The sequence below is a fragment of the Peromyscus californicus genome, unplaced genomic scaffold (genome assembly GCF_007827085.1).
Source record: "Peromyscus californicus insignis strain IS unplaced genomic scaffold, ASM782708v3 Scaffold_8__1_contigs__length_139910024, whole genome shotgun sequence".
Classification (NCBI taxonomy): domain Eukaryota; kingdom Metazoa; phylum Chordata; class Mammalia; order Rodentia; family Cricetidae; genus Peromyscus; species Peromyscus californicus.
Window position 1 is genome coordinate 11,092,718 of NW_026294606.1, and position 71,529 is coordinate 11,164,246.

At 46.2% G+C, this 71,529-nt stretch overlaps 1 protein-coding gene and 2 long non-coding RNA genes across 4 annotated transcripts; 1 reads left to right on the plus strand and 2 right to left on the minus strand.

The window, feature by feature from the left end:
- Window positions 1-2,846: 2,846 nt before the first annotated feature.
- LOC128102908 (uncharacterized) lies at window positions 2,847-9,608 on the minus strand. 2 transcript variants are annotated; one of them, XR_008215592.1, is made up of 5 exons: window positions 9,305-9,608; window positions 6,347-6,414; window positions 5,781-5,964; window positions 3,956-4,644; window positions 2,847-3,779 (listed from the first exon to the last, which is right to left on the minus strand). It is a non-coding gene; the product is annotated as an uncharacterized LOC128102908 (long non-coding RNA). The 2 variants fall into 2 exon arrangements; XR_008215593.1 differs by lacking the exon at window positions 5,781-5,964.
- An 18,104-nt stretch (window positions 9,609-27,712) lies between these two features.
- On the minus strand, window positions 27,713-36,627 carry LOC128102906 (uncharacterized). The gene is made up of 3 exons (XR_008215590.1): window positions 36,395-36,627; window positions 30,946-35,156; window positions 27,713-30,046 (listed from the first exon to the last, which is right to left on the minus strand). It is a non-coding gene; the product is annotated as an uncharacterized LOC128102906 (long non-coding RNA).
- A 2,764-nt stretch (window positions 36,628-39,391) lies between these two features.
- Window positions 39,392-45,338, plus strand: Msx2 (msh homeobox 2). Its single transcript, XM_052726825.1, has 2 exons — window positions 39,392-39,862; window positions 43,703-45,338. Exons 1-2 carry the CDS (start codon window positions 39,484-39,486, stop codon window positions 44,125-44,127), a joined length of 804 nt encoding a protein of 267 aa, XP_052582785.1. The 5' UTR covers window positions 39,392-39,483; the 3' UTR covers window positions 44,128-45,338.
- Window positions 45,339-71,529: the final 26,191 nt, after the last annotated feature.

The window sequence follows — 71,529 nt, forward strand, 5'->3', positions numbered from 1 at the left end:
GGCCCTCCTGAGCTACAGAGTGAGTTCCAGGAGAGGCGCAAAGCTACACAGAGAAACCCTGTCTCGAAAAACCAAAAGAAAAAAAAATTACCCATGTTCCGATAAAAAACCCATAACCCTTCCATTTATGCTCATGCAAGCAATCCTAATTAAACTCAGTGGGTCACAAAAACTGAAAAAGAAAGAAGGAAAGAAAAAAAAAAAGCAAGAAACATTTCAGGCAAAATGAGAAGCAGCCCACCCAAAGTAAAGTAATTATTTTTGGCAAGTGAGGATCTGAAAGATTTTCTTGTCTACTTTCCTGGGTTTTCAGTTTATCTTATTTTACTTTCATTTTTTTTTCCAAGACAAGGTCTCTTGTAGCCAAAGCTGAACTTGAACTCCTGATCTACCGGCCTTGCCTTCCCAAGTGGTGAAATTACAAGTATATGCCCTCTGATTGGCTTTTTGCTCTTTATGATGCTGTTGAAGGCAACATTTTATTTTCACAGGTAACAAAGAAAGCAAACAAAAATAGGTAAGCTAAGCGTATTTTTGAAAGGACAGAGAGAAATGTCAAGGTCACACACAAGCATTGCTGTTCAAAGTCAAACTGCAGCTGGGCGTGGTGGCTCACTCCTAAAATGCCAGCACTGGAAGTCAGAGGCAGGAGGATCACCAGGAGTTCTAGGTCAGCCCTATTTACCTAGTGAATTCCAGGCCATCCAGGACTACAGAGCGAGGCCCTGTCTCAAAAACAAAGCAAAATAAAACTCAAAACAAAATGCAGCTCCCAAGAGGAAGGTGAACCTGGCCTGATAAAGTGACTCATTTTCTTCCCCGGGCTCCTGTCAGAGGCCGCTCTCCACCCCACCCTCATTGTTCACCAGTTTATCAAAACCAACATCAAATCGTCTCTCCGTGAGTAATTTGGGAGAGAGGCCCGCTTTTAAAGCTCAGTCATCTTCAATGGGCTCTCTCTGGTGACACAGAGGGCACTTACAGCTCCCCACCCACCTGTGAAATGGCACTTGAAAAAGAAATCAACCGAACAGGGGTAGAAATTAAACTCAATGAAATGTACTCATTTTAAGTATATAGTTTGTTGGGTTTTCAAAATCCATGTAACAATCAAACCATCACTATCAAGATCTGGAGAGATGGCTTAGTGGTTAAGAGCACTTGCTCTTGAAGAGGATCTGGGTTCTGTTCCCAGCACCCATGTGACCACCTGTAATTCCAGTCCCAGGGGATCCAACCCTCTTCTAACTTTGTGGGCACAATACATACATATACACACACACACACACCACACACACACACACACACACACACACAATCATCCATATATAGAACATTTCTACTCCTCCAGAGTAACCTGCCCCCTCCCAGCCAACTTCCACCACTGCCTATGCCAAAACCACTCAGGTTCTGATTCTAATTTGCATCATAAGTAGTTTTAACTTTTGAACTCTGTATGAAGTCTTGCGTTGTGTATACTTCCATATGAGTCTCTTGCTGAGTATTATATCACTGTGTGCAGAAGGACCTGCTCATCCCACTGCGGTGGTGTTCTGATGAATGAAAATAACAGCTCTTTGGGCATCCTGCTGTAACTCCCATCTGGGCAATTCCAAGTTTAGAACTGTTACAAAGGCTACTGTTAAAACGTTCTTCTCGGCCAGGTAGTGGTGGCTCACACCTTAAATCCCAGCACTTGGGAGGCAGAAGCAGGCAGATCTTTGTAAGTTCAAGGCCAGCCTGGTCTACACAGTGAGTTCCTGGACAGCTAGAGTTATACAGAGAAAAAAAAAAGCAGGAAATTTTAATGTGCCATGCACAATAATGGACCTAGAGGTCATTACGCTAAGTGAGATAAGCCAGATACGCAAGCTAAATATGTGGCTTCACTTATAAGATGAATATAAAACTGTCCAACAGCACAATCATCGAGCAAAGGGAAACGGAGACTTGAAAGTCAGTGGGTATAAACATGTCAATTGTATGAGTAAGTTCTAGCAATCTGTATAGCATGATACCCATGCATAACAATTAAAAAAAGGAAGAAAATGCTTTAAAAGGAAGTGGAAATGACCCAGATGGTCATCTATTGATAAGAGAGTAAGAGAAATGTCTATGTTAATGGAATATTATTCAGCAATAAGAAGAAATGATGCATTACAGCATGCTATAATACAGATGAGTTTTATAAACAGTGTGTTCAGTACTAAACCAGCCACAAAGAACATGCATTGTGTTGGTCCATCAACATGAAATGTCCAGAAAGGGCAAAAGACATGAAGTAGACTGAGTTCCTAAAGGCCATGTACCAACTGCTAATGTGTAAACCATTTCTTCTGGAGTGACAGCATGGTTGTGGTAATGACTTACACACTTCGTGAACATGCTAAAAGCCATTCTTCACAGAATTTAAATGGGCAGATTATATTGTATGCAAATTATACCTCAGGAAGCTGTCTTCAATTCCTTTTCAAGAAATCAGGGCATGGTGATTAGTAGGGGAAACAGATGCAGAAAGGGTCATTGTAGGTTCAAGGTCAGCCAAGCGTATATATTGAGTTCTAGGCTAGCTAGGACTACATTGAGGACCGTGTTTCAAGAGAACAGAAACAAGGTAACGTAAATAAGCCTGTGGGTGGGATTTTAGCCTGTTGTCTTGGCTTCATATCCAGGAACGAAGACACTGACGGAGTGAGCCTTTCCAGTCTCTCACACTGCTCTCCTGCTCAACTCACCCTCCTCCAGCACTGCCCGAGAGCTCCAGAGCTTCTCAGCACCGGTGTCTGCTACTGTCTGTCTTGCTATTATAGCCATTCTGTAAGGAAAAAGTATGTGCTTCTTTCTGATCAGGACAGAACTGACTCTGCCCATGGGTCTGTTCAGTACAGGTGAGTGACTGAGCAGTCAGTTTGAGTAGGTATATACTTTCCTGTTTTCAAACAGGAGAACAATATGTCAGATTGTGGTTTTAATATTGCTTTATGGGCTTATATAATTCATGTACACAAGAATGAACAAATCTTAAGAGTATAGCTCACCAGACTTCTTATTTAATTTATGCATAGCCATGAGGCCACCATTCTGACACACAAGGATCACTGCCTCAGGAAGTTCCCTTCAGCTGTTGGCCAACCACTCCCCAAGAGACAACTCTGTTCTCACTTTTTCATCATTTTTTCCTTTCCTCTGAGGTTTTCTACAACCTCAGATAAAGATATCATACAGTACACTTTCTTTTGAAAAAGCATTTTTTTTTTTTTTGGTCATCACAGTATTTTTGAGATCCATTCATGTCGAATGTATCTCTACTTTACTAATCCTGTTTATTTTTGAGTAATAGAATGATTTTGTGTGTAAACTACAGTTTGCTTCCCGTTTTTCGCTACCGTCTTATGCTCCTTGAGTAAACAAACACTTTGTGATAAGTCCCAGCAGGCAAGTGTTATACATGTGACATTTCCTGCTGGCAGGTGCAAATTACAATTGCCAAGACGAATGTCATCAAACTTTCCCGTTTGGGCCATTCCCATGATTGTGCGGTAGGTAATTCCTAGGTGACTAAGCATGTTGGGATCCTCTTTTAGGGCTTGTCTGCTTGCTAACCATTCACAAAACTGCTTTTTGTTGAAGTGTCCAGATCTGATGCCCATGTCTCAGCAAAGCGGCCTATCTTTTTATTGTTGAGTAGAAAGCATTCTTTATACATTTCACTTCTACCCCCTACGCCAAGCACATGTATTATGGATATTTTCTCCAGTCTTAGGTTAATTGTTCATCTTCTGAACAATGTCTTTTTTTTTTTTTTTTTGGTTTTTCGAGGCAGGGTTTCTCTCTGTAGCTTTGTGCCTTTCCTGGAACTCACTTTGTAGACCAGGCTGGCCTCGAACTCACAGAGATGCGCCTGGCTCTGCCTCCCGAGTGCTGGGATTAAAGGCGTGCGCCACCACCGCCCGACCTGAACAATGTCTTTTGACAATAATCTTTATTTGGTTTGCTTTTAGCTGTTAGGGAAAAAAGTGTTTCACAATATTGTTGGGCTTTGCTGTTGTTTTGTTTTTTATTTTTGTTTTGAGACAGGGTTTCACCACATAGCTCAGACTGGCCTGGAACTCTCTACGGAGGCCATGCTGATCCTCCAGCTTCAGCCTCCCATGTGGTGAGATTATAGGACACCATACTGAGCATACACAGTACATATATGTGTGTATATATGTATGTATGTATGTATGTATGTATGTATGCATATGTGTATATGCAGACCAGGCTATCCTGGAACTCACTCTGTAGACCAGGCTGGCCTCAAACTCACAGAAATCTGTCTGCCTCTGCCTCCCAAGTGCTGGGATTAAAGGTGTGTGCAACTACACCCAACTCACATGTTTTCTAAAGAAATGAGTATTTTAACTCCCACTTTACAGAAAAACGGAGCCCAGAATGAGGAAATTCTGTCCCCAAACCCATAAACTTGGGCTTACCTAGAAGAGCAGTGCGGTGCAGCTCTGACTCTGGGGCCAGCCTCTGCTCACATTTAACTTTCAAAACCGAAGGCAGCTGCACAGGCAGTTTGTTGTGAATGTACTATTTGGTGTAAACAAAGACCAGTGAGACTTTGGGGTTCAGAAGTAACATGCTGAGGCTTCTGGCCTACGGGAATAAATAGAGATATTGAAGGGAGGAAATGCCCTCCCCTCCAGGAAAAAAAAAAAGCAGAACTGCGACCTGCCCCTGCACTGCCTTCTCTGATGAGAACACCTGATCAATTAGCACTGCTGTTGTCAAAACTTGCTTCCCCGTCCAAGCTGGGAAGCCTCAGGCCGCTAGGCTTGGCGCACATCACCTCCCCCCTCACAGGCTGGGTTTCAAGGATTCGTCTGTGCAAGAAACGTCATGTTCTGTCTCCCAGACGATGTTTCTCCCACCCCAGATGTAAGACCAGAGGCCTCTTATCTGGTACTATTTATCTCTGTGCTAATAAAGTGCCTGGCTGTGAGGGAAGCTTTGAAAGCACTCTGCTGTTGTCTCTTGCATCAACTGTTGGGGTCACTGGCTCTCCTCTGACTCCTCCCTGGGATCACTGGCTCTCCTCTGCCTCCTCCCTGGGATCACTGGCTCTCCTCTGCCTCCTCCCTGGGATCACTGGCTCTCCTCTGCCTCCTCCCTGGGATCACTGGCTCTCCTCTGCCTCCTCCCTGGGATCACTGGCTCTCCTCTCCCTCCTCCCTGGGATCACTGGCTCTCCTCTGCCTCCTCCCTGGGATCACTGGCTCTCCTCTGCCTCCTCCCTGGGATCACTGGCTCTCTTCTGGCTCCTCCCTGGGATCACTGGCTCTCCTCTCCCTCCTCCCTAGGATCACTGGCTCTCCTTTGCTTCCTCCCTGAGATCACTGGCTCTCCTCTCCCTCCTCCCTAGGATCACTGGCTCTCTTCTCCCTCCTCCCTCTTCTGTCTCTGGGCCTCATAGTTCAGGCTCCTTGTAAGAACGAGCCCCAGAAATGCACGCAGCCGTGCCTTCTATTTCCTCTTTCAAGAGCACAAGGAATCAGTAGTTACATAGCACGCATACTGGGCCTTTGCCATCCTCATGGGACACAGCCAGTGCAGATCAGGCGATACTTTTAATTGGTGAGGACACTGAGGTCCCAAGCTAACAATGACTAGTATTTGTGAGTCTTTCTGGCTTGGTGATGCTGGACGTGGAAATCATGCTACTGTCTACATCTTATACAGGGACTAGCTGAGGCTCAGGGGTGATAGAATCAGACTAAAAGCTCATAGCTCACCACTGACAGGACTCAGAGCAGAACCTGGGTCACTCTCAAGCCACAAGCTGGGGTGCTGGCTGGAAAAGGCAAAGGAAGGTCCCTTGGGCTTTGAAATTCTTGTTGTCCCCCCCACTCTGAACTGAGTTCTCAAAAAGTTTGAGTAGGGTCCAAAGAGACATGTCATGTTCTGTTACTCCTTGTACTGTGACATAAGAAAAAATTAATATATATCAACAGCTAATAGCATAAATTCTCCACCACAGAAGACTAAGGATTGATGGATGCTGAGGCATTCATTGCATGTGACCTGTCAACAGGTTGAGAATGAGGCCCATATTGTCCCTGAGATTCCTGTAGGGCAGTGCATAACCCAAGCTAGCAAAGGAAAATCAAAGAAGATCAACACTACTATAAAGCTAATTATAAACAGTAAAAATAATGCAAGGGTAAGCTGTGGATGTAGCTCAGTGGTAAAACACTTGTCCAGCATGCACAATAGTCAACAACAAATAAAAATAATAAACAAGGATAAAAACAGCTTCAACTAAAATAGAGGCTAATCACTAAAGCAGTTATTTACATACCAGATGCTCTCTGTGAACTCTTTAGTCACCGTTCATTTGAACCTTCAAGCAGCTCCACGAGCCTGAAACTGAAACATCAAGAGATCGTGGGCTGGACTGGAGAGCTGGTTCCTGAAGGACAGCAAAGTATAGGTCCCCAGAATCCACATAAAAGCCAGACATGGTGGTACACATCTGCAACCCCAACACTGAAGGACACAGATAGGCAGGCATAGTAGAAAACACTTGTAATCCCACTTCTGGGGAGGTGGAGACAAGTGGATCCCTGGGGCTTGCTGGCCAGTCAATCTAACCCACACAGTGATCTTTAAGCCAGTGGGAAATTCTGTCTCAAAATATATACATATATGTGTGTGTGTGTGTATGTATGTATATATATATATTTTCGACAGTACCTGAGGTTGCCATCTAGACTCACATGAATGTACACATACACGGGCATTCACACTCATGTGAGCACATAACCACCCACACATGTGCACACACATGCTAAAGAGAGAGGAGAAAGGAATGAATGACTGAATGACTCATGGGCCTATATCTCAACAGGTTAAACCCAAGAAATCCCTCATTCCTGAAATTAGGAGAAGCTTGGGAAGGGAAGGGAGGAAGAATGGGTCTGGGATGAACAAGGAGAAGGTACAAGGTGGCCTATGTGTCAAGCTCTCGTGCGCTTGTGAGCAGAAAGTCCGGTTATAGCCCAAAGGGAAATGTCCGGCATCTGACTGGTCGACCAGACCCTGTTGAGGCCAGAGAAACTGGAGGCAGCTGGGGCACACTCCTCATCTGGAGCTCTGGCAAGACACAAGGTGGACATGGGAGGCCTTGCAAGAGACAGGAAAAGAAACAGACCCGGTCAAGGAGCCGCAGGAGAGCAGGGCCTGACCCTTGTTTCCTCCTCAGCTGTTCCTGTTTCCAACACATGAGTCTGTCTTTACAACTGCGTACACACCCCTCCCCCCTTTTCCCTACAAATTGCCCTCCCTCCTCTGCTCCCCACCTCCTACTTGACCACCTTACCGCGTACTCTGCTCTAACAAAAGCTGTGGATCTTTCTTCATTTCTCACTGTGTGAACATCCCAGGACACCTACCTGCCTGGTGCTAGGCCCTGGCCTGATGGTGACCAGTATAGGAAAATGACACTGGCCTCCTTCCCTCTCCAGGAAGTCTCCAGTTCAGGGAAGGCTGTGGCTCTGAGGTTCTGCCTAGCATTCACCAAACATCTACGTGTTGGTGACCAGAAAAATCCCATCCTCGTAGGGCTGAGGTACCATTTGTTGTGGTGGTGGTGGTGGTGGTGGTGGTGGTGTGTTTTCCTGTTGCTGTTGTTGTTTGGTTGATTTTGTTTTGCTTTTGTGTGGTTCTAGCCGGTTGAATATCATTCTTCATGGCTTTATGAAGTCATGTATGTGACTTCCCTCTGTGGCATGTGCTGGCCTGTATGCCCCCTGTTCCCATACACAGAAGTGAGGTGAGAATTTATTTATTATGTCACCCAGTTACAGATGGCAAGAGGAGGAAAAGGAGAATTAATGTGGAGGTTACATGAGAGGAACGAACATTTAACTTTCTTTCATTTCTAACAAAAGAACATGGGATGGTCCTGAGCATCTTGCCCCAAGAAGAAAAATCTGGTGTTGTAAACATATAAAATAATGCCTAACTTGGTCTCTAAGTACCAGCCAAGTACTCTCAGTGATGTCCAAAGCAATAGGAATATGTTTCAGGCTGCTTGCAATTGTTTCTCTTGTGTGTGTGTATGGCTTTATCCCACAGTATTAAACACACAGAGCCACATATACAAGGTTTTGTGAATGGTTTAGATTTTTTCCAGAGTAATTTTGACTGCTGGTGATTTCTGCCTTCTATAGTATATGCAAAATGTCATAACACACATATCAAGATCTGTCCTAACACCTAAAGAGATGGCTCAGGTGTTAAGAGTACTTTCTGCTTTTGCAGAGGACAGAGTATCTACAAGATGGCTCACAACCATCTCTAACTCAGTTCTAGGCAACCCAATGTCCTCTTCCGACCTCCTGGGGCACCAAGCATGTGGGTGGTGTGGTGTATATCTGTGTATCTGTGTGTTGTGTGAGTGCAGGTGTGTATATGTGCACAAAATATTCTAAAATAAATATAATAAATCTAATATATATATAAAATAAATCTAAAAAATAAAAAGATCTGTTCTTACAATATGACATTTTTTGTGATATGTGATACAGCCCTTAACTTCTTTTTAAAATGTACAACAAATAAAAAGTAATAAAAAACCAAAAAAAAAAAAGTAATATTTAATTTTTCTGTTGTTGTTTCGTGGGTTTTTTTGTTTGTTGGTTTGGTTTGGTTTCTTGTTTTGTCTTTTTTGTTGTTGTTGTTTTATGTTTTAGAGTCAAGTTTTTTCTGTATAGCTCTGGCTGCTCTTAGAACTCACACTGTAGGCCAAACTGGCCTTGAACTCACAGAGATTTGCTTGCCTCTGCCAACCGAATGCTGGGATTAAAGGAGTGCGCCACCACAGCCCAGCCTATTTTAAATAGTTTTAAAAGCTGAACATGAAGTCACACACCTGCCAGCCCAGAACTTAGGAGCTGGATGCAAGAGAACAGGCAGTCCATGGCCAGTCTGGATACAGAGACAGCTTAAGGCCAGCCTGGGTTATGTAAGGCCCTGTCTCAAAAAAGTGCAGATAAAAAATAGAAGAAAAAAAGAAAAACAATGTGACAACTACCCCCAAATCCCAAAATATTCTCTAATCAATGCACAGTTAGTGGGTTGTAAGTTAATGCGATCAGAACCTCATGCTGGCCTCTGTTATATACTGTTCGGACTAAATAGATAGTACAAAACAGACAGGAAAGGAAATAATTACACCGTCCTCCTCAATGGAGAAAGAGTTAGTGACCTCTTTTAAAGTGCTCCTCAGCCCCCAGTGACGTCATTCAGGTCTTACCCTGGCCAGAGTCTACCTCCAAGACAGGAATGTGGAGATTGAGTCACAGGAGACAGCATTGCGGTCAAACACCATCTCTTTGCCATCCTTCTACTTTACAGAGACTGTGGTCTTTTGGCCAAGCTGGGGAGAGGCTGAAAGGAAAGGGGAATAGGCCTTGGAGGAACTCAGTACTGTGCAGAAGGCTTTTAGGACAAGGAAGAAGTCACACCTGTGTCCATGGGTCCCAAATGACTTCTCAAAGGAGAAGCAGTGTCTCAAACAGAGTGAACCTGCTCCTGGCCTTCCTGTTCCCAAGGCTGGAAATGCCTCATCTCTTTTGGCCTCTGGACAAAAAAAAAAAAAAAGAAGCAACAACGAGAGAGAGAGAGAGAGAGAGAGAGAGAGAGAGAGAGAGAGAGAGAGAGAGAGAGAGAGAGACAGAGAGACAGAGAGACAGAGAGACAGAGAGAGAGAGACAGAGAGAGAGAGAGGGGAAAATTGGGAACTAGAAACAGAAAAGCCCCCTTGCCCTTCCCCTTTATCAATGGTTTTGAAAGGATTGCTGTAAGACACTGACTAATGACACGTGACCTCTGGATTCTCTGCTAGACGGCAGGCTTGGCCTGTGCCCAGCAGGAACTCCTCTGCCAGTCAGGGGTCACTCTCTCCATTCAATGGTGTATTCGCTCCCTCCAGTCTCAGGGCAAAAGCCCTGCTGCTCTGGGCCATTTACAGCTGCGAATGAGGAAAGCTATTGAGCTTGGAGAGAGGCTCTGTTTGTTTTCTAGAGGAAGCTTTGGTGAGCTTGGCCCCTCCTGCTGTCTCTCCGGAGCTGCTGAAGAGATAAAAGCCATACCTCCTTTAGACCTTCATTGGACAGTAGGAGCCCCAGCTCAGCATGGGATAATAAAGGCATATGCCGCATAAATTATCTAGTGATTGGCATGCTTTCTTCCTGCTCCGACTTAAAAGGGGAAGTTGGTGGGGGTGGTGCTGGGCACAGAACCATGAAGCCCAGTTGGTTTAGTTAAGCACTTACTATGTTCCAACCCTCAGAAGCACTCCGTGTTTCTCACAGCAGTTCTAGGAAACAAATATCATTTGTCCCTGGGCTGTACATGAGGCGACAGACTTAGAAACGCTGAACGGTTCTCCCAGGGATCCACAGGAAGGCAGTGAAATGTACCATAGTTGGCTGCAAGGATGCTCTCTCAAACGGGCTGGGATGTGGCTCAGTACGGCAACTTGCTTAGTGTGCACGAGGCTTTTGGTTTTATCCTCAGTATGGAAACATTCCATAAACTCTTGAAAACAGTTACTAAGGGCTTTTAAAATGCTCAGCGGGTGAAGACGCCAAGGCCAACCACTCGAGTTCAATTCCCAGAAAGGAAAGAACCAACTTTAGCAAGACGTCTGTTGACGTCCACCCATGTACCTGGTATGTCCCATAGCACCAAAAATAAATACTTTTTAAAAATTAATAAATAACTAATTAATTACTTCACAGCCCAATTACAGTTTCCCCTCCCTCCTCTCCCCCCAATCCCTCTCCCCAGACCCTCCCCGCCACTCCTTCTCCTTTCTCTTCAGGAAAGTGCAGACCTCCTATGTGTATCAGCCAGCCATGGCATATCAAGTTGCAGTATGACTAGGCACCTCCTCTCCTATTAAGGCTGGATGAGGCAACCCAGTAGGAGGAAATGGTCCCAAAAGCAGGTAACAGAGTCAGAGACAAGCCCTGCTCGCTCTGTTAGGAGTTCCACAAGACCAAGCTACACAACTGTAAAATGTTTAAAAGTTTTAAGTGTTAAATTATTTGCCAAACTAGCCTCCTCAATCAGTCTCTGACTCCAGGGATGAGGGATGGAGAGAGGGGAGAGAGGGGAGGCCAGCACAAGACAAGAAAGACACAGGGTCACCCATCTGCTGTTTTTCTAACAGTATTTAAGGACAACCTGCTATGACCAGTCATGTTTCAGCATGAAGGGCTTTTCCTTGAGAATTTTGCATCCCATCAGGGAGACCACGGAAAACCAGGGCGTCCAAAAACCACATGGCTTTTGAATGAGGGGAGAACTTTGAGTAGAGGAAGGCAAGGTGCCAAGAGAGAGAATGTCTGGTAGAGAGAGGCCATAACAGTAAACCCCCAACCAGAAGGGGGGACGTTTGTCCTGAGTGACAAGGAAGAGGGAGGGGCGCTGGAGAGATGGTTAAGAGCACTTGTTGGCTGGCAGAGGACCTGGGCCTGATACCCAGCGTCACATGGTAGCTCCCAAGCATTCCTAACTCCCGGGCACTCAGGTACACATTCATGAACATAAAATGAATGTAAAACATTTTTTAAGATTCACTTATGAGTGAGTACATACCATGTTTGTCCTTCTGGGTCTGGGTTACCAACCCAGGCCCTCTGAATATGTGTGACAGTTGTGTAGCTTGGTCTGTTTGTAAGGTTCCTAGCAGTGAAACCAGGACCTGTTCCTGGCTTTTGGGAACCTGTTCCCCATGATGGATTACCTTGCCCAGCCTTGATGCAGGGGGAGGAGCCCGGTCCTATGTCAACTTGATGTGCCAAGCTGTGTTCAAGGCCCCATAAGAGGCCTGCTCCTTTCTGAATGGAGATGGAGAAGGGGTGGGAAGTTGGGGAGGAAGGTAGATGGGAGTGGCGAGGAAGGAACGAGAGAAGAGGAGGGAGGGGAAACTGTTGTCTGCATGTAAAATAAAGGGGAAAATGTTTTAAAAAATTTTTTAAAGAAAAAGGAGGGTACTGTGAGGAGCTCACAGGAGCTGTCCAAGGAAAGGACACAGAAGAGCAAATCCTTGCGGGGTAGGGGAGACAGCCCTGATGTGGTGCTTGCCCTGCAGATCTGTGTTGTCCTGCAGGTCAAAAGCTGAAAAGGATAACCCTAGCATCCTGGAAAACACATAGATCAGTTCAAGGATCCTAACCATATAAGCTCATTAACAAACAAATCACCAGAGAAAGAGGTACCTTCAACATTGTTGAAAGCCTGTCACAAATTGATCAGGACAGACAGAACGACAGACAGCTAGCAACTGAAGTACTTAAATGTAAATGGGTGGATATTGTTATGACTGACAGCATTATCCACTGACTGATGGATGTACTGATCGACACCCTGGAACCACAGGACCCTACCTGAGGACCCAGAAAATATGAATGATCCTTGAGGGAGGATGTATGCAGCAAGGCCAAGCAGAACCAGGACAGTAATAGGTTACCATGGACAGGGAAGGCCTTAAACCCAACAAAAGTCAGGGAGAACACCTCCGTGGATAACAGAAACTTAGAGCATGATTAGTAGGAGAACTTCCCCCAGTGCTGTTGGCTCCTACCCCTCTGGGAAGTGAAGACGCATATGTGCTGTAGCCTTAAGTGGCTCTGCTGTGAGTTAAATCTCCTTAACAAAACCCAAGTTAAAGCATGAGTTACTAAGGCTCATGACCAGTAATGTAAGCAGTCCTGTGACTCTAAGAGTGAGTAGCAGCATACTCAAGAACACCCAAGCCTTGCTAGGACCCCTCTAATGCAGGGATGGCGTGAGGTGAGCAGACCCAAGCCAAACAATCAAGTCACTAAAATATTAGCCAGTCTAACAATGACATAAGTCAGAAATAAGTATACAACGTCATTTTGGATCCCAAAAACAAATGAAATTTAAAAAAAATAATCGCCGGGCGGTGGTGGCACACGCCTTTAATCCCAGCACTCGGGAGGCAGAGCCAGGTGGATCTCTGTGAGTTCGAGGCCAGCCTGGGCTACCAAGTGAGTTCCAGGAGAGGCGCAAAGCTACACAGAGAAACCCTGTCTCGAAAAACCAAAAATAATAATAATAATAATAATAATAATCTTTATTACTAGGCACCCGGAACACCTAAAAATCTTGCTTGTGAATTATTAGCAGGCTGCCTGACTGCGAAATATCATCAGAACTATTTAAGTAATATCAAATAACACTTACGACACAATTACTCCCAAATCAAGGCCTAAGACAAAAAAACAACAACAACAAAACAAACAAAACAAACAAACAAAAAACTGGAAGGTGGCTGGAGAGTTGGCTTAGCAGTTAAGAACACACACTGCTCTTCTAGAGGACCCAAGTCCTGTTCCCAGCTACCCATACTGAATACTGAACAAATGCCTATATCAGTTCCAGGGGATCTGACTCATCTGCCTCTGTGGACACCTACACACATGTGTATACACACACACACACACACACACACACACAAATAATTAAAAATAAATCTTTAAGAAAAGAAAGTAGAGCTGTGCACACCTTTAATCCCAGCACTTGGGAGACTGAGGCAGGAGGATCTCTGAGTTTAAGGCCAGCCTGGTCTACAGATTGAGTTCCAGGACATCTAAGGCTACTCAGAGAAACCCTGTCTCAAAAAACCAAAGAAGAAGAAGGAGGAGGAAGAGGAGGAGAAGGGAGGAGGAGGAGGAGGAGGAGGGGAGAACTCAGAAAGGAAACTGTGAGAAGGTAACAGTGGATGGGTCAATAGGGATGGGGGCTAGGAAAATGAGGTAAGAGAAAAATCTACCAAGCACATTTTGTGAGAAATGCCATAGTATTGTCTAACACTTAGAATGCTAATTTAGAGAATTAAAAATAAATGACAGTTCAAATCAGAGGAGGGAGTAGTGGGCAGGGCCAAGAAAATAGGTGTTATGATTAAATCGTATTTTATAAAAAATCTTTTGACAGGCTGGGCGATGGTGGCACACGCCTTTAATCTGAGCACTTTGGAGGCAGAAGCAGGTGGACCTCAGTGAGTTCAAAGCCAGCCTGGTCTAAAGAGCAAGTTCCAGGACATCCAGGACTGTTACACAGAGAAACCCTGTCTCAAAAACAACAACAACAACAACAACAACAAAAAAAAAAAAAAAAAAAAAAAATCTTTTGACAGGATGCAGCTTAATGATAAGGATATATTCTGAGAAACATGTTGGGCAATTTTTCTTTTTTTGGATGTTTTGGGGATGAAATCCAGGGCCTTGCTCCTGTTAGGCACCTGGCTGGCTGGGGCAGCCTTATGTACTTCCTTCCAAGCTCCACACAGAAGGCCTCTGAAGTCAGAGCAGGAGCTCAGGGGCAGGTTCAAGATGGCAGACCGGTCAGGCACCTTCTATCTTCAGGGTCTCCAACACCTGTTTCTCACGGTCTTAAGGACTCCATGAAGCCACAGTTAAAAGTTCTAGGCACATCTAAATCCTCAAGACATGGTAAGATCCTGTCACTGGAAATGTATTTTACTAGTCACTCTATGTGGCTTCCCACCAAAGTCTATCAGCTCTGCTAGAGCTTTAAGACCCAAAGTAGACCCCTGGTGGGTCACTTTACTCGGCCACTCCTTGTTATGACACCTGGGCATTAGTGCCAACCCTTCATCCAAACCAACACCTCCAGTGCCTTTCCCTGCTTTATTATGCTTCTCTGTATCTGGCACGGTGTATAATCACAAAACATAACGATGGGAATACCTTCCGAGGAACATGTTGGACAACTTTCTTTTTTTGGCTCCACCAAGGCTGAAATCCAGAACGTTGCGCATGCTAGGCAAATCCTCTGTCCCGGAGCCATGCCGCCATCCCTGTCAGCAAATTTGTCTTTGTACAAGTATCATAAAGAATAGTTATACAAGCTAAGACATCACTGGCCAATGTAATGATTATATATGGGGCAACTGTAGTCGATTACTGACCGAAACATTGTGGGGCAATGCATGATCACATACTTCCTTGTTTTTTTGTGGTGTGTTCCATTCATACAAGAAGAATATGTGTTCGGTTAAAACAAAGATTTGTTTGCCCACTGCTGTAGCCCCCATTCTTAGAAGAGTAACAGGTACAGTGAGTATTCTGCTAACATCTGTTGAGTAAGTGCGTGGATGGATGGATGGATGGATGGATGGATGAATGAATGAACAAGCGTTGTCATTGTTTCTCTGCTCCCATCAGAAGGATTCAGGGGGATACCACAGCTACCTACAGTGCTTAGCTCTCGTCTCACAGTCACTGTTCACATCTCTATTTCCTCAACAGTCTGTTTCTTCCAGGGCACCTGTAATCCTAGAATACCAGGAGCAACAATGGAAATAAAAATAATAAGAACAGAAAAACAAATAAATAAATAAAAGTAAGAAGAACAGACCCCCTTAGCTCACAGAACCACTGTGATACCCACATCAAAAGGTGTGCTGAAGACGACAACGCATTGTGTGGATGGGAGCTACTCTGGCTTGCACAAGGACTTCAGCCAGCTGTTTGCTCCTTCTTAAGCCTCATTTGCTCATCTGTAAAGTGGAGGCATTCATGTCTTTGCTTCCTGCTGGCTGAGGTATTTTGAGGAATGAATAGATGGTGCATGTGTAAATGCTTTGTAAACCGTGAAGAAGTATGTGGTTATAAAGGGTAATTATATGGAAATAGCACAGGTTAGTATTCCAAGCATCTGGACTGGAGTCCTTGTTCTACCAGTTTCCAGCCTGGAAAGGAACTCTGGATCTTAGTGTGGACAGTAACTGCTCGCGTGTCACCATGCAGAGGGAAGACTCGGAGCCTGCTCAGCATTCTGTGCTGTTCATGAGACAGCAGCTTCCTACTGTCACCACTGGTCCAGGTACAACTCTCAGAAGCCACTGGAGCAAGGCCAGAAAAGCCCTTTTGTAATTACACCAGCCTGTCAGGATGCTGTCTTTTAATTAGTATTTATAAGGTGCTTGAAGCTCCTCTCTTGAGTATACAGATTCCAAAGTGGGTTTTGTTGAGTCATGAATGATCCAAAAGTCTCAATGAGTCTCATTACTCAGCCCTGAGTTGACCTGAGATACAGAAGAGGCTTGGACCAAAGTTCCCTTGGCTCTGTCAGTGCCCTGTTTGCTCTCACTGCCCTTCACACAGGGCTGCCCTCGGCAGTCAGGCTGAGCCCTGAAAGACGAGCTGAGGGTCTACGAGAAGACCCTCTGGATCAGGCCTTCTCACTGCTCTGCAGAAAGTGGTGATGAGTACTGAAAAAGCCAGGCCCATGGGGTCAAGGACAGAGGCTCTTGTAGCCCGGTCTTGACCTGACTCAGGAGGTGGTGTCCTGCTAAGACTAGTGCTGAGCTCCCTGCCCCCACCCCTGGGGATTGAACATTTTCCACTCAAGACCCCTCTTCACCGCAGCAAATTCTACATGGCCCTGGGTAAACAGGAATATAAAATAGCATTACAAATAAAACATTTGCTGATGATAAATCTATTACAAAACAATTCTTTGTTATAATATTATACACACACACATATAAACCCTTTTAAAGACAGGAGCAGATTTGCAGCCTAATTCTGTCTATGCTTATTTAGTTTTACATAAAGAATTACATCTTGGCTGAATATTTGATACAGCAAGACACAGAGCATCAACATTTTTAGAGTTGAAGGATATTTTGATATTATAATTGTCAACACTGACGATACTGCTTTGTATAAATACATGGTATAAAATGGCAGAAGTATGCTTAGGATAATTTCCTAAGTTTCAAGAAATTCTGTCCTAATCCTAAGCCCAAATTAGTTTAGTGATTCATTATGAACCTTAAGTCAGCCACTCAAACAGCAAGTCTTAAAAATCAAACATACTAACACAGTCCAACTCAGGGACAGACTAATTTGCTATTAACGTACTGAGTTCTTTCCTATAACAAAGTCATTATGTGTCTCACTTGGTGTGTGCAGAAAAAAAACCTATAATATACAATAATCTCGCGTCTGCGCTGAGCTGCTTCTGGCAGCGTCTGTTGGTGTAACAGTAAACACTGTGCAAAGTGTATGAGCTGTGTGTTCAGAACCAGGGATACAGTGAAGTCACACGGACACCCGGAACCTTTCAGACTTGGTGAGTTCATTCTTGGTCACTGTACCCAGAAACCTTTTCCTGTTGTCACATTCCTGTGCCTCTTCCTCCACTTCAGTCACCTGACCCACGGTGTAAGCAGCTGTGCCCTACATCCCTGCGCAGAGCCAAGGATGACCCTGGAGTCTGGACGTTCCCACACACTTCTATCCTCTGAATGTCAAACTGGGCAGAGGTCCTTCCTACCCAGACAGTATGGCCAGCTCATCTTTGCACTAGCCTGGAACATCTGTTCAGGACACCGTGGGGCCAATGTCCCCAACATCAGCTATGTCTGGGAATCTTGTTTGTTTAACACATCAGGATTTCTTTACTATGTAAACACAATTAGCCTATAGTTTCTCTATCTATATAACATTGTTGCTACTCATATTAATTGAGGTAATAGCAATAATATATTCCTGTACTAAGAAAATATAGATAAAGAATACAAGGGGAAATGTCTCTCTTCCTCCTATACTGACTGCCTCCCAGGATGTAAATTATTAAGTGTCTACCTTTCCTCGCAGCATCAGTATCTCTGGGCACTTTTGGTCCAGGCTGGCTGAGTTCTACCTTCTCCAGGCTGGCTGAGTTCTACCTTCTCCAGGCTGGCTGAGTTCTACCTTCTCCAGGCTGGCTGAGTTCTACCTTCTCCAGGCTGGCTGAGTTCTACCTTCTCCAGGCTGGCTGAGTTCTACCTTCTCCAGGCTGGCTGAGTTCTACCTTCTCCAGGCTGGCTGAGTTCTACCTTCTCCAGGCTGGCTGAGTTCTACCTTCTCCAGGCTGGCTGAGTTCTACCTTCTCCCATCATCTCCAGCACATGCAGCTTTACAGCCACCTGACCTGGCTTTTCCTCCCTTCTTTCCTTCCTTCCTTTATTTCTTTTTGAAACAGGGTATCACTCTGTAATGCAGACAACCCTCCTGTTTCAGCCTCCCAAGCACTGTGGTTACAGGTGTGAGCCACCAGGCCTGCTGACTTGATATTTCTTCAACAAGCTCAGACAGTGTGGCATAGAGCTGTGTGTAGCAGGAATCTTAACAGGTCTTATTAATAAAAAACAAACCCGGAGCCAGGTATTGGGGTGAACGCTGGAAGATCAGAGAAACAGAACAAGCCACAGCTACCTCACCTTGCCATTTCCTCAGCTGATCCTGTTTCCTCAGACTGGAAGCCTCTCAGTCCTTATCTAAATGGATCTCAGCTGAACTGTGCTGCTCAAAGCCTAAATGCTTACCCAGCTCAAAAGCTTAACCAGCTCTAGTTCCTGGTCCCCACGCCTTATATACCTTTCTGCTTTCTGACATCACTTCCTGGGATTAAAGGCTCAATTCCTGCGATTAAAGGCGTGAGTCATCATGCCTGGCTATTTCCAGTGTGGCCTTGAACTCACAGAGATCTATGCCTCCAGAAGGCTAGGATTAAAGGTGTGAGTGCCACCATTTTCTAGCCTCTGTATCTAGTGGCTGTTCTGTTCTCTGACCCTAGATAAGTTTATTAGGGTGCACAATATTTTGGGGAACCCAATACCACCACAGCTATGTACCTGCTGTTCCTTCTGACCAGAACGTTTGTCCACAGCTGCAGCAAATGTTACTGCAATTGTCACCTCATCAGAGACGCCTCTTTTAGAGTCACCGCCCATGCCCAGCCTTCAGCTCCAGTTCTCTTGCCCACCTCTGATTTCTTCAATGCACTTACATTATTTAATGTGATGATATAAGTCTAGTTTATTTTTTATTTACATTTTAACTGGCACTTAAAATTGTACATCATAATAAGGGACCACATGATGTTTCAATACAATAATATGGGCATATCTGCCTCCTCAGTTATCATTTCTTCATGGAGCAAACATTCGAAATTCTTGCTTTTTCAGATAGACAATACGTGGCTGTTATTGATAGTCCCACTGTGCAGTTATCATACCACTGATATCTATATTGTCACAATGGACAGGGCTTTGGTTTTGGAGCTGAACAGTATTCCATTGTGTGCATGTACAGCATTGTCTTAATCAAATTTATGTCTTCTACTCTCCTGAACATTTGTCAGCTGATGGACACACAGGTTGCTTTCACATCTTTGTTACTATGAAGTGTGCTGCGATCAATACAGACGTACATGTATGTCTGTATTACAGTTGCATCATTTCCTCCGGCTCTATACCCAGGAATGGGATTGCCTGCTATCTTCTACGAGGCTGCCAGTACCAAGGACTTGGTCAGTGGCATCTCCTTCTTCTTCCTCAGTACCCTGGTGACACTTCTGGGGATGGTCTGCCTCAGTGTTCAACAAACAACTGTTAAGACAAACACTTGTTTTATTTCTAACCAAGACTACTTCCTGATAGGAGCTTCCTCCACTTAAGGTTTATGTGCATTGTACGGCTGGGTCACTGTTCCTCTCCCAGGCCTCTGCTAGAGGCTGCTTAAACTTCTTTGTCAGCATATGCAGAATACTATAGACATGCTGGGGTGTATTTCTTCCCAATCTTTTATGAAATATTCACAGGAGGTATAAAAGGTGACTAAAAACTAGGGGAGAGTGAGAATGTGGCTTTGGTGGTAGAAAACATGGCTAGCATGTGAGAGCCTGCATTTGGTCCCAAGTGTCCCAAGACCAATGAGTGAGTAAGTAAATAAGTAAGCACAGACTTGGTGGCACAGGCCTCTGATCCCCACACTGCTGATAACAGCCAGGGAACAAAGCACCAGGATTCTATCTCCCTTCTCACTCCCTCCATCACAGAAGAGCTGGACATTTATTTCCACATTTTAACTCTTTCCATGTCTATTTATACACATGTCTTGCCTTGTTTTCAGGGCCATTTGCCCTCTTACTTCAATCCATCCTTTGTATGATATACACACAAATACTCTCAGCATGTATCTTCTAAGTTTTCTGATGTTTGGTGGCCTGACCTTAGCTGCCTTTTAAAGGATATTTTTCCCATTTCTATATAACTAAGCTCCCATTCATTTCTATTGTGGCCTTGTTGTGTGACAGAACATCTCCCCGGAAAGTGCAACACACCTCTACTAACCCAAGACAGGGATCCCATGACAGACCAAAGTATAGACACCACCAAAGTCCAACTTGGTGAGCATGGGTGAGGAGTATGGGTGAGGGGCCATTTACAAGAGCAGGTGTCACTCAATGACAGCCGCATCGCCAAGGCCCATACCAGTGTGGGTGACTGTCTTAGTCAAGGTTACTATTGCTATGATAAAACAGCATGACCAGCCAGGCAGTGGTAGTGCACGCCTTTAATCCCAGCACTCAGGAGGCAGAGGCAGGTAGATCTCTGAGCTTGAGGCCAGCCTGGTCTACAGAGCGAGCTCCAGGATACCCAGGCCTATACAGAGAAACTCTGTCTCAAAAACAAACAAACAAAAACAACAACAACAAAAACACCATGACCAAAGCAACTTGGGAAGAAAAGGATTTGTTTGGCTTAAAATTCCACACTGTAGTCCATCACTGAAGGAAGCCAAGACAGGGACTCAAATGGGGCGGGAACCTGGAGGCAGGAGCTGATGGGTACTGCCTACTGGCTTGCTACCATGGCTTTGCTCTGCCTGCTTTCTTATAGAGCCCAGTACTACCATCACAAGGATACCACCACCCACAATGGGCTGGGCCCTCCCTCTTCAATCACTAGTTAAGAAAACGCCCTACAGCTGGATCTTATGGAGGCATTTTTCTCCACTGAGGTTCCCTCCTCTCAGACGACTCTAGCTTGTGTCAGGTTGACATAAAACTATCCAAGACAGTCACAGCTCACAAAGTCTGGGAACCTGGAGCACCCTGCACAGCCTGCAGGCAGCTCAACAGATTGGACAGTGTCCTGCAAGTGACTCTGCTCTAAACCTCGTCCAGGCAGCTCCGCTGGTTTCTGCTTCTTCCAGGAAGCTGGTCGGGTCTGAGTCTGGGCAGCTCAGCTTCCTTCCATCCAAATCAGTGACTCTCGGCTTTTATTGTTTACTCTGGTAGGAAGGAGCCTTATAATTCTGGTCAGTTTCAGGGACTTCCTAGAGCTTTTTTGGGTTGTTTACCTTCCTGTTTAAAGAGCCTCCCTGCTGGGTGGAATGTTTCAACCTCAGAGGAAACTTACACATCTGGCCTCTATTTTGTATTTTGTTTTAAAAGACATCTCCCACAGAATTCTGCTCTGTGGTTTTGTTTTGCTCATTTGTGTATTTTGTTTTGTTGAAACAGTACCTCCTGGAGCCCCAGCCCACCTCAAGCTTGCTGTGCAGCCAAGCTGGCCTTGAACTGGGGATTCTCTTGCCTCGCGCTCTCAAATGCTGGGATCACAGGCAAGATTCACCAGGCTCAGCTCCCAGGAACCTCCTAAAAGCACAGATTCATGAATCCCCCTGAAGGACTCGGGTGCAATGGTGGACTGGGGTGAGGACAGGACTGTCCCTGAAGGCAAGTAGGAATCAGGCACATTGGCTTGAGCAGGCTTTGACCTTTGGCAGGGACCAGACTGCATCCTGCAGAGATCATGGTGGGACTGACTTAGACGGAGCACTTGGGTACTCCGGATGGGTTTGTACTAAACCTAGGGAGCCAAGGAGAGCAGCAGCTTGATGCCGGGGTTCAGGGAAGAACTCACAGGATGGAAACCCAGGAGACTGAATGTCCAGAACCAAAGTCTCATGATCTGTACTAGACAGGCACACCTGTGAGGCTATGCCTACTGCTGGCCCTTCCCTATCTAACAGGAACCAACAGCGGATGCACTGAATAAATGCTGACTAGCCTACACTTAAAAGCCCTCTAGGACTTGGCTGAGAGTTGGGGCTAGACTGGAAGTGACCTTTCTACTCCTGCCTTAACACTTTCATCTGGGAAATGGGAGCTCTGGATCAAACACAATTCTGTGTGTTCTTGCTTCCCCAGTGGGCTTCTGCAACTACACACTGGTTCTGTGAGGGAGTCCAGCATCCCTCACAGGGTCAAGATGCAGACAGTTATGGAGAGGGCACCACATGCTTTTGACCCAACATCCATATCCGCTTCCACAGCCTGGCAGCCCCATGACACAGACAGAGCAAGTGTTGGGAGAAGGGCTGCAGAGGCTTGCAGTTCAGTGCACAGAATAGCCCTACTACAGTTTAGTGATCTGTTTACTTAGGCACAAGGTCTGGTCCAACTTCTAATTTAAAAGCTTCCAGCCGGGCGTGGTGGTACACGCCTTTAATCCCAGCACTCAGGAGGCAGAGGCAGGTGGAGCTCTGTGAGTTCAAGGTCAGCCTGGTCTACAGAGTGAGTTCCAGGACAGCCAGGGCTACACAGAGAAACCCTGTGTTGAGAAACAACCAAAAACAAACAAATAAACGCAAGCTTCCGTGTGCGTGCGTGATGACCGGGAATGGTCTTAGATGATATCAGAAAGATAGGCAGGAAGGAGGGACGGGACTGGGCCTGGCGAAGGATGAGTTTCTGTGAGAGGAGGGGTGAGCAAGTGCAAAGGTTCTGGGGGGAGGGAGCCTGCTACACCCTTCCAGCTTAGAGAAGGCCATGCTGCCCAGGCCCAGAGGGCAAGAGGAAGAGGATTGATTGCCAGGTGCTGCCGAAAGGGAGAGGGCCCGTCAAGCTGCCGAGACAGAGCATTCAGGCATTGCTCGAAGAGAAGGGCAGCCCTACAGGGGTTCGAGCAAGACAGTGAGACTACGTGGCTTTCTCTGTGTATCCCCGGCTGTTCTAGATCTCACTCTGTAGACCAGGCTGTCCTCGAACTCAGAGATCCGCCTGCCTCTGCCTCTTGAGTGCTGGGATTAAAGGCGTGCGCCACTACCGCCTGGTAAATGGGCATTTTTTAATGAATCTCTTTGGCTATGTTTTAGGGAAGGAGCTGTTTAGAAATTTTCTACCTGCCACATCGCCATCTTCTTCAATGCCACCATCGTTTCTAGTCACATCGATGGCCCTGGGCCCCTGTTATCCCTTCTCTTCACCTATATTGCTGCAGTATCCTCTCTGATACATACTCTTCAGTCTTTCCCACATCAGCCAGAGCAGTCTCAGAACACAGGACTGTGGGGCGGAGCGGGGGGGGGGGGGGGGGGGGGGGGGGGGGGGGGGGGGGGGGGAGGGGGAGCGGGGAGGCTAGCCATAGTGGTGCATGCACTTGGGAGGCAGAGGCAGGCAGATCTCTGAATTTGAGGACAGCCTGGTCTACAGAGCAAGTTCTAGGAGAGCCAAGGCTACACAGAGAAACCCCATCTCAAAACAAACAAACAATAATGTAAATGTATATGTGAGGCTGGGTATAAGAGTGCATGACTATAATCCTACCATTCAGGAGGTAGAAGCCAGCTTGGACTACATAGGGAGCCTCTGTCTCTGCAATAAGTAAAATGTATAAATGTATGCTTTGTGCACATAAAAAGCAGGTTTTCTTTTTATCTGTGTTTCTCTGCCACTGAGAATAAAGCTGAAACTCCTGACCATGAGCCTCTGGACCCTGGGTCCTCTGAGCCTGCTCCCTTTCTTGCCTCATTCTGCTCCAAACACTGGGATGTCCTGTCTCTCAAGCATACTATATTCCTTCCCAACACAGCCACTGCCCAGGTCCACACTGACCCTGTCTGGTGCAGACTCCTCTCCTGGGTGATCCCTTTGGGGCCCATGGTAGCATCCCCAGCTTTGCAGTCCGTGACCACCCACTGTGGTCTGGTCCCTGGATCCCCACTCCTCCCCTTGGGAGCCCTTGTCTGTGTGGGAATCACCTGTCCCTGTATTTAGTACCTACATCTCCCAGTGACTATCACCGCGCCCCTCCATGGCACTTGCCCAGAGAAGGCCACTCCGAGGCAGTTTCCATCATTAGTCCACTTCTCAGGTGAAGTAGCCCAACTGGTGACGGAAAATAACTTGTATGTGGTTCCCCGACTTGAGAACCGGGTCTGAACCCCAGCTTCACAATTACAAAGTTTACAGGGCACACTGATTCTGTCTCTGTCTCTCTCTGTGTCTCTGTCTTTCTGTCCGGAGCTGAAACTCATGGACCCCACACATGCGCGCTAAGCGCTCCACCAGTGAGCTACATTCCAGCGCTTTTGTAACGTTACTTTGAGGCAAGGGTCACTGTGTCCACACTGTCCTCCGACTTGCAGCCAGCCCCCTGAAGACCTGGAATTACAGGTCTACACAGGCAAGCTGCTCTTCATGCAGAGACCAGATTTGTTCTCAACTCTCCTCACGTCATTCGCCGTCCTGTTCCTTCTCGTCACAGCACCACTTTAACCGTGTGACTGCGTTAGGACACTCTGGACATCCCTCCAGGCCTCCCTCTTCTCTTCCTTCCATCCCACCCTGTCTTCTGTCTCCACCACCACCTCACCCAGTGCTGACACACAGAGCAGCCCCCCAGATGGTCTCCTCATTCCCTGGCTTATTCCCCTCACATCTTTTTCCTTCCACTGCCAGAAAGATCTCCCCAGCTCATAAGTACATCATTTCATGCTCTTCTAGACATCTTCTACACCTCCCCATGGTACCTACAAGAACAATGAAAAGGCTACTTCAGGATGCACAGGAGCCTAGAGGCCCATACCTGGACCTCAGGTGCCCCAACCCCAGGAGTTAGACATGATGTCTTGTCAATGATGTCCTGTCCACACCCCACTTGGTCTAGAACTGAGGAAATCTGGACAGTAGGCCTTGTTTATACACTTCCAACATATCATACTCCTCATAGTCTTTATACATGCCATTCTTCCTCATGGCTGTCCTTCCTAGACTTATTGGATGGCCTCTACTTTGCCTTGTCCAGTTCCTGGAAGGTCCTCCTAGGCCATCCAACTTAAAGTTAGAGCCCCAGTGCCTACAACCTTCAGTCTACTCCAACCACTCCACCAGCAAATTAAAGCTCTGCCTCATCTGTTAATATGTACAGTGTCTGTACACACATCCCCCTACACACTGGTGCCATAGTCCCAGGACCATGCTAGACACATATAGTGCCTGTGCGTGCATCCCTGCATACACTGGGGCCATAGTCCCAGGATCATGCCAGACATGTACAGTGCCTGTGCATGCATCCCTGCATACACTGGGGCCATAGTCCCAGGACCATGCCAGACATGTACAGTACCTGTGCATGCATCCCTGTATACACTGGGGCCATAGTCCCAGGACCATGCCAGACATGTACAGTACCTGTGCATGTGTCCCCACCTACACCGGTGTCATAGTCCCAGGACCACACGGGACATGTACAGTGTGCTTTTGCACACTGCATCCCCATATATACTGGTGCCATAATCCCAGGACCACGGCGGGCTTGCCTGCCGTTGTTCTTGCCAGGACAGTGTCTGGTGCACAGTAGTCACTCAGAAAATATTTATTGCAGGGAAAACAAAGATATGTCTCCCCCGAAGGCCACTATAACTTTGCTTCCAAATAACTGCTTAAGAAGAGCCTGGAAATAACAGAGTAAAGTGGGCTAATGAGACAAAACCCATGGGGCAAACTCATGGATTTCAACAAAAAATTCTTGACCTTGTCATTCTCTTTCCAACAGTATCTGTAAAAAAGAAAAAGGAAAAATAAATAGAGAGAGGGAGAGAGAGTGTCTAAATGTCCCCAGCAGTCATCTCTGAGATGAGACCTTATATGCCAACGTTTTGCCTGGAGCACACTTTTACAGTGGAGTCAAAAGAGAGAGTGAATGTGAGAGAGAGAGAGAGAGAGAGAGAGAGAGAGAGAGAGAGAGAGAGAGAGAGAGATATGCTTGTGACGGAAACAGTGAACTTCATCTGTCCCTAAAGGGCCACTGTGGCCACAGGAGGAGGGGGCGGTGGTGCAATAGCGTTCTTATTAAAAGAGGAAGAGAAAAGGGGGACTAGACCTAGGTGATACCCAGGAGGAGGCAGTGCTTTGAGAGTAAGGATTTAGGCTTCTATCCCAAACCAGCTCTCAGGATTTGTTTGTTTTCTTGCCAGATTGTCTTTACAACACTTGAGTTTTCTTAACAATGAAAATGCATGGCTGACTAAGAGATGTGAAGGAGACAGCGACTCAGATATTTTTATGTGAGTCTCCTTTACAAGCTGCTGAAAGGGTTGGTCTCATGTTAGCGATGGGGTGTAAATACTGCTATCTTGGTCCTCATAATGCCCGGGAGAGTCTCGAAGCAGGCATTTTCCAAGGAATTATTTTTGGCTGCAGCTGTGGTGCTAGGAAAAGATTTCAAGTTAAACTTGGGAAACTAAAGTTTGGAACCAACTTCACACTGATAACAGCTAACTGAGCTTGAGCAAACAGCTTGCTTTCTCTAAGCCTCAGTTTCCCCCCTGAGCGTAGAGATAGTGATGTGAGCTCAAGGCTGCGAGGTAAGTGACCAGGTGCCTCTGTACTTTGCCTCACTGAATGAGCTAGCAAGAAAGCCTCGTTGAAATCAGTGTCCAAATTCTAACTAGCTGCAAACCATATAGGATAGATATAAAAGCATTTTGGAAATATAAATCAAACTGGAAAGTGCCAGGGTCTTGTCCTGGGGTCGTGAGAATGACGCACTCTGCCAGGCACTGCAGCAACGAAGTGTTAGCTCCCAGACTGTGACTCGGTGGACTTTTTTTAATTAAATATAAAAGTAATGGAATGTTTGAGATCCAGAAGACAGGCTCACAGGCACCCCAGCGGCTTTTCTGTCCACACAGTCTCTCTTCTGCCCGTGTGTGGGCTGCCTTTTCCCCTGGTAATGAGAAGCATACGAAAAATAGATGGGGGAACCCAGGGAGCACACAGGCTGTGTCTCTTCCCCCTTCCTTCCTTCCTTCCTTCTTTCTTTTTCCATTTTGTTTACAAACGTCCGAGGAACTCCCCTTTCCTTGGCATTTGTTTGCTATGGCTGCTGTTAAATCCAACTAAATATTATTATTTCAAATTCTATTGCTTACTTGTTTGTTTACAGTATTGTCAACTGGCTTTGAGCTCTCTGTCACCAGAAGAGTGAACGCCTCTGCCTCAACCACCCCAGCCAAGCAGTCAGAGCTGACTTCCCTGACATCAACACAACCAGATTGACTCCACCGTGTGCCCACACGGCACAGGAGCCGGGCAGGCTGCACAGTGGCCTGGATTTGCATTGCGAAGCATCACCGAGGTAACCAAGAGCCGGCCTCAGACATGGAGCAGGGTGGGAGCAGGCAAGCGATTCCCATCACTGTTTCTGCTCTAATAGTCAGCTGGTCTCTGCGAATGATTCCAGTGGATCGCTTTCAAAATTACTTCCATTTAATAAGTGCCTACTGTGTGCCAAGAACAGACAGGCCCTTGTTCTCAATCACTGTGCACACACCCCCAACCAATCTTCCCAATTAGTGTTACTGCATTCTAAGCAAAAGAAAACAGGATTGGAAAAGTCAGGTGGCTTCTTTAAGGTTGCATAGTCCCTCATTTCAATCCAACCCTGAAATCCTTGATAGTGACATCCAGGGCTGAGCTGATGAACTAGCAGATATGAACTGCTTCCTTCGAGAGAACTCCGCGTTTGGTTTGAACATGCACTGTCAATGGATAATTAATTTTTATTTTACCGTTCACATTTGCACGCTAAATCTTGAAAAGAAAAGAAAAGGAAGGGAGGGAGGGAGGGAGGAAGAAAGAAGTATTTCTGTTTGAGACCTGTAAGCATGGAGGGAGATGCTGGAGATGCTCAAGAACCAGTGAGGGAGCTGAGTGTGATGGCGCACGCCCTTAATCCCAGGACTCGGGAGACAGAGGCAGGTGGATCTCTGTGAGTTCAAGGCCAACCTGGTCTACAGAGTGAGTTCCAGGACAGCCAGGGCTACACAGCGAGAAGTGGACAACATCTTGGTAGCTGTGCCCGAGCTGGTTGCATTCTACACTGTGCAGGGTTTCAAAGATGGATGGACCTGTTGACAAGGAAGGTTTACCAGCCTCCACTGAACCAAACAGCAGGCAGCTGGACAGGCCACTTGTGCTGATGGCAATCTGTGGTCCCACCCCTCAGCTGCCACAGGGTCAAGGGACACCCTTAGAGTAAGGCAGCCCCAAGACTTCCCAGGATCCCTGAAGACACTGAAGGAGATAATGGTGGGTCAGTTGTTCATTTCCAGGGTTTGCGGGGAAAGATGGAGACAAAAAAAAAAAAAAAAGCAAAGGACAGAGGAAAAGATTCAGGGCAAACAGTGAGGAAAGTTCTCAGCATCCATATGGCGGCTCACAACTACCTGTTACTCCAGTTTCGGGGACCTGACACCCTTTTCTGGCTTCCGTGAGCACTAGTCATGTATGTGGTGTACAGACATACATGCAGACACGCATACACATAAAATAAATACATCTTTTAAGAAAAGTTGAACTTGACTGCAAAGCTCTGTCTACAATTTGCCCTGTGTGGAAATGAGACAACGTACCTGTCCTGACAGTCTAGTTACCCAGGTCCTGAGCAAGAGAGAGCCAGCAATTTGGAGTAGCCTGCTGCCTGGGCCCAGGGCTCCAGGCACTAAGGGTATTGAGACAGAATTCCAGAAGAGGTTTAGGGTTGCTGGCACCCAGGGACATGAGAAACAGACACACAAGGCCATGAAGACAAAGAACATTGCATCTCCATGGCCTGGCCTGCAGTAGAGATCCCTCTGTCCTCAGAAGGAACTGGTTTCTTTATGTTTGCGGTGTGTGTGTGTGTGTGTGTGTGTGTGTGTGTGTGTGTTCCCGATGCTTGACTGTTTGTTGACACAAGGTCTCGTTCTTCTCCATTTTTTCCTAACCTACCTCTTCTCTCCTTGCTCTTCTGTCCCAGTGTTTCTGGCTTCTTCAGCAACCACAGAAGCCTCCTCACTAGTCTGGATTGTTTCCAATATGCTCCGTAATGCCTCCCACCAGAGGGGTATAGTATGGGACCCTACTACTAACCCCTGGCTCATAAATCACCCTTAGCAGACAAGATAACAGAGCAATAAGGCCGGAGGAAGGGCTGAGCTCAATGGCAGAGCTCAATGGCAGAGCACTGGCCTGGTGTGTGGAGGGATGACCTCCAGGCTCAGAGCACCAGCCTAGTGTGTGGAGGGATGACCTCCAGGCTCAGAGCACCAGCCTAGTGTGTGGAGGGATGACCTCCAGCCTAGCAGAGCCTGGGGAGGGCCCGAGGCTATGCTGGGAATGTGCAAAGGAATAGAGCTTTTAAAAATGACCGAACAAGGCCTATTCTGGTCAAAAGTACACATAATGGGCTCCCAGCAACCTGAGCTTCAGAATAGGAATCTTAATATATATATATTGAAATACCTATGTTCATACAAATGCAAAGGTAACATACAAAAGGTTTTCCAAAAAACATTGACCTTGGCAAAAAATGGACCAAAAATAAATAAATAAAGTTCAACAATGAGGGAAAAGTTAAATGAATTTCTTATATCCTTAACACAAACTAAAGAAAGACTGGAGTAAGTTTACTTCAATGAAATTGGTATCAGCTGGGCAGTGATGGCAAATGACTTTAATCCCCTCACTGGGGAGGCAGAGGCAGGTGGATCCCTGAGTTTGAGGCCAGCCTGGTCTACAGAGAAAGTTCCAGACAGCCAGGGCTACACAAAGAAACCCTGTCTTGAAAAAAAAAAAAAAAGAAGAAAACAAAACGAGAGAGAGAGAGAGAGAGAGAGAGAGAGAGAGAGAGAGAGAGAGAGAGAGAGAGAGAGAGATTGAGATTGACAAGCATCTGGGCTTTGAAGTAAAGAAAAGCCAAGGACACAGACGCCAACAAAGGCATCAGGAGCTCACCTTCAATGTCTGCACCTGCAGCTTTGTTTGTGGAGCGGAGGTGTAAGGACACACAGGAGGGTGAGGACACACGGCAGTGTGCACACTGGTTACACTGGAGGGCAGAAGGAAGGAAGAGGAGACCTGACTGCTTGCGCAGTTCTGATTTTCCTGTTATCATACACAAACGCTATTAGTTTTGAAATTCCAAAAGATGGATTTAACAGAACACGATGGGAAGAAAAGAAAGGGGAAAAAGGAAAGGGGGGTGGAGGAAAGGGAAGTGGAGGAAAGGGAGGAGGGGGAGGAAGGGGAACAAGGGTGGAGGAAGGGGAGGAAGGGGAGTGAGGTGGCAGCGGTGGGGGAGGGTATCTTTTCCTTTCTCGCTCTATCTCTTGAAGAACTGTTGAGCTGTATCTCTTTTTTCTTTCTTTCTTTTTTTTTTTTTTTTTTTTTTTTTGGTTTTTCAAGACAGAGTTTCCCTGTGTAGCTTTGCGCCTTTCCTGGAACACACTTGGTAGCCCAGGCTGGTCTCAAACTCACAGAGATCCTCCTGCCTCTGCCTCCCGAGTGCTGGGATTAAAGGCCTGTGCCACCACCACCCGGCTGGGCTGTATCTGTTGAAGGCCTGCTGGGCTGCTCCCTCCACACACCCTCTATCTGTGCACATCTATTTTCTCCATATTCTCTCCTCTTAAAAGATTTCTTTAAGTTAACTTAATATTATCTATGTGTATAGGTATTTGCCTGCAGGAATGTCTGTGCACCATGTGCATGCAATGCTTGGGGAGGCCAGAATAGGGTGTTGGGTCTGATGGAGCTGAAGTTACAGACAGTTGTGAGCTTCAGACAGTTGAGTGCAAGGAACTGAACAGGTCAACTGTCGGAGCAGTGACCGAGTGAACTGCTTCACCAGCTCTTTCCCTCCGTACTCTCGGAATACTCAAGCACACAGGCCAGCTCATTTCACTGCTTGCCCACATACAAATCCTTCCCCGTGTCAGGAGACCCTACCTTCTCAACCGTCAGTCTTTCAAAGCTCAGCCTGAGAAGGCCACCTCTTCAAAGCAGCCTTCCTGCCTCTCGAGGTTGAATAGGCAAGTGCTCCTTTGGGTTCCCATACACCCTGAACCTTCTAGAACAGCATTCTTTGTATCCCAGGGTGATCTTGCATGCTCCTGGGACAGGCAGATCTCATCTGTAGGTTCTGGTAGTCCAGACTAGGGCCATCCACCTCAGAAGGATACAGAGAAGCCAGAATTTTACATTTCTATGAAAAGCATTCCAAATTTCTAACATTTGGCAACTTACTGAGATGGTTAATATGCTGTTTTCAGGACAGTTCTGACTGGGAGAGAAGAATTCCTCAGATGGAGTTGGCATGGGAGCCTTTTGACATCTTTTATGGAATCCAGGCACTTGACATATCTGGATTCCCGATGGAGGGGAGGTTCATATACAACTTTTTTTTTTTTAATGGTACTGAATATTGAACGTGGAACCTCATGCATGATAAGTGAATGCTCCATTACTAAGCTACACCCCCCAACAGTGGCAGATTCTCAAGGGCAGGGGCCATCTGGGTAGTGACATTCACCCAGGCTTTGCCAACACAGCAGGCAGCCACCTGAGGGAAGCAGGGAGGAGGAGGGTGGTGAATTTGAGGCCAGCCTGGGATTGGCCACAGTGCCTCAAACAAAACAGAAGAGGGGCTGGACAAGCCAGGGGGATAAGAGAGAAAGAGAACAGCCAGCCCATCAGCCAGTGCCTTTCATTAGTTATGAAAAGGACAAAATTTGGAAACATCTTCCCGCCTTGCTTTCAACCGTCACTTGTCTTAGTCTGGCCTGCAGTCTGGAGGGTCCGTTGAGATTCTGTCTGCTGGGGAAGTGGTAATGAACCCAGCTATTCACTGAAGATGGGCTGGTTAAACGGAGGGCAACAGCGTGACTTTTAACCAGAATTCCACTTTCAAAGAATCCTTCTCCTCTTTTGCAATTACTCCTTTGAAAGTGGCAAGCTTTGAGATAACTGGATCTAAGGACAACTAACTAGAGTTTTGACCAAACTCCTCCACCACTGTTTACTAATGATGCTAACAATTCCATACATCCAATCAAATGCACACCCTCCATGATCTTCTGTAATGATCATTAATAACAACGACAACAACAATAACAACCATGTCGTTCTCTATTATCTCTATCAAAGTCCTCCCTGTAAACCTGGGAGGTAGGAATAATCACCGCATTTTACAGATAAGGGATCCAAAGTTCTGAGACAGGACATAACTTGCCCAGGGCCATCCATCCGGGTAGAGGTAGGACAGGATTCCAACCAGACCTGCCCTTTTCTAATGCTGTAAATCAATATTACCACATTTCAGGCCCTTTTCTAATGCTGTAAATCAATATTACCACATTCCAGGCATCAGCACAACTCTTCCCTTGTCTCAAGACAATCAGATTTGTTGACCTTATCCCAGGACCAATGGGGCTATTATTTAATTAATGTTTATCTTTCAATAAATTAGAATCTTAAGACCAAAAACAAACTTATAAAGTGAAAGGCAAGTCATAGGATTGCTCTGAAAGCAAGGAGAGTGGAGGCAAGGATGGTATTTTGCAGCCACATTCTGCACCCTTCTGGATGTGGAAGCCAAGTGCTCAGTCTCTGTGGAGGTGATTTTGTGTTAGTCTCCTGAACTCAGAGGAAGGGATGAGGACCATTGCCTTTGGGGTGCCTGTGTTGTTGCCGCTGAGATGTGACTTGGTCTGGGGAAGACCTGTGTGGCAGCTTCAGCAAAGCTTTCTTGTGCTGCCCAAAGGCCCCAGGGACTTTGAGCAAGCATGACTTTCATAAGCCTCTACCATTATCCACACCAATAGTGTTAGTTCTAATTGCATCATGATGATGGACCGTGCTTCCTCCCAGGCCACTCATCTGCTGACTCACACTCGAGTCCGGCATCAGGCAAGAAGAGAGGATTAATTGCTCTCCTTACATTTTATATCCACAATCCCATTTAATCCTCCTAACCCCTGAAACAGGGATTATTAGCCCTCAGTTTCTGATTGGCAGAATGAGGCTTGGCTCAGAGAAGTGGGTAGACTTGCCTGAAGACACACAGCTGCTACGGGATAAAACTGGGGCTCCAGCCTCCCCAGACCAACCACTAAATTCTCCTCACAGCTTCTCCACTCTCTTGGAAACCTTAATCAGACATCTTTCGGACACGGCCTGCTGGGAGATGGATTTTCTCTTCCCCCCCATCTTCCTCCCGTCCCTCTCTCCTCTACCTCAGAAGGTCAGACACAATACTCCCGGCTACCAAACCTGGTTTGACCAGTGACAGGGATGAGGGACCCAGAGGGGAGAATGACCTGTTCCAAGTCACCTAGCCAGTGAGTGGCACACAGGAGTTCAAACCCTTCTTCTTGCTTGCATCTGGAGCCTCTTCATAAACTTGCTTGCCTAAAGCCACGAACAGTGGCAGAGTGGTAAAGGAAAAACGTACCACTTAGATTAACTTACAATACACAGAAGATATTAAATCTGTGAGTTATATTATCATTATCAGAATGGCTTAACTATAGTTCAAATTTGGAAAACTCATTAAGTCCTAAATCCTTTAAATATCCTTTCTATAGAATTCCACCCACTCTGGTCTCCAATTTAAACTGTGGTGGCTCTTCTTTTCTATGTGAGAAAGGTCAGGAAAGGGTGGAGAGAGAACAAACACCTGAACAAACACGATTCAAAAGGAGAAATTATAAGTATCTAGGGTTTCCTGTGAGCAAAATGAAGATAATATTAGCAACTCTGTGATAGTGCTGTTGTGGGCTTTGGTGAATTGGTCTGGGCCTTGTGCTTCCAACAGTGCCTGGCCACACAGTGAATGCTCAGAACGCAGCAGCTGCCATCGTTAAGGGCAGCAGACCCTGGGGATGTCACCTTCTGTTCTCTAAATACCTTGGGGTGTTTTAACTTACAGAAACACGGGCTGGAGAGATGGCTCAGCAGGCAAAGGCGCTTACCACCAAGCCTGACATCTTGAGTTCGAGCCCAGGAACATACAGGGTGGAAGGAGATAACTAAGGGATGCATGCAGGTTGTACTCTGCCTTCTTGTCATTCTTCATGGCACAGGTACATAAACATACATGACAGATAGATAGACAGATAGAAAAAAGAACTATAAAAACATGATTTCCTCTAGAAAATATGGAAACCCAGCAAGACCAAGACATTGCATTAACATGGGTACAAAGTAGCAGTGTCTCTGGACGCTTTAAGCCACAGACAGAAGTCATGCTGTACGCAAACCGAGAGAGAAAGAGAAGGTAGTTCCCAGCTGGGGCCTGTCTCTCCTGAGGTCTAATGCCAGCTGGGCCACTCAGTTGCCGCTTAAACCTTGGGCAGGTGAAAAACTCTCCAGCTACAAAATGAGTAGCTTCTTCCTTGGGACTATGATGATAATTAGGAGGCTAGAGACATTTTGGACACAACATGGAATGATTACTTCCTGACCCAGCATCACTTTCAATTGTTGAAACACAAACAGGGAGATCCTCACAACTCCAGGTTCACACCAAAGTGAGGGTAAAGATTCCTTCCAGGGAGCAGGCTCAGTCCTCACAACTCCAGGTTCACACTGAAGTGAGGGCAAAGATTCCTTCCAGGGAGCAGGCTCAGTCCTCACAACTCCAGGTTCACACCAAAGTGAGGGCAAAGATTCCTTCCAGGGAGCAGGCTCAGTCCTCACAACTTCAGGTTCACACCAAAGTGAGGGCAAAGATTCCTTCCAGGGAGCAGGCTCGGTCACCACCTGGACTTGATTTAATCAACATTTATTCATTATGCATTGTACTATGCTCAGAACTCTTCTGTGCTCACTGGGCACAGTGCTGGCTTCCTTCCTCATGACAAGTCCTACCCATCCCTCTAATCAGGTCACCTTGTATTCAGGCCCAAAGAAGGTCCCCAAGGACACGAGGCAACTCCAGGTCCCACCTCCTTCCATGACCATGGGTTGTTGCTACTTCTCCCTCAGCAAGCCTGTAGGTTATGCACTAGTGGGTTCATTTCTTCTTTCTCCTTAGGCTTTTTGAGATGGGGGCGGGGGCGAGTGTGTCTCATGTAGCCCAAGCTGGGCTTGAACTTGCAGCAATTCTCCTGTCTCACCTTCCCCAGTGCTGGGATTCCAGGCATGAGTCATGCTCTGCTCTGAAAGAGGAAACCGAGAAGGCAGTGGTTACAAGTGACAGGAGGGTTTCTGCTTGCGAACAGGTCAGAACCAGGGATCACTCCCCTGGGCCACGGTCACATCTGAGCCAGTGTGGGCTGAACACTCCAACTGGCCATTCTCCCTTCAGGCTCCAGGCCTGGAGAGGTGCAGCTTGTTTGTTCACGAACCTCACTCCGCAGACCCTTGTCCTGGGCATCTTCCAGGGGTCGACCTCTCAGGCCCCTCTCTTTTCTAACCCTCAACTTCAACTGGTGGGAAGTCAACAAAACACCTCTCAAGACGCCTTTAGGAATCTACGTAGGGCCGCAGCCAAAGCCCTACCCCTGCGGCCCTTTGTTAAGCATCATAAGCATGTGAACAAGGGCTAAAGAAACACTGCTTCGACCCTGAATATCCACCTAACATCCCTGCTGAGTAACTAGGTGCGGTGGGGTGGGGAAGATGGGGTGGGGTGGGGGGGTTCTCCAGCTGCCTGGGGATTTGTCTGCCCAGTTGGTGGTTCGATCTGCCCTATCCCCTTCTTCCCACCATGCGCAGGTAAGGAAAATGAGTTCAGAGAGGAGCCATCTTTTGCCCGAAGTCACACAGCGAATGTCCGCGGAGTGGAGGGCAGTGGTGGAATTCCTGGCGGCTCTTGGCGCCCATTTGTCTGCCCGCTTCTGATACCCGGGTTCGGAGAATAGGCCTCTAACAAGCGGCCCATTAGAAGGAATTGTCACTCCTCCGGGAGTGAGGTTGTCCCATTAGGGCGAATTGTCATTCCTCCTGGAGCGAGGTTGTCCTGGCTCCGCGCAGGCTGAGTGCCGGGCCGAGAGCAATTAACGCGGCTCCGGCGCGGGCAGCCGCCTCTGCCCGGGGCAGCGGGGGCGGGGCGCCCGGCGCGGCTGGAGCCGGTCACCCGGCGCAGCCCCTTCCCCCGGAGCCCGCCTTTCATCTCCCCGCGCCTGGCGCCTACCCGCAGCCCTGGCCCGTCTACAGCCTTCTCTGCCCCTCCCCCGGCCCCTCCTAGCCACTGGGATCCAGCGATTGGGGTTGCAAACGCCCAGGTCGGTGCTCAGCGCTTCACAGTTTGCAAGGAGTGCCTTCACCTTGGAGTTCGGGGCGCGCGTGCGCCGCTGCTCCACGAAGGGTCCGGGCTCCTGTGAGAGGCATCCGGGGAGTGGGGAGCTAGGGAAGATACAAGCTTAGGCCCAAGAGGAATTCAAGGGTGTCTCACCTCCTGTTTGCATGATTGGGCAGCTTCCTACTCCGAGGCTTTTCAGTGGTGAGACAGAGATATAGTCTCCGCCCGTAGTGATGTGTTTGAAAAGCAAATGAGATCCTGCTTAAGTTCAGGCTCTTGGGCAAGGTGTAAAGGTGACGCTTCTTGGTGTCTGGGTTCCGGTTGGACCCCCATTCTAACCGCTTCAAGTATTAAAGCTGCATAAACATTGTCCCAACTACCCCGGAGTTAACGTTTACTGCGTGCGTGCGTGCGTGCGTGCGTGCGCCCTAGGTGTCAAAGCCAGTCCTCCGCTCTGGGAAGACACCCAAACCTGCACCTTTTTCAGGCTATGAAAATCTCTACTCTGGGATTTTACAAAGGACCTGCCTCGGGGTGGGTGAAGGCCGGTGGTGGTTCCTTTTTACCCCCCGCCCCCGATGCCCGAGACAAAGAAAGCGTTGGATAAGAATTAATGTTGCTTTTGATATACAATATTATTTCAAAATTAATTTCCTACACCCACTACTTTATGAAACCTACTGAAGCTAATTCCCACAAAAGCCATCCGAAGGAATGGCTGCTCTCTACTTTTGAGCCACGGAGAAGACGTGAATAAAATATTCTGAGGGTATGAAAAACTCTTGGAGCAGATGGGGCTTTCCATGAATGGCTAACTCGGTGTTCAGGCTCTTTTCCTTCCTGGTCCCCACCCTAGCAGAGTTGGTGAGGCGCCTGGCATGGGGATGCGGAGCGCCAGCTGTCCCCTTGACCATGCGTCCTGTTCATGGGCAGAGCTTGGCACCCTGGAGAGGAATACTAAATATTCCTTTTTCTCCCCCATCATCTTCCTCTGCGTCTTATCATTTTCCCCAAATAGTGAGGGAGAGCCTGGATTTTCCTCTGCCAGAAGAAAATTAAAATAAAAGCATTCCAATGGAATTGATCTTCCCTTCCTTTTTTAAACTTCCTAGGAATCCGCCTGTGCCCCTAAACTGACACATTTTAAGGATGGGGTTTTGGATTATTTATAAAGCATTGGCTTGGTTCAGCCCAACTGAAACGTGAACTTTATTGTACACTTTGGCAACTGAGAGCTAAATGAATTTTAGATTTGCTTCCAAAATATGTCACCCCACATCTTACCTCATGCCTTGAGAAGACACAGACTTGATCTGGATTTACCTGTATTGTATTTGAGATTCCTATCATCAGATATGACTCCAGGGAAAATGCTTGCATCTCCAGACAGCTTTCATAGTCTTCTAGCTTTCTCTGGGATTCCAGTTTTAGCAACAACAACACAGTGCTTGTATCTTGTGGTAGAAGACGGTTCCAAGAGTCTTTCTGAAGACCCGTTTAGAACTTAACTTTTAAAAAGCTTTTCCAAAACTGAACTGAAGTATCTGGTGAAGGCTTTTTATCTTCTAAGATTTTCCCCACTTGAGTCTCTTCAGACCAGTGAAGTTTCACTCCAGCAAATGTCTGGAGTGAAGGACACGGTTTCAGAGAGGTCCTCTGAAAAGAGTTTAAGCATCTATATGTCTAGGAGGTCAAGTTTCTAAGAGACCTGAACTGGGAGATACCTGCCAAGCTTTGGTCATTCAAACAATTTAAAACAATGGCACTTCCCTTCAGTGCTGGAGGAACTGTTTAGGAAGCCTTTGCTGTTTCTGGCCCTGGGCTGAGCAGGATTCTCTTTCCTCACCATGGTCTTTTGGATATAGGAAAAAGCTTAGGAGGCCTGAAATGGGTCGTTTGATGCGATCTGTCTAAGACTGCTGGCCTTCGGGCTCAGAACCATTCCAGGCCTCTATCTCAAAACTCTCTTCTCCTTCAATGCATTGATGCAGTTAGTCACTGATGCTTTAGGACTTTCTTCAGTTAGAGAGGGTGATTTAGGGTGGGGTATGGATAGGTATGCAGCTTAAAAATTCAAGTCAGGTGAGATGTACTTTCCTCAAAGATATTCAAGCTTGGGGTTTGCAAATTTGAATCCTGTTATTTCCAAGATATGCAGGGAGAATAAAGACACTAAATGTCGCAAGTACCCTTCTCCCCTGCCAAATGCTGGCACCTGAACCCCAGTGACAAACACAAGCTCAAAAAACTCATGAACACGCATTTGAGAGGAAATTCAGGGGGCAAGAAAATACACGCATTTCCAGTTTCTAAAAATAGTACTGTTTGGAGAGAGGAAGAAATTGAGACCATTTGTATAAATTAGCCACTAGGAATCAATTGGCGCCGGGTCTGCTGGCGCACACCTATAATCTCAACACTCGGGAAGAGGCCAGGGGTGATCTCAGCAAGTTCAAGAGCATCCTGGGCCACATAGTGAGCGACTTCTAAGCTAGCCAGAGCTGAAGAGCAAGAGCCTCTTTTAAAGGCAAAGGAAAGGCAGGGAAGAGATTAGTTGGGCATCTCTTGGCCCCCTTATCCTGGGTCCCTTTTCTTGAAGAATGAGTGAAGGTAACAGCTAAAGTCTTCTTGGAACACCCTCCAAAAACGCTTGCTTCTAAGCACCACGCCTAAACTATTTTCATTAGCAAAGATGCTGGCCACTGTTTTCCACTATAGTTACAAAGTTACACTAGTTCGGGCTCATAGTAGGAGCGTTATAAATGTTCCAGAAATGCCATCTGCGGATTTCCAACCTTCCCAGGCAGGAGCGTGTGGGATGGGCACCAGGTACACTTAAAAGAGGGGTTAAAAGACAGAAGAAATGGGACTCGGCAAGCTTCCTCTTTAAACAATCGGCTTTAATTACGCCTTGGACTTTTCAGTTTGGGCGATTATAACCCTTGAGGGATCGCCTAATAACAACTCTGCTGACTGCTCCTGTAATTAACTCCTAATTTATTTCAAACGGGGGGCGGAGGGTAGAGGGCCGCAGCCTCTCTAGAGAGAGCCAATCAGAGGCGAGCGTCCGTGGCGTCAGGAGCAGGGCCGTCGCCAATTGGTTGAGCCTAGTCTCCCACTTCCCCTCCGAGGACAGGCTGGGCTCCCGGCGCGCCCCTGCCGGCTCCCCCCCAAAAGTTGGAGTCTTCGCTTACAAGTTGCCAGCGGAGTCGCGCGCCGAGAGCTACACGGCGCAGAAAGTCATGGCTTCTCCGGCCAAAGGCAGTGACTTGTTTTCGTCAGATGAAGAGGGCCCCGCGATGCTGGCCGGCCCGGGCCCGGGACCTGGGGGCGCCGAGGGCGGCGCAGAGGAGCGCAGGGTCAAGGTCTCCAGCCTGCCCTTCAGCGTGGAGGCGCTCATGTCCGACAAGAAGCCGCCCAAGGAGTCGCCCGCGGTGCCATCCGACTGCCCCTCGGCTGGCGCTGCCCTGCGGCCGCTGCTGCTGCCGGGACACGGCGTCCGGGACGCACACAGTCCCGGGCCTCTCGTCAAGCCCTTCGAGACCGCCTCGGTCAAGTCGGAAAATTCCGAAGATGGAGCGGCGTGGATACAGGAACCCGGCAGATACTCCCCGCCGCCTAGTGAGTGCGCGCCGGGGACCGGACCTGGGCTGGATCCGCGCGTGGGGTCCCAGAGGGGCTGGGGACAGGTGTTAACAGGATGATGCTCTTGACCCCTTGGTACCCCAGTTCAGCGAGCGGTCGCATCCCAGAATCCCTAGCTGCGCCAAGTCTAAGATACCTGCGGGCTGGCTAGCATTTGAAAACCAAAACCCAGTTGCTGGTTTCTGCAGCCCTTACCCCCCTGCTCCGGACGCTTCATGCTTGTGTTTCACTGCCTACTATGGTACCTGCCCGGGCAGTAGGGGAGAGTCACTGTTTTGTTTCGTTGAGACAGGGTCTCTTGTGGGCCGTGCTGGCCTCGAACTCGATGTGCATCTCAGGATAGTCTTGAACTCATCCTCCTGCCTCTAAGTGCTGGAATTACTGGCGTGCATCACCACGCCGGGATGGGATCCACTTCTAATGAGTATCGAAAAGTGTTTTACTGACCTTCAAAATATAGAGGCAGCCCTGCGAAGTGCGCCCCACTATCAAGATTAGACAATTGGGGGTTAACCAGAAGTGGAGGGGAAGTCGTTGGTTTTCTTCGAATTCCAGAGTGCCCAAGCCAGATCCTACGAAGGGATGGTCGCAGAAACAGATTCGGAAAGGAAGTTTCTCCGTGTTCTAGTTCCTTGTTGGTTATGTTCTGAGTTTTGCTGCGAGCTAGTTAGTTCGGGCCAGACCCTCATGGGCTCTCCTGGGCTCACAGTAATAATTACCAGCATTCCTTCAGAATTTGAGAATATACAGTGTGGTGGCCACAAGCTCACCACGTTTGGCTGCTTGCTAGAACCTCAGAGTACAGGCGGAGGCATGCCACCTGTGGCTACCTCTTCAGACATGGTGGCTAGTGCTTTTCAGAGGACGGCCCCTGCTTGTCCCAGGTCACCATCCATGCTTGCACTGGGCATGGGGATCTGGTGTCCATGCTTTCTCCGACCCTCCATCACAGGTGCTGGCTGCGCTGATCCTTTTCACCTGCACCCTCCTTCTCGTGAGACTGCTTATTGCTTTCCCAGGCTTAGCATCCCTTTGGGGTCCTGGGTCCTCTTCCTATAACATTTGTGGGGCCCACTCCCTGCAGCTTTGTTTAGTTTTATCTCTGCCTCTGAGATTTATCTGCTCTCTTACCTTTTTCCTCATCCCCTTGCCTACCCGTCACTAAACTCTGGGAAAGTTGAGAAAGGAGAGGGATTGTGGAGGGACTTTCCAAGCTCAGCCTGAAGAGAAGCTGTCTTCACTTCCACCTTTCAGCCCTCGGGACTAGAGATATATGGTATTTTGTGAACAAAACAAGACCATATACCCAGGCGTCAGTGGCTGTCCCCTCTGGCAGTCTCTCTCCACCCTGTTGGAAATTCTGAAAGGCTGAAAGGGCCCAGAGATTAAGGACTTAAAGAATTTAACTCAAGTTTGCACAGCGCTTTTCACTGCATTATCTTATCTGATCTCCTTTGTGTGGCAGCAGAGAGCCTCTTGTTAACAGATGAGGACGCTTCTTAGCAGAGTTCAGAGGGATCAGCAGTTTGGGCCCATGAAAAAGCTCTTGGGAACATTTATTTACTCACCCCCCCCCCCGCCCCCAGTGGGGTTCTGGGCACTCCAAAACATAGTACTCCAAGCCACCCCAGGGGATAAGTAGTATTTATCCATTTTATTGACAGTGAAATGAAGGCTCAGCAACTTGAAGAGTCTTAACTTGTTTTACAAATTTGGAGTGCCTGTGTATTCGTAGGCCCCGGGGCAATGCCCCACAGCATATCCAGGATTCCAGCCTTAAAATGGACTGGTGGCCGAAGGTCAGAAATCCTGGAATATTTAGGCCTGAAGGTCTGGTAGGGCAGTTCCCCCACCGCTCTGTACAGTCTGCAGTGGGCTGTACTCTGTGTCCCAGATAATCTTTTTATAAGAGAAACTCGGGGCTCTCCGAGGTTGCATTTGAAAACATAGAACTTCTTGATTCTTGGAGCCTGGAAGTGTCAGCAGGATGAAGCCAGAAAGTGTCAAGAGTCCGCTGGGAGCTAGAGTCGAAGGGACCCACCACCCCTGGTCCTGGTTTTGTTATTTGGAGGAAGTAGGCTAAAAGTTGTTTTGCCTTGTATAATCACGTGCTTTCTTTGGCTGATAAAATGGGGTGGGGGAAGAGCATGGGAGTAGTGGTGGGGGAACTTTCTCATTCCACGGCTTTGCCACATGCGCACGGTCTCCTTGGCCTGGACTTTGTAATTCCCCATGCCACAACAAGAGTGACCCAGGCTACCCCGGTTCAGAACTCGTCTGTGGAACACAGCAAGGGAGGGCAGTGGGAGTTGAGAATCGGAAAGGGAGCCCGGGTAGGCTTCGGAAGGGTGTGGATTCTGCAGGTCTCCAGCTTTGGTGTTGGTGTGGAAGTTTAGAAGAAAGCCCCTTCCTCTTGGCTTGTTTAGCTAGGGATTAGCATATGCAAAAGTCAAGGCCTTTTTTGAAGTCCCTTACCCATTTTTCTTCCAGGTTTCTGTATTCTGATCGCAGAACCTGCCACTTTGTAAAGTTACGGTTAATATGTGACACCAGGACAGAGGCTGGGTTGGGACTTGTGCTGTGTCACTCTCAAGTATGAAGTGTAAATTCTTCTTTGGGCCACCAAAGTAACTAAACAAGAAATGTTACATTCCCCTGCGAATACAGAGGAGTTACCACTCTGGCTACATTAGAAAAATTAGAATAACTTGTAAAAGCCAAATGCAGAAAAGTAATTGTTTCACATTGTATTCTTGTCACTTCACACTCCTCCCCTACCCATGAGGAAAACAAGACCAGAATTAGTTTAGTTGCTGCCTTGGAGTCACCTTGGGGCCCCATCCCTGTGCTTCCTATAACAACCCGTTTTAAACAGAGTCTGGACGCTGTTGCCATGTCTTTATTTTGCTCGTTATTCCCCACTTCTAAATTCCAACAACAAAATAATTATTTACACATTTGTCCTAAACCATGGAATGGATAAAAGAGACTTAAGATGCCCTCATCATGGGCTCGAAGTTCAGAGGCTGAGTGGTTTCCCTTGACATGTCCGTTTATGAGCGAGCTAATTTTCCCCCCATCTTAATAAAGTTTATACTGCCAAAGTACACGGCCAGATCTGTAAAATGATGTTGGGGTTTTATAATCTGTGGAGTGGATGGAGTGACAGCTGTGTGGTTGTTGATTGCTTAGGTCTGCCTGTCCATCCATGGATGCTATTATTTTACCGCAGGCCTTATCTGTATGATTATCCTTCATAAATAGGCTGGTGCAACCCCACTTTTCTGGTTCAGAGAGCGGCCCAATGTTAACCCAGCATCTAACACCCTTTTCATTTTTCTCTTGATGTGTGCGTCCTATCATTGAGAACAGGTATGAGTTCAGGCCCCCATTTTAAAGACGAGATTGAATTCTGAGGAAGTTTTATTTCTTAGATAATGCTCAACTCCTGTGACTTATGGAGAGCTTTAGTGGTGGTTTCTATTTCCATTTTCTGCAATGCAATATGTTTTCCATATAAAATGTTTCATGACCACATTACTCAAGCTGATATAAAAATATAGCAACTACCATTTAAATGTGGTCCTTTTCCACCACTAACTACTTCTCAACACACACACACACACACACACACACACACACACACACACACACACACACACACAGAGAGAGAGAGAGAGAGAGAGAGAGAGAGAGAGAGAGAGAGAGAGAGAGATATTTGACAAAGGTACCTTTTTGAAAAATGAAACAAGGTTTATGTGTTCTCTTAAGAGAGAATGCCACATTGGCTAATTGATTCCCCTCTCTGTTCTTTAGGACATATGAGCCCCACAACCTGCACCCTGAGGAAACACAAGACCAACCGGAAGCCACGCACACCCTTCACCACATCCCAGCTTCTAGCCCTGGAGCGCAAGTTCCGACAGAAACAGTACCTCTCCATTGCAGAGCGGGCAGAGTTCTCCAGCTCTCTGAACCTTACAGAAACCCAGGTCAAAATCTGGTTCCAGAACCGAAGGGCCAAGGCAAAAAGACTGCAGGAGGCTGAACTGGAAAAGCTGAAAATGGCTGCCAAACCTATGCTGCCCTCGGGCTTCAGCCTGCCCTTCCCCATCAACTCACCTCTGCAAGCAGCGTCCATTTATGGAGCATCTTACCCCTTCCATAGACCTGTGCTTCCAATCCCGCCCGTGGGACTCTATGCCACGCCGGTTGGATATGGCATGTACCATCTATCTTAAAGAAGACCAGATGGACAGACTCCAGGATGGATGTTTGCATAGAACGACCCCCTCCGAGAAGGTGGTGCCAGTCCAGCTCCTGAGTGCAGACCTTGCATGGCAAACCACCCTAAGAAGCAGGGCCCACAGGGCCACTTGATACAGAGTGAATTTGTTATTTAGGTGAGAGGCACCAAGACCTATTTTGTTTTCATAATCTTCCAAATGCCCCCCTTTCCTCTCACAAATATTGGCTCTGCTAGTTTTTATGTATAAATATATAATAAAATATAAGACGTTTTTATATGCCAGATGTAAAAATTCAAGTTATTTTGAAAGGCAAAATTTATATATACATTTCTCCATTTTTCTAGATCGCATCTTAAGATACTGTGTTAAGTCTGTTTGCTACATTTTCTTAAAGGGAAGAGACTATTTGCAGAATTTGCTAGGGTTGGAGAGGATGGTGGACTTTATGGAAACACACCAGAAGTAGACACTGTGCGTACAAGAAGTAGATTCAGACAGATTTTTGCAGATGAAGGGAGGTATGTAACATGTTTGCCTAAGAAAAATCTCTTTTGAGATGCACATTTGATCCTGTTTTTCCCTCCTTTTCTCCCTATTAACTCTTTCCTTTTTATTAAGGTTAGTGAGAGGAGGCTAAGAATATCCCTGAGAACTCCTCAGGGTAAGGTAGAAAGTAGGAAAACTTCTTAACTCCTGTCAGGTCAATCTTGACTCCATTCCAGGTCATTGGAGTTAGAGCTTCAAGGGGGAAACATGTTTGGAAGAGTTGATTTCTGTGAAATGCTAATTACATCAGTCCTCACATGTTGCAGAGGTGATTGGGGTAGGGTGTAGCAATTGTCTGCTTAAAAATCTAGTGCCTTGTAACTATTATCTATATTTTAAATATTCTTCAACAACTCTAGAATCAGGAAGGAAAAAAACATGCTGTGTGTGTACTTACTGTATGTGCTAAACTGATTAGGGCAGTTTATATATATACTCTAACATGTTGTTGGGGGCAGAGGGTGAAGCCAGCTTTATTGACTTGCTGAAAATGGTGTTGTCAGACAACGCAGTCAGCTTCTTGGTATTTCACCTTCCTGCCCATCTCCTCCACCAGTATATTTTTATCCCGTTGGAAGGGTCTCTTGTATAATTTTATATATTTTATTGAAGAGTTATTTCTTATCTCTTACTCTGAATTAAATTAAAATGTTTTATTGTGGTAAAGTTTGTCCCAACTCACAGTTATTTTTCAAAAGCACTCTATTCTTAGCTAGATTGGGGGGGGGGGGAGCATCCAGATAAGGGGGGAGAACTGGCACTTTTAATTCCTCTATTAATGTACATCCAGTCGAGTTATGGCCAAATTTGGGTGGTAGAGGAGTCAGCTGCAAGTCCTTGGAAACGTCAGCTGGCAGCCTGTATGGCTCAGGGAGAAGCTGTTGGAATCGCCATGAAAAGTTTGTCAAGCTGTAGTAAAGATGAGCTTTTTCAAAGTGGTGAGGCGGTGCTCCCCAGACTCCTACTAGTCTGTAGATGGCCCTGGGAAAATCTTGAACTTGGAAATTTGCAACCACCCAAAACAACTGAAGTTGAGAAAGGGGGCTTTACGCTCTGTGCTGACTGGCGGGAGCAGAAAGAGCTCGCAGCGTTGGGAAGCCTGGAAAAGGATGCAGGGGTTTGTCGGGCTGGCTCTGTGTACATGGAGATGGACCCCCAAAGAGCACAATTTTCTATTTGAAGAGGGCTAACCAGCTCACCTATCCCAAAAGAACTTAGGCGCCCTCCCTGCATCAGGCTTGGTTTTAAGACATAGCCATAAAAATAAGAATAAAGGTGGGGGAGACTAGAGAGGGTTTTAAACTCAAGTTTTCTGTTGTGCTGGAGATAACTTTCGGTTTCCTCCGGAGTCGCTTTTGTCACCTTGGGAACACAGACGAAGACCATTCGACTGTGCGGTGGAGAGTTGGGCACTTTCAGGGAGTTGCCAGCGCATGGCACTCACCTTGGAGGTGGGCATCCGAAAATCCGTGTTTGTGAGCCCCAGGCTCATCATAGTGGTCGGGCCCCATTCCTTAGATCCAAACCTATCCCCCACACACTGGAAGTTGGAGGACCGCGTCCTGCCTCTTGGTTACTGCCCTCAGCTGAGCTGCGGGCGGGTCCCAGAGCCACCAACATGCTCGCTTTGCTTCTCTTCGGGCCGCTCGGTCCCTGAAGTCCAAATTCCAGGCCAGAATCTGCCACACTCATTTAAGAGATGCGTTTCCCAATGGCCAAAGTCCTTCCCGGTTTTGTCATCAGCCGCCAAGGGGTCTCTAATTACCCTGTCCACCGAGCTTCCTTCCCGGCGCCTCGTGGGCCGGTAACCTCGGGCGGTGATAGCCGGGGTGGGGACCTGGAGACGCCGGCCTCTGGGTTAAGCTTGCCTCCGGAGGTAAGGTATTAAGTCCGGGGTATGATGCTAAGAACCCGGTCAGACAAGTGCGGTAAACTGGAATCAGGCTGGCTGGGCACCACACACGTAATCCCAGATCCAATACTCAGGAAGAGTTCTTCTGGCTCAAAAGTATCCGGGTTCAGCGCTCCAGAGTGGATGGGCTTTCCCCGCTGAGGTTGGCAGAACAGTGTGCTGTGCTCTGGGCTGCTTACCACCCTCCTGTCTAGGTTGGGTCTCACGTCGGTCAGACCTGGTCCTGCACGCAGGGTGTTTCAGAGACCAGACGGGCAACCTGAGAAGGCTAGAAGACCTTCACTTGCCCAGGACCCACACCGCAGAGGCAATTGGTAATTAAAGCTCCAGGTACTCCTGTGAAGTCCGTGGTCATCTCTGCATCAACTGCCAGTAAACTGGCATACAAACACATACACCTGCCCTGCCATGTTTTAATTCTCTCCACAGAAACAAAACAACAAAAAACTTCATGGACGCAATGCTTTTTAAATGGGGGAAAGGGACAAGGGGTTTGCATTTATAGAGCTGAGGAGCCGGTGTTTAGGGATGAAGGGGCCATCGTTCTTGAACCCGTACTCGTCACACATCCTTAGGAGAGGTTCTACTTGTCACAGACAGTCGAGGAAACTAATGCCCAGAAGGGGTAGCTCACTGAGGTCACGGAACTTGTAGATGGAGGCGATGGCTGGGGAATCCAGCTGAAGGGTGAGCTGAGGAGGTGGTGAACGATGGGGTGGCCTAGAAGGCGGCGCGCTCGGAAAGCAGGCGGGGATCTGGAGGGCCGGCTTTGGAGTTCTGCCCCGACTCCAGTCCCTCATTGCTGAGGGGCTTCCGCAGGGCATCTCCACCCCATTGGCCCCAGGACCCAGCCCGCCCCTCCCCCGCTCGCTCGCTGGGCCCTGCTTTGGGGCTGCGGGGGCAGGGGCCGTAGGAGGTAGGCCGCTGAGGCCGGGCTGGGAGCGGGAGCTGGCGAAACGTCTGCCTGACCCGACTGAAAAGGGGATGCCTGCCTTTGAGCGCAACCTTGTCTGACCGAAAGAAAACTCCCACGGCCATTCTTTGCCATGAAAGCCTCTCATTTGCCACGGGTTGGAGAGGCCGTTGCCCCACCCCCATTCCTTTTCCACTGCCGGGCTGGAAATAAGCATAAACCTCATTTATAAAGGAACCCACGTCACACGCACACACACCCTCCCCAAAATCACAGGGCCTGGTTGGTGAAGTCGATTGTGCCTGCTTCCCCTTTCATGTAAGAACAACAAAAACCCTCCGAGATGGGTGACGGTACAGGCCGCTTTAATGAAATAAAGTAGTCACAGCAAGGAGGAAAAGGCTCCTGTCAACCTCCAGGCCCCTGAACCCGCCCCTCACCCCAGACACCGTCTCCCTCCACCCTCCCGAACAAAATGAGCAGCAGTAAAATGACTTTCAAAGCGGAGCGGAGGACTCGCTGTAGACTCCTGAATACTGCCCCGATAAGGTCCTAATAGCCGAATCCAAACTCCATACACCTCTGCCTTCCCAACCTCCTCCAACCTCGCTGCATTTGTTGATGAAAACACTTTGATGTCCTGAGTCCTCCAAACAATTATTATTATAATTTTAAACAACCTGGTATTTTCCATTACTAACGGCTCAAGCTTTGAAGTTACACCTCATAATTTCCTAAATTAAATAAATCATTTTAAGTTTGCACTGGGAGGCTTTTAATAGCAGAGAAAGGAATATCATTATCTTATTGAGACCCAATTGTGGTGGCTCCAGCTTGGCTGTAGCTGGGGGCAAAGCAGACCTAGCGTAACAGACATACTTTATTAACCTCCCATAACTCTTGAAAGAACAGTTTTATATTTTCTTTGATTTCCCCCCTCCCTCTCTTATTTTAAAGCTGTCCCAACCTTTAATTAGTGCTTAATATGAAAAGCATTATTTTTTTAATGCTATGTAATTTACCAGCGGCAACAGGCCAACTTAACAATTGTTTATTAGACTTGGTTTTTCACACAGGGCAAAGAATGCCGCTCTAAACCCAACTTTTCATGGGTGGTTGCACTAATTAATACAGTGTCTGAAGCTCCTAGGGTTTTTTTTTTAATATTGAAGCATATGAGGGCGGAGGGGGGTTTTCAAAGTTCAGCTCCTGCAGACGACATTCTCTGATTTCTTTCATGCTGTTTTGTCCTGTCTGTGAAGTTAACAGAGACAGAAAACTGTTCCCTGGCTCCCCAGACGCGGAGATCCCAGCAACAGCAAGGGAACCCTGGGCACCTCTACTTGAGATTTATGACTTACGGGGCCAGGCTTGGGGGCTCAGGGGAGTCCATTGCTCATTACGGGTGGGGTCGCCCCTCATCCAGCCTGCAAGGGTGCAGAGCTGGCCTGATGCCTTGATCTGGGCAAAGCAAATGGTTTCCCGGGCACGAGAGTGCTTGACGTTGGGCATAGAATTTGCTGGGCTGAGGCAAGAACTGGGGTAAAAGGGGTGGGAAGAAGGACGAGCTGAGACCCAGGCCTGTCGCCCCGCCGTCCATCTGACCCTGGGCTTCCTTCTGCTTCCTCATTCTTTTGTCTTATTTCCTTTTCGCGTCTTCTGTTCCTCCCCCATTCTTCCCCTCCTTTATTTTTCACGCCCATCCCACTTTCTGTCTCGTTAACTTTTGCTGTCTCCGATTTGTTTTTAATGCGCTCATCCTGGTAACTTCTCCCTCCCACTCTTTTCTTCCCTCCTCCTTGCAGATGACATTGCTCCTGCGTAGCTCTCTCAATCTCCCACACCCCCGTTTTCTAAATTAGTACCATCCCCACCCTCTCCTCTCTCCCTCTTCTTGCTTCCAGTTTTCCTTCTGTCCCAGCAGCTCGGAGCAGGCGGGCGTCGCGCGGTCCGGAGCGGCTCATGCAGCGCAGGGTGGCTCGGCACTGCTCCCTCTCGGGGGCTGCACCTGGCTGGCTAGCCAGCCTCTGACCGACGGGGGCGCGGGAAGGGGCTGCGACTCCGCGCCATCGGGACCGAGGCCGGGCGCGAGGCCCCTCCCGCCCCTCCCGCAGCCAGCCGCCCGTTTGAAGTCGCGAGCCCGGCAGGAATGCAGCCGGGTTATCAATCACCCAGCTGGATCCCAAAGGTCTCAGCCTAATCACATTTAATTGCTCGTGGAGGCCCATTCTCGCCCCCGGCTCGCCGCCGCGCTCAATTACTCCCCAAATACCTGCCATCAATAAGTGTGCACTGACACCGGGCCCAGCCCGCTCCTCTGGCCCAAGAGATCCCAGGCGACCAGGTATCCCCGACCCTGCCCCCAGCCCATCGTTAAAACTTACCCTTCGATTCCCAAGGGAAAAGCCGCGCCGAGGACAACCCCCACCCTCACCCCCCTTGGTTGAGTGCTCCCCAAGGGGCAGGCGCTGATGCTCAGAGCCTTGCACTCATTTTCTCTTTTTAGGGAATCGGGTTTACGTTGGGCATTAGTTGTGCCCGAGGTGGTCAAGACCAGCAACTGGGGTGAACGCTTGCCACCCATCCTAGCCACTGCGGCTGGAGGAAAACGTAAGACAATAGTGCCTCCCAGAGGCCGGAGATTTGCCTCCACCTTCCTCGTGGTGGTGCGCCGGCCAGGCACTTCCCCCGCACTCGGGTGCCTGTCTGCTGCCGGCAGCTTCGTGAAGCAAGAACGCTTGGACTCGTTTTCCACGCGAGTCCCAGGGAGTCGAAGCACGATCTGAGCAGGGGAGAGCTAGCCCCAGACTCAAACCCTGGGTCCCCTAATTAATGTTATAGGACACGTAGCTGCCGTCCATTCCTCTCCAGCCTCTCTTCTGTTAACTCACAGAAATCGTGGTCTCCTCTCTCCCTCTCCCTACTCCCCCTCACTCTAGAAAAGTACACTTCCGACTAGGAATTGCACAGAGAGGTGATACAGCGCTGCCCAAACACACAGCAGGTGAGCTCCGAGCCCAGAAATCCAGTCAGCTCAAGTCCAGCCCAGCCCAGCTACTCGCATGCCGTCATCCTTCTGCTGAGAATCTTCCTTTAAAAAGTCTGGGCATCCTGTCTCTTTTTTCATGTGGCTTACCATTCACAGGGAGGTGATAATTGCGTATCTACACAAGGCAAAGGCGGTCTATCAAACGGGAGCCTTGACGTTCTTTATTCCGCCCCTTCCCCCTTTTGTTTGAAGTTGGTTGGTAGCTAAGCAGCTGAGGGTAGCCTTGAACTCCTGATCCTCCTGCCTCAGAGGGTTGGGATTTAGCTGTGCACTGCGACAGTTTTCAGCTTCAATATGCTTATCTTAATTCCTTACGTGCATATATATGTACAAAATAAGTTTTGGTGTCTAATGCCTTATATTCTATGTGAAATACTATCTTTATCATATAGAATATAAAAATGGATTTCAGAGTTCGTTTATTTGTTCAATCGTTTCGTTCTCTCTTTCTTTTCCAAGTATACAGGTTCCTCAAAGGGGTTTCTGTATTGCTGGGAATGACATAAAACAAACAAAAAAAAAAGAGCTATTTGGGCAAAGCTTTGCCCATTTTTATTTCAATGCTGCAATTACTCGTGACTTTGTAAGGAAATGCTGTATGGCTGCACGGTGTCTCCTAGGTCCCCCCCCCCCCCCCCCCCCCCCCCCGCCCCAGAAAGTGATCTGAAAGGTGGTGCTGATGGATGAGGCTGTTATGGAGGTTACATTGGCCATTTAGGGAAAGTCCAAAGGCTGCAGCAAGTTAGCCTGGCTGGTCTTTGTGGCTGGATTTCTCTTTGTTCAGTTGGCAATGAGAGCAGAGCAGAGCCCAAAAGACAATGTGGAAGTCCCAGGGGTGAGGATGGGGAATCTGATCCTGGACTTGAGAATTCCAGGAAAGCAGCTAGGTGCAGTTAATGGATGTGGGCTGGGGACAGGCCAGTGTGCTTGTACTCTTTGACCCCTGCCCTCTACCCCGTCATCGTCCCGTTAGTTGGCAGGCCCAGGGCAGTGCCAGGTGGCTGCTGCCTTTGAGAGTGGGTTGGCAGGTCTAAATTACTCCTGGGTTAGGGGTATTAATGCCTTTCATGGCTACCAGAAAGCCCCACCCACTCTGATGAAAAAGTAAATCTGTTCTTTTGCTTTGTGATTCCCTAGCCAATAAATAGCCAGCGAGCACCAATGAAATCAGGCCCAGAAGAAAAGATTCCATTAGAGAAAAGGCAGGATATTTCTAAAGCTTGGGGAAAATAAAAAACTGAGTCAGACTTAAGATATCTTTCTCAGGAGTGACAATGCCCAGATTTTCTCCATATGTGATCCCTGCCTGTATCTGGGTCAAGAAAGTAAAATCCTTAGGCTTTTCAGAAGAAAATAGATGTGGAAGTCTTTGGGGGTACAAAATGACTGTCTGTGACTGTATCTATTTACCTGTCAGTCTGTCTAAGTACCTACCAGTCATCTATGTATGTGCTAGAGGTTGAATCCAGGATCGCCTTGCACAGGCTAGACTCTTTTCCTACTACTGTGCTACACTACGGACTAGCCACAGTGACATTGAGAGTATATAAACATTGCTTCTCTTAAGTCAGCAGCAAGTCAAGAATTCCTTTGTTCTGGGTCTCAGCATACACCAGTGATCCTGACCCTCTGATGCCCTAAGACTGCCCTGAAATTCTGTAGTCAAAATAATTGAATTCAGTACAACTAAGAAGAAAAAAATGCATTCTTCATCCTTTCCATCAGTAATTGACTTAAAGTACTTAACTGGCCTAAATCAGTAAAATTTCATTTTCACCCAAATACCTTATCATCCCCATTTCATAGATAAGGAAACTAAGCCCCCAGAAGATTGTGGTGCTTGGCCAGGATCTCACACTGATGGCAGATAGAGAACAAACTGCAGAGGAACAAGTTCTTTGGGTAACTGATGCCAGGCTTGGGATGTAGCTCTGCGGTAGAGCGCCTACCCAGCTGCTCATGTTTCACAAGCGCGCTCGCTCGCTCGCCTCGCTCTCTCTCTCTGTCTGTGTGTGTGTGCATGCGTGCGTGTGCGTGTGCGTGTGCGTGCGTGCGTGTGCGTGTGCGTGTGCGTGTGTGTGTGCGTGTGTGTGCAGGTATCTGAGGAGACCAAAAGAGGGTGTTGGATCTCCTAGAGCCTGGAGTTACATGTGATCGTTAGTTCAAAATACAGAATTAAATGAAGCCCTCCTAAGTTAGAAAGTTCTCTAGGTAGACGAAGAGAACTTCGTTAGAGTTGGTTTAAGAGTGTGAGCCAGCCAGTGGTCGGTTAACATGTTCACAGTCAGTATACAAGAGTGGAGTTCCAGCTCTGGCCGACCTGAGCGAGCTCAGAAAGAAAGGGCTGTCTACAGAAATAATTCTCCTCCTCCCTTCCTCTCGCTTCTCCTTCACTCTCCCTGCTTTTTGTTTGGTTTGGTTTGGTTTTCCGTAGGTTCTCAGTGTATTCCCCAGGCTGGCCTTGAGTCTCTGGGTTCAAGCCGTCTTCCTCAATGCCCACCCTGTCGAGCTCGTAAGTGTCCTTTAGTGCCATGAAAGCCTCACTTTTCTCCTGTTGTGTGGAACTTACAGTTTGCTTCTCTAGCTCTTGGTGGAAGGTTCAGAAGCATGAAGAACGCTTTCTCCCCACTCGGCCTTTGTGAGATGGGTCATGGGGCTCAGAAGTCAATTTCTACTCTTGCAGAAATTAGAAGTCAAAGGCACAATTTCAGAACAAAATTCCTATTGTACTGAACTATGCTCAGCTCTAAGTCTCTCTAGGGAGTGACAGGACTGTGTCATTTGAGGACATGATGACACAGGCCACAGGGTAAAGATCTTGAGGACAGTAAACCTTGTGGAGTGTAACATCCCCCTCTAGGTCATGGTAAAACCCAGATTTCCACATCGCATACATGTTAGTGATTCATGGATTCTGAAAGTCGCCTCCAAAGGCCAACAGTCTCCTAGCACTTATCAGAACCCCAGATTTCAAACCCCTGGGGCAGAATGAGGTCTCCTGTTTCTAAGCCTTCATCACTTTCAAAACTATATAACAGGCCATTTGCTGGGAGGTTATGAAACATGATCATAAATTAAAACTAAGTAACTCACGTAAAATAAGTGGACAAAGAGCACTCTGTAAGGCTGAGGACTCTGGTTTGAATACCTTCACTTATTTATTTGGGTCCTTAGAGTTTTCAGAAGCCAGCTAACTCCATGGACTGTAAATTGATGGCAAGCCTGCGTACTGTTCCTGCAAAGCTTTATCCAAGAGCCATCTCAGAACGATGGCAGGAAGTGCCACTCAGGTGGCCTTTTATGGTTTGCACACTTCTGTCGCCTGCGCTCTTCCTTCGCCTTGGGTAGCTGCATGCAAAGACAGGGCTGCACGCAAAGACAGGGCTGCATGGGGGGGCGGGGAACGACACGGGATGGGACCAGGTATTCAGAAGAGTACGGAAGACTCGAGCATGCTGGGGAACTTCAGGCTGTAATTTCAGCATCTAGGAAGCTGAGACAACAGGACTGCTGTGGGTTTGAGACCAGCCTGGGCCACACAATGTGTTCCAGGCCAGCCAGGGCTATATACCACGTCTCAAAGAAATTTAATAACAAGGTTATTTTTAAAAGGAGTTTGGAGCCAAGCCACCATAGCTGGGAGAGAGGGGGAAGATGTGTTGGTGTAATGTTCATTTAGCCATCTGCAGTTAGTTCAGTGGACGGTCGTAAGCAGTTGCTATTTGTACCACTGTGACCCACACACACCCATTGATTCGCCCTCCCCAGACAACGCAGGCTGACTAGGAAAGATCAGAGAAGTGTGCCAGTTCTACTTTATTCAAACTTAGGGGACTCCTGGAGAAATGTGGCAGTTACCATCTACAAGTCGTTCTTTCTTGTAGATCCCAGTTCCTTTCCTTATGAGCCTTTCCTCCTTCCCTTCTCCCTCCCTCCCTTCCCTTCTCCCTTCTTTCTTCCTTTGTTTCAATTGTCATAAAATATAGATATCAGAAAACTTAGCATTTCTACCACTTGTGGAATGTACAATTCAGTGACAGTAGGGCCATTCACAATGTTGTATAAACCTTACTTACCACTGTTGTCTCCAGACAAATTTCTTTCTTTATTTGGTGCTAGGACCTCATGAATGCCTAGCCAAGCATGCAAGTGCTCTGTGGTATCTCCAGCCACCAAGTTTTTTTGTTTTTTGTTTTTGTTTGTTTGTTTTATCTTTCAAACTCTGTATCCAGTAAACAAAAGCTATTACTTCACTGCAGACCCTGATATCCGTTGTCTGTTGTCTCTGTGAATTTGATTATTCTAGATACATTACATAAACAGAAACATACAACATTTGACCTCCAGTGTCTGGTTTATTTTACTTAACACCATACATTCAAAGTTCATTCATGTGACAGATTATGTCTAAATGTCCTTCCTTTTTATGGCTGCATGATATTTCATTGCATATACAGAGACATTAAGTCTATTCCATGTTCAAAGTTATATCCCAGGGTCCCCAGCATGAGGTTTAACACTCACTATGCAATGGATCTTTCTCCAGATCAACCACCATGAATATTACTCACTAAATATTATCTTATTGCATTCTCAAAGCAGCCCCCAAAGAAAAATACTGTTATCATCCACATGGTGTGAATGAAGAAATCAAGTGCACACGTGTGTGTGTGTGTGTGTGTGTGTGTGTGTGTGTGTTATGTTACATTATTCATGGAATGATATAGCTTGGAATTATAATGCAGTAGGGAGAAAAGCTCTCCAAGTCTCTCAATATTTTCAATTTCATGGCATGTTACTCTTTGAGATTCAGGGACAATAAAATCAGCATTCCCAGGAATGAGTTTTCAATATTTTAAACATACTTCTAGCAATCTGCGTGTTCTAGAATCTGAATAGCTAAGCTTCTTGATTGAAGACTACAATGTACTAAGCTCAGAAGTGCTCATAAAGAACTAAAGCCGACAAGAACATTCAAGAGAATGTATAATTCCAGTCCAGCTCTCCCAGTGAGGTGAGAGCCTCTCATGCAGTCACATGTGGACACAGCTCACTTGAGGACTTACTCTGCATTGAAAATGAGCTGTTCTCTGAGGGCATTCAACATACTTACACAAAGTACACTAAATATGTATACTCTTTAGCACATATACTATGTATGTGCACTCTTTAGTAAGCACATCACTATTTTGCTTTAATCTACCCTTTCTTGTTCTCCTTTCTCAATGATATACTATGTCCACACAACAGCACTTAGCTTTGAGACTACAGTAAAATGATATGCAGCAAATGCTTCATGATGCCTGACTTGCAGAGAAAGCCCTCACTGCATGGTGAGTTTTATGCCTGTTAGAACTCTGGGATGCATCTTTGGAACAGACTTATAAAGCTCTCAAATGGGCAGGATCAGGGCCTAATGGAGGAAGACTGCAGCCCAGGACTGTGCTGAAGACCAGAAGCTAAACTCGTTTTCCCCGGTTCCTGTTGGGATAGCATGGGAGACAAACAGGAATGGTAGGGTGGAGGGGCATGACTGGGCACCACCGCCAGCCACCTCACTTTGCCAAGACCAACTGGGGAAGTGGTAGTTCTAGCAATTTCTCTAGTGCAGGTCAACATTTCTGATTGGTCTCCTTTCTCGGTCTACCACAGAATTGGGCATAGGTTTCATTTCTAGGATACAATGTCACGGTATAGTTTTTAAATAAAAGTTTATTTCTCACATTTCTGGAAGTGTAGGATCAAGGCACTGACTTGTTTTGGGAGAGAGCTGCTGTCTGCTTCCAAGAGGCTCCTTGTTGCTACATCTATTGGAGTGGTGCGCGTCCTCGGATGGCAGAGGGGAGGGAAGGGGAAGAGGCTGGACTTGCTCTCAAGCCCCTTTATTAAGGTGCTAATCTCATCCATGACGGTAGAGCCCTACAGGCCTAATCACTGTCAAAAGGCTCCACCTTCTAATCCTGTTGTAATGGGGATTAAGTTTCAACAGGAATCTTGGAGAAGACACAGACATTCAAACCATAACCAGCCCCAAATAAACATGGCATGAGTTAAGAGTCTCCAGTCTCTCCCTCTCCTCCCTCAGTGTCTGTCTTAAATCCCTTCTTTTGGCCTATGACATGGTGTCTGATGACAATCTGAAAGGGTGGCAGTCAGCGTGTACCAGCGGGAATCATAGAAACAGAAATGCTTGCGTCAGGAATCTCAGAGCCCAAAGCCTTTGCAAGCTCTGAAAGACGAGTGCTCCCGTCCCAAAGACTTCCACTCTGTGCCGTGGCTTGGAGAATTGGTCTCATGAAAGCCGCTTCCAACAAGCATTTAAAATCATCCATCCAAAAGATAACTAAATCGTGGCCATTCATTCCTCTGAACCCATCACAGTGCAATGAAAACATGTATTTAACTGGGGAAACACTGGGCCCTCACTCTCCCTGGCCTCTGTTCCTTTTCTTCTCTCTTCCATTGAGGCCTCAAAATGTTATGATTCATTTCAGGCCTGCCCAGCACAGCAGTGCATTACAGACTCCCGAGTTCCAAACCCGAGGGGTCCTGGGTGAGATCAGCCCCAGCCCACCCTTGGCATTCTCTAGCAGCTCTGTTTGTTCTTTGACTCTTTGATCATTGCTTATAACAGTAGCCAAGCAGAGGAAATTAAGCTTTTGTATTTTCAGCTAATCCATGACCCCGGATAATTTGTAAGAGACATCTATGTGCGGTTAAAAATAAGCCTCCAACTGCTTGGGGGGAATCATAGAATGTCAGCACTGAATGGAGGACGTCAAAGCATGTGGCATCCTTTGGGAAAGTCTGTTCAGTTCAACTCTCTCAGTTTTAGTAGAGAAACTGAGGCCCAGATAGGGGATGGGATCTGCTTACAGTCATATCTGGAGTCTGTGACTATATAAAGATTTAAATGCAGGATTTCTCTGCGTGGGAATAACAAAATGTCTATGGGCAACTCGACTCTGCAGTACTGCCAGGTGGATGTTCCATCTGCTGCACTGAATCCACCAGTTAAACGCCACAGTTTGATTTTCTATGCCTCTATATACTAGAGCAGTTGAGAGTCTAAGAGACGGATGGAGGATTTGAGCTCTGAGATCCAAATGTGTGTCTTTGATGTGCTTTGATCTCCTGGTATAATGGAGGATCTCACAGGGCCATTGCAAGCACTGGGAGACTTAACTGTGGTAAGGCTCTCTTAATGCCATTCCGGTCCCCACGAAATGAGGGCTGTCTTATCTTTCCTGTACTCCATCGTTTCTGTTTGAGAACAACCAGAAAGTGCTGTGCTTATAAATGCAAGTGACTGTACTTTCCCTCTTAGCTTTCTGTATCAGGTTGGACTATCCTCACTGAAAGATACCAAATAATAAAGTCCAGAGCCACTGGGATGTGAAAACAGACCCTGCCAAGGAAACCCATGACACCATAGGAACTGTCACTCACAGTTTGGAAATTTCTTCACCAGCAAAATGAGGACAAAACTCCCTTTCTCTCAGCTACCTATAAACAGCTCACACTTTTTGTCAAAAAACTCTCCTCCCAGCAATGTGGGTGATGAGAAAAGGAAATACAAGCCATGAAGAAATGGGGAAGAAAACATGCACGTGGTCTGCCATCTTTGCATCTAAAAACAGAGCGTGTGCAGGAAACACCTTCCCAATGATGAGAAAACTGCCTGGGGCAGCAAGCACCATTCCACAGGGGCATGGCATGGAGTCTTTTTGCTGCCAGTGTGCATGGTTTGTGGGCAGGTAAAGGATGGAGATGACATGAGATGGGGCATCAGACCAGAGTCTCCACCCTTTGCCACACCTCCCTGACAGATCTTACTCACCAAAACCAAAGCATAAGCTTTCAACAGAGTGAACAAGCTACTTCCCAAAAAATATTAGAGTTTGCAGTTTTCTGGGGGAAACAACACCATTCACAAAAGAAGCGAGTAAAACATTAAAATGTCATAGGGCAAGAGTAAGGAAAAAGAGACCAGGGATGAAGGCTACAGTTTCAGTTAACAAAGAGCAGAGACAGGAAAACGTTGTATCTGTTCACACACATTATGAGGGTGAGAAACCCTGAGGACCGTGAGAGAAGTGGTTCCACTGCCTGTGGAAGGTCATGCACCTGGCAGTGTGTAACTCCAGAATGGCAATGCTGTGGCTACTTGGAACAATCTTTTAAAATTAAAATATTTATAGTTTTGCACTGGGAGAAAGTCATGTGCATTAATTATATTAAAAAGTCACGCCGGGCGGTGGTGGTGCACGCCTTTAATCCCAGCACTCGGGAGGCAGAGCCAGGCGGATCTCTGTGAGTTCAAGGCCAGCCTGGGCTACCAAGTGAGTTCCAGGAAAGGTGCAAAGCTACATAGAGAAACCCTAGCTCAAAAAACCAAAAAAAAAAAAAAAAAAAAAAAAAAGAAAAGAAAAAAAAAAGTCACATGCTGACGAAAGGTAGGAATGATGGCTGATGGGAATATTTATTGGCTGATGGACTCTGGCCCACTCTACCTTTGTTCCTATAAAGGGCAAAACTGAGAGTCACAAGGAACATATACTTGTGTTTTCTGAGAAGAGTGTTGCAGCTTCACCCAGACAACCTCCATGTCCATGTCAGACTGTAGGAACTCAAGAGAAAGTGTCTCAGCAAGCTGCAGCACTGGCCAGTGTTCCCACACAGGCTCCATTGAGCAAGTCGTGTTTCTTAGGGTCATTCATGGGCTGCTGGTCCTACCCTACTTCTAGACTTCTAGGACTTTAGAATTTCTCTCATGAAATCTTCAATATGCTAAGAAAAAATTGTTTCTCCCCTTTCATCGTGTGAGTCCTGGGGATGGAACTTGGGTCATCATACTTAGCAGTAAGATCCTAAACTTTAATTTTTTTAATCTTCAGTTTCTGAAATAGAATTTAAAAATTAGAACAAAATGGAAGGTACTCCACAGACAAATGCATAGATTCAATATTCAATTTTTAAAGTTTTTCTCAGTGTCAATGATAAAATGTTCATTAAAATCCCAAACACAGCCAACCCCCTCGACATCCAGCCGTGAGCAGTGCTGTGATATTTTCATTGTCTCCTTTCTGAACAAACACTAACCACTTGCAGGAATCTCAGGACAGGGTGTCCTGGTCTGTCCTGTGTCTTCATGATGAATACCAGTTCTTTTGTGTCTGAAGTTGTTCTGAGTAGAAACCAGTTTTCTGGGGCCTTTCTCACTGGGCTCAGGCAATTCTTGGTCTCACTCTTTAAAAATATGAAATTGAGTGCTGAAACAAAGATAAACAATGAAGTAGAATGATTAAGAAGAATTCAAGTCCAAAGAAAATTCTCATTCATACAAGTGAGATCATATTAAGCCCCACATCTCACTCTCTTAAAGACCCATCTCTGGGGCCCTTCTAGGAGATAGTGTTCCTTTCGTTTTGTTTTCTGAGGCTTTTCTTTTCTGAATCCTTTCAAGCTCGTGGCTACTTCTGAGCAAGTTCCTTGACCACTGAATCTTTGTTGAAGTTTAGCTTTTTGTGAACATCTAACAGGTCCCCCTGCAAAGCTGGCTCAGGAGGCCACTGTCCCAGCTCCCTCAGGACCCAGCAGCACCCTTCCAGCTAAGCTCATGTTCTCATGCAGTATTGCCATGAAGAAAAGGCTAGAGTGCTTTTACAATCGAGATAAAAACATTGAGGGCTGGAGAGATGGCTCAGCAGTTAAGAACACCTGCTCTTCTTGCAGAGGACCTGGGTTCAATTCCTTTGTACCCACATAACAGCTCGCAACCAGCTGTAACTCCAGTTTCAGGGCATCCATCTCCCTCCTCTGGCCTCTCTAGGCACCGCACACACACTGTGCACATACATTCATGTAGGCAAAAAACTCATACATAAAATAAAAATAAATCTTCTTTTAAAAGACGCAATGACAGACATAACTTTAAGACTTCTCCATGAGGCTCCCTTTCCCTGGTGTATTAAGTTGACAGCTGATGCCAACTGTGACACCTCATGACATCATAACATGCTGAATGGCACTGGCTAACTCTCTGCCTCCACTCCCTTACCTGATAATAGTGGAGCTGTTGTGAGAATTGTCAAATACACATAAAGCATTCAGCACACACAAAGTATTCAGTCAACTCCAACTCTCCCCGCCCCCAAGTCCCCCATACAGGGTCTCTCTGTGTAACAGCCGTGGCTGTCCTGGAACTCACTCTGTAGCCCAGACTGGTCTCGAACTCACAGAGATCTGCCTGACTCTGCCTTCTGAGTGCTGGGATCAAGGTGTACACCCCCACTGCCTAGCACCTTTATTATTTTAACATTGTTTTTAAAAAATTATCCAACAGGCTGGGTGTGGTGGAACACCCCCGTTATCTAACAACTCAAGGCTGAGGCAGGAAGATTATGAGTTCCAGTCATGCTGGACTACAAAGCAGGACTGTGTCTCAAAATGAATAAATAAATAAATAAACAAATAAATAAACCATTAATACTTTTAATGTTGAACTTAATAAATATTCTAAAATATTTCTTCAAGTAATATACATAAAGATTGTTTCAGTTGTTCTTTTTTATGAAATACAAAATGAAGACTGTGAGCCGGGTGGTGGTGGCGCACGCCTTTAATCCCAGCACTCGGGAGGCAGAGCCAGGCGGATCTCTGTGAGTTCGAGGCCAGCCTGGTCTCCAAAGCGAGTTCCAGGAAAGGCGCAAAGCTACACAGAGAAACCCTGTCTCGAAAAACCAAAAAAAAAAAAAAAAAAAAAAAAATGAAGACTGTGAATCCTTTGTGTATTTAAAATTTATGAATAATGATGTGTCTTGAAAAGGTTATGTAATGAAAGATGTGAGTACATACGTGTGTGTGTGTGTGTGTGTGTGTGTGTGTGTGTGTGTGTGTGTGTAACTTCTTTACCATAATAGCTCTTAGTAACAAGTGTGAAAGGAATAGAAAAGGAAGACAAGGAGAGAGTACATGGGGCCTGACTACAGTGTGAGCCTCCAGGTTGATCACGCTGTGCCCTGGGGCAGAGTAGATGACATTGTGCACCTCACTGTGTCTCTACCGTCTCCGGTCTGTCAGTGAGAGTCAGCAGCTTCCCATTATAGGAATGCAGTCATGACTTGGTTTGTCTCTGCTCATCCCCTAAGGATTCAAAGTCTGGGGCCTGGGGTGTGCACCCCAAATTTGAATTATAATGAGCTTTTTGGGAATGCTGATTGCAGGTGGATTTTCATGCAGAGCTTACTCCTAAAAATTCCATTAGTTTCTTCTCAGGATTGCAAACCAGGAAATAAAAATGTTTAGTTCATGGATCACAGATCTCAATGTCAGAATTGAAACTCCTAGAAGAAAGGGTGGGGGTGCACTCAGGCTCCAGGCTCAGGCAGGGACTTTCTGAATGGCATTCTAGTCACCCAGGAAATAAAACATAATGAACAAGTAGGAGTTCATGAAATTAAAAAGCTTCTGTATGCAAAGAAAAACTGTCAATCATTTGAAGTTGACCACCTACATAATAGGAAGAAATCTTTGCCAGATTCACATTTGACAGAGGGTTAGTATCTATGATGTACAAGGAAGTAAAAAACTAAATACCAAGAAAACAATTAAAAGTGGGTTATGGAATTGAACAGAAGAGATGCCAATTGCAAAGAAACACATTTTGCAGTGTTCATCGTCCTTAGCCATCAGGGAGATGCAAACTGACTACTTTGTAATGTTGTCTTGCTCTAGTCAGAAGGTCAGCAAGGATGAAGAGAATAAGGAGCCAGTGTACACTATTGGTGGGAATGCAAACTGGGGTGGCCACTAGGAACAGATCTACCATATGACCTAGCTATACTATTCCTGGGCATACACCTAAAGGTCTCTATTTCTCATCCATGTGCACACCTATTCTATTTACAATAACTAGGATGAGTAAATAGCCCACATACCTATCTCCTAAAGAAAGGATAAGGAAAGTGTAGTACATATACACAATGGAATACTATTCACCTGCAAAGAAAAATGAAATTTGTAGGTAAATGGACAGAGTTGGCAATTACACTGAGATAAACCAGAACCAGAAAGACAAATGTTGCATGTTCTCACTCATATGTGAATTTTATATCAAATCTTTAGATTTGTGTGTTGAATTTGAAATACCTATAGAATCCAGGAAACTAGAAAGGGCCAATTGGTGAGAGAGGGATAAAAGATCTTAAGAGAAGAGGCTGGTAGGACACAGGTGACATGAAGGGGGAGGGAGGGATAGGAATGTGGGCAGAGGAGGGTGTTGGAGACGGGTGACTAATACTAAGGGTGTTTGAATAAGCCATGTGGAAACCTGCTATTTTACAAGCTACTTGAGTGCGTGCGTGCGTGTGTGTGTGTGTGTGTGTATGTGTTGTTGTTTAACTGGAGTTACCCTACACAGAGGATCATGCACGTTCCCAGAAGCCATAGGTTGTCTGGCCAGTAGAAGCAGGCAGGAGGAAAATGGAGGTGGCACCAGATGAGCTGGCCATGTAGAGCCTCCCCATCCTCTCCAGGGTGACTTGGTTGCTTTGGTTGTCAACATATCTACCTGGGACTCCAAAATGCACCCGAGCTCCCCACTGACCTAGAGTGTGCCCACTGCCCATGAAGGCTGCCACCTCACTGCTGATGACCATTCAGACTGTAAACTCATTACTACCAAGGCTGTGCCTGATAGGACGCAGCCAACACAGGATCCTCTGGTTTCCCCATTGGATTCACATGCACAGGCGCTTACAGAAAGTCACCTGGTGTGGAAAAGCTTGCCTGTCATGTTGCAGGACACCAGGGCAGGTTTCAGGGGCCAGTCCCCTCCAGGTCAACTAGTGTACTGAAGGCTGCCAGATGTGCTTGTAAGCTTATTAGCAGGCCCTTTCATACAGAGCTGTGGGAGACACAGATGGTCACCAGGGGGCCACACTGAGGCAGCTGTTGTCTCTTCCCAGTCATTCTTAGTCACTGCTCCCCTGGGAAGCCCAAGTCCCCTAGCCCAGACCGAGGCTTTAATCACCTTAAAGTCAGGGCTCTGAATCCTACATGCTCAGGAAACACAAACTTATTTTCAAAACAAGGGGGGGCTAGGCTCGCTCTTGCCCAGCCATGGGCCTTCCTGATGACAGCTGTGCATGTGTACATGTGAAATGTGTGGCCTTCACCTCTTTAGACAGTCCCTATTATCTAGTGCTCCCTGATTTTCATAAACATATTCTGTAACTAGACCTTTTGTTCACTAAGAACAATTTAGGTATACAGTGTATTTTTCCCAGGAGTCAAAACTCAGAGATCAAAAGCTCCTTTTTGCACATTTAAAAAAATTTGTTTTTAAAAATACTCAAATGCCTTGAAAATGACTATTCAAGAAAATAAAAAATTCAAAGAAATACATGCATAGAGGATGTGTGCATGATCTGAATCTCTTCTGGCTCACGGGTGACTTGTTTCCACACTCACTGTTCGGCAGTTTAAGACACATGATTAGAACCTTCAAACAGTGAGTCTCATGAATATTCAGCTCAAGACCTTTTATATATTTGATCTTTAGTTGTTTTTCTATCCCAGGCAGGTCTTGAACTCACAGCCTTGCCTTCTCTGTCTGGGTGCAACGACTATACACTATACGGGCATGCACCGCCTTATCTAGCCATCTCAGCATTATAGTTACATCTCCCACAGAGTATACATAGCCTTGACAGGAAAACAAACAAACAAACAGTACATCCCATGGCCAACAGAGGAAAAATGCAGACTTGATTCTGCAGGTTGGTCCAGTAAAGAGGACCCTAGGAAAGACCCAGGGATCGCCCAGCGACGGAGAAATGGATGAGATCTACATGAGCAAATGGGGGTGAGAGGGGGTAATGGAGGGCAAGGGTCAGGGGAAAGAGAGCTTAGGGGAGTGGGAGGTCCTAGCTGGATCAGGAACAGAGTGGGAGAAAAAGGAAAGAGATACCATGATAAATGAAGACACCATGGGAATAGGAAGAAGCAGAGTGCTAGAGAGGTCCCCAGGAATCCACAAAGATGACTCCACTATAGACTCCTGGCAATGGTTGAGAGGGTGCCTGAGATGACCTACTCTGGGGATCGGATGGCTGAACACCCTAACTGTCGTGATAGAAACCTCATCCAGTGACTGATGGAAGCAGATGCAGAGATCCATGGCCAAGCCCCAGGCAGAGCTCCAGGAGTCCAATCAACGGGAGAGAGGAGGGATCATATGAGCCAGAAATATCAAGACCATGATTGGAAAAAGTACAGAGACAACTAGCCAAACTAGTGGAAACACATGAACTGTGAACCAATAGTTGAGGAACACCCCCCGCCTCCCCCCCCCCCCCCCACGGCCTCCATGGAACTGGACTAGGCGCTCTGGATAAGTGAGACAGTTGTTTAGCTTGAACTGTTTAGGGGCCCCAGGTAGTAAGACTGGAACCTGTCCTTAGTGCATCAGCTGGCTCTTTGGAACCTAGGGCATATGCAGAGACACTTTACTCAGCCTTGGTGCAGGAAGAGGGGATTGGACCTGCCTCAACTGAATCTACCAGGCTCTGCTGACTCCTCAGGAGAGACCTTGCCTTGAAGAAGGTGGTAATGGGGGTGGGTTTGGGGGGAAGGCTGGGGGGTGGGGTGGGGGAAGGGAGGACAGGGGAATTCGTAATTGTTATGTAAAATGAATAGAAAATCTCTTAATAAAAAGAAAAGAAAAAAAAAGATTTTGAGTCAGAGGAAAAAAAAAAGGTGCACCAGTCTCTTCTGCAGGAGGAGTTTCCCCAGCAAATTCTGACTGGCATGATGTAAGAAGTGGAGAGGTAAGCAGAAGTGCTCATGGGGTATTCGGGTGTGAGTCACCTATTCTTTCCTGCCCCAAATTGAATAAGACAGACTTTGTGGTTCAGCTGTCATTCCAGCTACTCTGGAAGGCTGAGACAGCAGGAGCTCAACTTCAAGGCCTGCCTGGCCTACAGAATGAAATTCAATTTCAAAATTAAAAGTAAAAAAGATGGCTGGGGATATTGCTCAGTAGTAGAGTACTTGCCTAGTATGCATAGGGCAGACTTCCCCCAACACACACACACACACACACACACACACACACACACACACACACACACACAATGACAAAAAAACCCCAAAACCCCAAACAAAAACATCACCCATGCTGTAGATCAATCTTTTTGTATAATATGAATATGTATTACTCTCATTGGTTAATGAAGTGCTGACTTGCTGATAGCCAGGCAGGATTTTTCAGGGCAGAGGAATGCTGGGAAGAAGAAGGGTGGAGTCTCTGAGGATGGAAGAGATGCAGAGAGAAGCAAGATGAACATGCCAAGGTACTGCCACGTTAAAGAGGGTAGATAAAAATATGGGTTAATTTAAATTGTAAGAGGTAGTTAGTAATAGCACAAGCTAGCAGCTGAGCTTCTATAATTAGTAAGAAGTCTTTGTGTAGTTATTTGGGAGCGGCTGGTGGGACAGAGCTGATCGGATCCTGATTAAAAAAAACTACATACAAAGTCGCCAACATGAGGCCTGAATTTCCACATAGGGCCTTAGAAAGCTAAAAACAAAACAAAACAAAACAAAAGCCCAGCAAACTAAATAAGTACACCTCCCTCAATGTGAGCATTGGCATCCCAGAGCTGGGGGGTTGAATGCAGTTCCTGGTTTAATAAACACAGCTCTCAGCGAGGCCCATGGGGTGTAGAGCTCACCTCTCACAGACCAAAGAGCAGGGTAGAGCCGGGCACCAAAGCTGAGGTGGAGGTCCTATCCATGCTGCTTAGCAGTTTAAAGGCTCATATAGTGAGAAAAGGATAGACATATGCAGTAAAGACAGATTCAGACAAAAAAACAAAAAAACACCAACCTATAAACAGGTTACAATGTGTTTAATAATGGCATAAGCTTAAGAAAGAAAAGAAAATGGGTATAGACAGTCATAGAAAAAAAGAAATAGTTTAAAAATAAGTAAAGTCTTTAAAGAGAGAGTAAAAGTAATAAAAAAGAGAAAGCCACATAAGATGGGAAAAAAGGAGTCTGAATTCTGTATGTTACTGTGTTGTCTTTGAATTTTTTGATTGTTAATGAATGAGTGACAAGTACTAAGACACCTTGGATTAAGAAGGCTGCTGGATTAAACCAACCTATATATTTTAAAAATGTCTTGACTTCAAAATGTAAGTCAAAAGATATGTTGCTTTGGGGAAGAGGTTATGCTTTTTTTTTTTTTTTTTTTTTTTTTTTGAGACAGGGTTTCTCTGTGTAGCTTTGTGCCTTTCCTGGATCTCGTGCTGTAGACCAGGCTGGCCTTGAACTCACAAAGATCTGCCTGCCTCTGCCTCCTGAGTGCTGGGATTAAAGGCGTGTGTCACCACCACCAGGCCTGAGGTTATGCTTTTGTTCCCACAGAAAATAAAAGGTTGTGCATTCATTCCAGATTGAGATGGATCAGGGTTGACTGGGGAAGACCTCCTGAAAATCCTGACTACAGACATAAAGAAATAAACCTAGAAAGACTACAAAACATGTAATGTATATTTTACCTATTCAAACATAAAACAAAAAATCATCTTTGGCTAACTTGTGTACAACACAGAGTCTATACTTGTATTAATACAAAAATGTATGTTACATGTAAAAGTTTACAAATTTCAGGACAAGGAAACCAGACACCAATAAAAATGGAGGCTCAGGTGATCCAGCATCTCAAAATGCCTCTGTTACAGTCTCCTCAGAATTCTACATCCAAAACAGCTTCAAGGCTGCTGGCTGAGATGGCCCAGCCTCACAAACTACTCCAGCCAAGATCTAAAAGTTATCCTAATTTTCTCAAGTTTCCCTCAATAGATACCAGCACCCACAGACAACAGGAAGTAGTCTAAAGAACGATGCTCACATTCCCAAGAGATGGGGTATGGGTAGGTTTTGGTTATTCAATGGATTATAAATGTCTGTCAGTTGTTTAGGGGAGTTGAGAGACATAAAAGGAAAGTTTTAGGTTGGTAATACAAGTTAGGATAAAAAGTGAATTAGGTACAAAACTTTAGACTCACCAAGATAGGATAGATAATGGAGTATTTTCTCCGAATTTGTCAAATACAAATGGACTGGATATTTTAACTGTAATTCTTACTTGACAACTGTTTTTGTTACATATAGTTTTACTATATTAAAGTTAAAACTTTTCCTTTTAATTAGACAAAAAGGGGAAATGCTGTGGAACTATCTTTTTGTACAATATGAATATGTAGCACTCTCTTTGGTTAATAAAGAGCCGACTTGCCAATAGCTAGGCAGGATTTTGGGGGGATAGAGGAATGCTGGGAAGAAGGGTGGAGTCTCTGAGGTTGGAAGAGATGCAGAGAGAAGCAAGATGAACTTGCTGTGTTAAAAGAAAGTACCATCACATGGCAGAGAGTAAATAAGAAATATGGGTTAATTTAAAATGTAAGAGCTAGTTAGTAATAAGCCTGAGCTATCAGCTGAGCAATTATAATTCATAGTAAGTCTCTGTGTGGTTATTTGGGAGCTGGCAGGCAGAACAGGAAAATTCCACCTACACACCCAAGCCTCTCATCAGCTCTCTGCACAGCCTCCCTTGGGCCCACTACCCTGCCCCAAAGACCAACTTGGATTTGCTTGGATGAAGCCATGTTTTGTTCCAAAAATGCAGGCTTCTGACTAACTTCAGGGAGACTTCTTCTCCCCTGTAAATGAACCATGAACTCCTGTTAAAGCAGTCAGGTTACTGAGTTGGATATGGAGGCTGAGACAGAAGGATCATGAATTTGAGGCCAGTTAGGGATATGCAGAGAAACCCTGTGGCCAAAAGCACTCAACCCCCCAAGTAAATGAGGAAAACATATTTTCACACTTGGATAAATTGCATTTTGTAACAAAGTTTATGGACCATGACATGGATTTCAATCAGTTCTGAATTTGTAGATTTATCCCACAAAGTATTCTGTCAAGGTGACCTCATAAGAGATTCACAAGCAGGGACGTGGACTTGTAGAATATGTTCATTTGTCCAGTGAAAAGCTTTTCAGAGGAGGCATTAACATGTTGTGCTGGCTATTCTTGGTTGCCAACTTGACTACATCTGAAAGTCACTAAAAGCCAAATGGCTGAATATACTTGTGTGGGTTTTTTTTTCTTAATTGAATTATTCAAAGTGGGAAGACCCACTTTTAATCCAGATCTTTTGAAGAGGGAAGATAAATCTTTAATTCAGATCTATTGAGGTGGGAAGATCCACCTTTAAACTGGGCTAAACCTTCTGCTGGTAGCTGTATAAAGGGCACAGAAGAAGAAAACTTGTTCCCTTTGCTTGCTTGCTCACATCTTGTAGGCCAGTCCATTCCTTCACTGGCATTGGGACCTACTTCTTCAGGATTCCAGTGTATATTGAAGACCAGCTGAGACGTCCAGCCTTGTGGACTGAACAACCACTGGATTCTTGAACCTTCTGTTGGACTACCTGGACCACAGCCTGTAAGCCATTCTAGTAAATCCCATATATATATTTCCATTCTACCGGTTATGTTCCTCTAAAGAACCCTGATTAATACACAAAGGTACATCAAGCTCAGAAAAAAACATATTTACCTGTTTGGCTAAGGCATTCCTTTAAGTCAAAATTATTTAAGTTAGTATGATTAACACGAGTTAGTATGATTAACACGATAGCAACACTGTGTTTAAAACACCGGTGTCAGATCTTTAGTGAACTGATGTGCTCAGTCCTATAGTATCCTTCATAGGCTCCTGCATGCATGTGGTATACATAAACTCATGCAGTCAAATGCACATACACATAACTAAGATAAATTAAAAAATTTTTCTTTAAGACATTGGTGTCAGATGGTCTCCTTTAATCCCAGTACTCAGGAGGCAGAGGCAGGAGGATCTCTGTGTATTTGAAGTCAGCCTGCTCTACACAGTAAGTTCCAGGCCAGCCAGCATTACATAGTGAAACCATTTCTCAATAAAATCAAACCAAAAAAGATGCTGATATGGGGGTGGGGCATAAGAGTCACCACTAGAACCAGGCCTGTAGAAAACAAGGTGCAAAATCCTGCAAGTCGAGTGCCTGTGCATTCCAATTAAGCAAAGTAATGTGAGAAATCATTCTTTTTAGCATGCTTCTAGAGGAAATAACTAAAAGGCATGCAATGCTGGAATCAGAAAATTATGCACCTTCTAGGATTTACTAAGTTAAAAATGCCTAAACATAAATTGAAAATGAAAATTATTACTCTGTATTTATCTAAATATCTAATATTTCTACATAAAATAGACACCCTGAATTCATCTCAAGATACTGCCTATCCTGACATGTGTGTATGTACATAGGGATATTATTTAATATTATTTTTGATAATTATCATTTGTGCAAATCTAACAACATTTATATCTAGCTCTGCAAATGTTTTTGAATTAAACATTTCAGTCCAATCTCTTTCAACATTGTTTTTCAACATTAACACAACCAAAATCAACAGCTTTCACAGTAATGAATAACAGAGAAGAGTACTATGAAAACACAAAGCTTTACACCTCTAATTCCAGCACTTAGGAGATTGAGGCAGGAGGATTCTTGAAAGTTCAAAGCCAGTGGAGGCTACAGGGTAAGATTCTGGCCAGTATGGGATTTAAATTTTCTTTCATTATTATTTTTATTTTATTTATTTATTTATTTATTTTTGGTTTTTCGAGACAGGGTTTCTCTGTGTAGCTTTGCGCCTTTCCTGGATCTCGCTCTGTAGACCAGGCTGGCCTCGAACTCACAGAGATCCGCCTGCCTCTGCCTCCCGAGTGCTGGGATTAAAGGCGTGCGCCACCACCGCCCGGCTCATTATTATTTTTAAAGGCATTTGCTCATTCTCAGTGTTAGGAGTTAAATAAACTTGACAAGTCTTGCTGTCTAGGCTACTACTCTTTACAAATCCCCATGTTCATAGTGGGGTTTTGTCTGACACCGATTGAGAACAGTGCTCTTAAAGCAATCAAAAGCAAGGATGGGCATTGTAAACACAAACCAAAGCAGCATCTGTTCATGAACATCCTACAGGCCACGTGGGGCCAGTAGGCACCTGAGTGCTCTCTTCCCTCGACTGAGCACTCCAAACATAGTTTCTTAGCTTTTCACACTACAAGATGAGCGATGCAGAGGCAAAGGAAAGGCTGGGAGAACCCTCGGTACTTGTAAGATACATTTGCATAAGGCAAATGGGGTGAGTGATTCTAAATAGAATCTGTGCTAGCCCCTTTCCGGGACTGAGCCAGGCCTCTTCAGAAGTTGCCCTGGCTGAAAGGAACTGACTATCTCTCAGGACCAATCCTCTGGGGAGACAGCCAACATGCAGTGATGTAAGACTAGCAGGATGCAATGTCTGGACCCCTTCTTGGCGGCATCCCTGGCAAGCCTTCTGCTCGGGGTAGCACACATCACAGCTCAGCATACTCTCTGTGTGTCCCCAGTGGCTCACTCAAAATCCCTGGGCCACCTCCAGCGGTTATCCCCACTAAGCCACCCAGTGGGGAGATTAAAAGTTACAAGGCATTTCTTACATTGGATATCTAATGTTCATATACAAATAAGAAAATGTTAGAGCACTTTAAAACGATACTGTTTTATCCCAAAGACATAAAGATTATGCAAAGTACAAAGTAATGGGAAACTCTGACAAAATAACAGAAACATTACTTTATATATTATTTGTTCTTTAAAGTTGTTTTATTTATATAATTTACAGAAGAACTGCTAACTTAGTAGATAACATTTATTTTTTTTCTATTTTTATTTTTTGCCCCTGTGATTTTCATTTAGTATTTATATAATTTTATAGACTTACTTTACATTATTTAATGATATTTGACTCTCAAAATCAAATGAAAAATTTTATGAGGATTTTACAAAACCCTTGCAGTTAAATGGTTTGTGTT

What these genes read in the sequence shown, in the direction of transcription:
- Msx2 (XM_052726825.1), top strand. Translation starts at nt 39,484, where the DNA reads ATGGCTTCTCCGGCCAAAGGCAGTGACTTGTTTTCGTCAGATGAAGAG. An exon ending in CAGATACTCCCCGCCGCCTA is followed by an intron (nt 39,863 to 43,702) that starts GTGAGTGCGCGC and finishes TCTGTTCTTTAG; the next exon opens with GACATATGAGCCCCACAACC.